Source organism: Zea mays, chromosome 4, assembly GCF_902167145.1.
Source record: "Zea mays cultivar B73 chromosome 4, Zm-B73-REFERENCE-NAM-5.0, whole genome shotgun sequence".
NCBI lineage: Eukaryota > Viridiplantae > Streptophyta > Magnoliopsida > Poales > Poaceae > Zea > Zea mays.
In genome coordinates this window covers 180,394,510-180,465,827 of record NC_050099.1, presented here as the reverse complement: position 1 = coordinate 180,465,827, position 71,318 = coordinate 180,394,510, and the positions used below count along the sequence as shown (strand labels likewise).

Sequence of the window (71,318 nt, the reverse complement as noted above, 5' to 3'; positions counted from 1 at the left end):
GCAGCAATGGCTTAGCAGTTTGGTAGTTCAGTTTGATTCAGTTTTGCAGCAGTTCAGTTTGATTCAGTTTGGTAGTTCAGTTCACCAAGTTTGGCAGCAGTTTCAGTTTAGAAAATAGCAAACTGTTTCAGTTTGGTTTCAGTTTCAGTTTAGAAAATGCAGTTTAGTGACTGAAAATGCAGTTTCAGTTTAGTAAAAGTAGCAGCAAGCATGTTTCAGTTAGCTTCAGTGAAATTGCAGCTCAGTAGAAGTTTCTACTCATTGGTTTTTAGTGGCTGAAAATGCAGTTTAGTGACTGAAAATGCAGTTTTAGTTTAGTAAAAGTAGCATCAAGCATGTAGTATGTTTTTAGTGACTGAAAATGCAATTAATAGTTTGCTTTCAGTTTGGTTGCACAAAGTAGCAAGTAGCAGATTGGTTTTAGCAACAATTTTGTCTTAGTATGAATGAAGTCTGAACATGAACTCTTATGTGAATTATTTTTACTAATTTGTGTAATGCTATGTGAACTCCATTTATTTACTAGTGATGACAGTGGCTCTGATGATAGAAGTGGAACTGATGATGCGAGTGCATCTGATGATGAGAGTGGATCCGATGATGAGGAATGGACAAGGAAGGCTATTGGACTAGCGCGGTCTGTTCATGTCGGGGACCATAATTAGGGGTACCCTCAAGGCTCCTAATTCTCAGCTGGTAACCCCCATCAGCACAAAGCTGCAAAGGCCTGATGGGTGCGACTAAGTCAGGGATCGGTCCATTCGAGGGACTCGATCACGCCTCGCCCGAGCTCAGCCTCGGACAAGGGCAGCCGACCCCGGAGGATCTCCGTCTCGCCCGAGGCCCCCCTCCAGCGACGAACATACTTCCGGCTCGCCCGAGGCCCAGTCTTCGCCAAGAAGCAACCCTGGCCAGATCGCCACGCCAACCGACCAAATCGCAGAGGCATTTAATGCAAAGGTGGCCTGACACCTTTATCCTGACGCGCGCCCTTCAGTCGACAGAGCCGAAGTGACCGCAGTCACTTCGCCGCTCCACTGACCAGCCTAACAGAAGGGCAGCGCCGCCTGCGCCGCTCCGACTGCTGTGCCACTCGACAGAGTGAGGCTGACAGGCAGTCAGGCCCAGCCTCAGGCACCATAGGAAGCTCCGCTTTGCCCGACCCAGGGCTCGGACTCGGGCTCAGCCCTGGAAGACGGCGAACTCCGCTCCGCCCGACCCAGGGCTCGGACTCGGGCTCAGCCCCGGAAGACGGCGAACTCCGCTCCGCCCGACCCAGGGCTCGGACTTGGGCTCAGCCCCGGAAGACGGCGAACTCCGCTCCGCCCGACCCAGGGCTCGGACTCGGGCTCAGCCCCGGAAGACGGCGAACTCCGCTCCGCCCGACCCAGGGCTCGGACTCGGGCTCAGCCCCGGAAGACGACGAACTCCGCTCCGCTCGACCCAGGGCTCGGACTCGAGCTCAACCCCGGAAGACGACGAACTCCGCTTCGCCCGACCCCAGGGCTCGGACTCAGCCCTGGCCTCAGCCGACGGTCTGCGCCTCGCCCGACCCAGGGGCTCGGACTCGACCGCGGCCACGGAAGACAGACTCGACCTCGACCTCGGAGGAGCCTCCACATCGCCCAACCTAGGGCGCGGACCGGCCACGTCAACAGGAGGCGCCATCATTACCCTACCCCAAGCTGACTCAGGCTACGGGAAACAAGACCGGCGTCCCATCTGGCTCGCTCCGCCAGACAAAGTAATGATGGCGCCTCGCACGCTCTATGACGATGGCGGCTCTCAGCCCCCTTACGGAAGCAAGAGGACGTCAGCAAGGACTCGACAGCCCCGACAGCTGTCCTTTCGCCAGGCTCCAGCGCTCCTCTGACGGCCACGACACCACACGAACCGGGTGCCAAAACCTCTCCGGCTGCCACGATGGCATGTACTTAGGGCGCTAGCTCTCCTCCGCTAGACACGTTAGCACTCTGCTACACCCCCATTGTACACCTGGATCCTCTCCTTACGCCTATAAAAGGAAGGACCAGGGCCCTCTTACAGAGGGTTGGCCGCGCGGGGACGAGGACGGGACAGGCGCTCGCGTGAGGCCGCTCGCTCCCTCTCCCGCGTGGACGCTTGTAACCCCCTACTGCAAGCGCACCCGACCTGGGCGCGGGACGAACACGAAGGCCGCGGGATTTCCACCTCTCTCACGCCCGTCTCCGGCTGCCTTTCCTCCCCCTTCGCGCTCGGCCTCGCGCCGACCCATCTGGGCTGGGGCACGCGGCGACATTTCACTCATCGGCCCAGGGACCCCCCAGTCTCGAAACGCCGACAGTTCAGAAAAATACATTGTGCACAACTCTTGTTCTTGGAAAATATTATTTCACTTATATTGACAAGAATGAGGCAAGGACCACAAGACAAAGTGGATATGCTTGGGTGAGGGAAACGTTCAGTAATCCAGGAGGAAGCCACAAGATGTTCCGGATGGATGCAACAATTTTCTACATCTTGCATGACTTGCTAGTGAGTAACTATGGGCTCAAATCTTCTCTTCATATCAATTCAATGGAGTCTCTTGCCATTTTCTTAGTTACATGTTGTAGCATCCCAAAAATTCAAATCTTAAAATTTTCTCAAACTTGCTCTAAATTCAAAACGAATTTTAAATTTCATTTCAAAATGTTTGTTTGCGAGTTGATATCAACAAATAAAATATAGTGGTCTATATTATCTCCAAAATCATCCTCAAATATCCTACAAATATTTCCCCAGTGATCCCCCTCAAATTCTTTCAAGAAATACTGCCCAGATATTTCCCCAATGATCCCATCTGATTCTTTCCAGAAATACTACCCAAATATTCCACCGATAATCCTCCAAGTATTTTCCTCCTGAGAAATACCTTCAGAATCATTTTTCAAGTCCCTACAAATATTTTCTTCATAACTTTCTTCATGCTCATACGTATATGTATGCCTCCGGTGTCATACGGTGAACTCTACAAGCTAATTACACTCATATAAGACAAATCCATGTTAATCTCCCACTAATCCTCTCATCCTCCTGCTAATCATCTCATCCCTCCCCCTAATCCCCCCACCATGGCTATAAATAGAGGGGCAAGGGCCTCCTCTCATCCCACCCCAAGCCATTTCATGGCAACTCTTCCCCCCTCCCCCACACACGCCCACTCCATGTTCCACATAAGCACACACTAGCATAAGGATCGTTTGGTCGTTCTTCGATCATTCGTCCACCTGTTCTTAGTTTGTTCGTTCGTTCGTCCGATCGTTCGATAGTTCGTCCGATCGTTCATGGTTCGTTCGTCCGTTCGTCCGATCGTTCGATCGTTCGTCCGTTCATTCGTCCAAACAATCTTTGTTTAGCCGTTATGCTGCCGAAATTCTGATCGTTCGTTCGTTGGATCATTCGATCATTCATCGTTCGTTCATAGTTCCTATTCATCGTTCATCGTTCGTTCATAGTCCTTATTCATCGTTCGTCCAGAAAATCCTTTTCCTGTCGTTATGCTGCCGAAATTCCGATCATTCGTCCGTTCGTTCATAGTTCCTATTCATCGTTCATCGTTCGTTCATAGTCACCATTCATTGTTCATACGACTATTCACCATCACTATTTACCGTCACTATTCATCATCGTTACTATTCATCATCGTTACTATTCAGTAACACTATTCATCGATGATATCTATAATTGCTTTTTTGGTGTCACTATTCATCGTTACTATTCATCGTTGCTATTCATCGACCATCCGATCGCCCCGAATTTCACTACTCATCCATCATGCTGTCCAATCCACCTAAGACGAGCTAGACCCATTTTCCAGTCATACGAACTCCGGTGACTGTGATTTTCCTTCCAGTAGGGAACTTCCCATCGGGTCACCCATCCTATGTTTCTCCAAGTTGAGCACGCTTAACTTTGAGATTCCTTCGAACCAGGCTTCCAAACTCCGATTCCAATAATCCTTGTTTCTAAATTCTTATCAGATTATTCCCTATCCAACCATGTCATCCCTTAAGCATGGTTCATATTCCAGAAAACTCCCAAAATACTCTTGTCCCATATTCTGCCTATAACTCTCCTATTCATACTAAGTCAGACGATTCATTCATCACTATTCTCACGAACAGTGAACTTCACTGTGCTACACCACATACACCCCGCTATAAATACACCCAGCTACTCTCTCCCTCTCCACACACACTCAACACCCTCAGCCAAGGCAAACACCCCACCCACTCAGTTACTCTGCTCTGCCGGCTACACGCATAGTGTCGCTTCGCCTCCAGTCCACCCTCCTGGTAAGCACCTCCGCTCCACCACTAGTAGTATCTCAACACCACATGACACAGATTCTACTCAAGACTCTACCCATCCATATATCGCTATTCTGACCACTATACTAAATATTTGTTGATATACTTGCTGGTTTGCATGCTTGCTTGTTCATGTTGCATAGTTATCGGAGCGTTCGTGTCGTCTTGTGGAGGCCAGATCTGCAAGTCTACGCCAGGCAGTGGAGCTAGAAGCCAGTTCTGTGAGCTCCCCTTCCCCCTTCGTCGGATAAGCAAGGCAAGCTCACTGGATCCCTTTGATGCATAAATTACCTATGATTTTCAACCACAACCCTCAGCTTGTTATTTTATGCATGATATGATTTTGAGACAAGTTATTATGGCCACCCAGCCGCTTGCCGCAATCAATCCTTGATATATTTGTTACAAATGATTTGAGAAAAGGTGTGAGTTTTCAAAAGAAAATGCTTTTCAAAATGGGTATGATGAAGGGTTTTCACCCTTATCACCTTTGAGTAGGGATGATCAGGGACTCCCTGGTTTAGGGGAGGGCCTCAGGTGTTGGCTCAGCTGGGTTAGGTGTGAGCAGAATGATTGTCCTCTCATATAAGGACCGGTTTGTCATCCTTCACTACCTATACTCATGACAAGTACAACCACTCGAGACTGTATGGGCAGTCACTCAATCTGAACTCGTACGGTCCAAACCCCAGGGTTATGAAGGCTGGGGAGCACCGGGAGGATAAGGAGGGGGAATGTTTTGTCCGGTTTGGACATGGCAGTGGCCTGACTCCTTCCGGTATAACAGTTAAGGTAAGGACGTGCGAGGAAAGAAAGAGATTCGATTTCGGATCTCATTGGCCATGAGATCGCAGAGCCGGGCTAGTGGGTAAAGTGTACCCGTCTGCGCAGAGTTCAAACCTATTCGAATAGTCCGCGTCCACGGATATGGATGACTCTGGTGTGGTATGACAATTAGTGTTTTGTTTTCCAAAAAAAGTGCTTTTGAAAAGTGGTTTTAAAAGGTCCGGCGGTTGAGCCGTGAGCTATGGTGGACGGGAAGTCCAGTAGTTGTTTTTGAAAAATGAAAACCAGTGGAAAACTATTGAGATACCTAGATGGTTTAGTCCAGAGGATTTTGTTCTATATTGAAAAACTTCCTGCTTCTTTAGGAGAGGATGCGCTTTGCAAAATACAAAATGTTTTACAAAATAACCCTGCATCAAATATTGCTATTTCTGCAAAATATCCTGAGCTCCACTTATTTCATGCATTATACCTGATTCCCCCATTCTGCGGGTGAAGGTGGGCTGCTGAGTATGTAAGTACTCACCCTTGCTTATTTGTTGTTTTTCAGAGAAGGAGATCGGGTAAGAGTTACGCCTGTTCCCAACCTTGCATGTGGCTGTTGGACCGCTGATTTACTTCGCTGCGTATATCGGGCTGCTTCAGCCCCACTCTGATTATATGTCCCGAGTTGTGGACCAACTCTTAAAGTTGTTCGCCACCTTTATAGGTTTGTCTCGTTTAAGCAGATTTGAAATTATCTGATGTATAAATGTGTTTAATAGCCTCCTGGGACTAGTAATTGTATCATATTTGAGTCCCAGAGGATTGGGGCGCTTCACATGTGATCATGGTTGGTCTAATAGTGGTGCACAACATGTTTTTAAGCATTCTGGAGAGACCATTAGCCGAAAATTTGAGGAGGTGTTGCATTGTGTGGTGGGTATGTGTGAGGAATATATAACACCAATTGATCCAATCTTTTGTACTACACACCCTAGAATTACCAAGGATCATAGGTGTTGGAGCGAAGGCAGAAACGCCACCCTTCGCTCGAAGTCTCCGCTGCTTAGCCGCTGCTCTGACAGACAGAGCAGGCAGGGACACCCTTCGCTTGATCGGCACCAGACGAAGACCGGCGACGAAGGCATCCCACAGTGCGGCCTCGTCCAGCTCAGAGGCCCACGTGCGATCCGACCCATTGTAACGGGCCCTGCATGGCCACCGCGTGTTACGGGCCTAATTTGTAAAGGCATCCCTGTAATTACAGTCTGTAACACTGCTTTATAGGAATATTCTGGGGATAACCTAGGTAGCTGAGGGCACATGCGTCCTTAACACAGGGCGCTGGGCGTTCAGGTACCTATAAATACCCCCGCACAGTGCCCGTGAGAGGCCGGAGAAAACAGAGTTGTTTGCCATCTCACGCGTAACCCTACTGTCCACACTGTTCACCCCTGTTGGCTTTCTTGCGACCGATAGCAAGTTCCAACATTTGGCGCCCACCGTTCGTGCTACGACAAAACCACCCGCAATGGCACCCAAGAGAGCTAACCCGAAGGCTGACGAGGCTGCGAAGGCAGCACTGCTTGCCGCAAGAAAGGGCAAGGCCCTCGCCCTCACCCAATCCACCCACCAAGAGCCCACTGAAGACAATGTTCCCCGCACCTGCGAAGACGACACCTTCCGCACCTGCGGGCCCGAAGGACAATCGCAGCCCCCAGGCTTCGCCCCACTGGAAGGCGCGGATCTCACCGAGGACGGCGAGGTCCTCGGCGTCTCAACAGAAGAACAGCTACAGCTGCGCGCCCTGCGCCTCAAGAACCGCAATCTCCAGAGGCAGAAAGAGATACTGGAGGCCAAGCGCCAGCGTGTGTCCGCACTAGCCAAGGTGCGGCAAATGATACGCGACGAGGAGCAGAAGGCCCAAGACCTCGAGCGCGAGATCGCGCTGATGCAGCGCGAAGGCCACCTCGGTCTACAGCAAGAGCCACCCCTCCAACAGCGCGCACAACCGGAAGACACGCGCGAAGGCCACCTCGGCCTGCAGCATGGCCCACCCCTGCAACACCGGGCGCAGCCGGAGAACCCGCGTTTGCCCCAGCATGACTACGCCTTCCAGCACGGCGCGCCATTCCAAGGGGTCAACTACCTCGACGAGCGAAGTCCCCTAGCGCCACACCTGCAAGTGACGCCTTGGCCAGCTAACTTCCGAGCAGGGACCTATCCCAAGTACAACGGTAGCACCGACCCGGCGCAATACATAATGAGTTATCAGGTCGCCGTTGCGTCCGCCGGAGGGGACGATGCCACAATGGCGAAGTCTTTCATCATCGCTCTGGAGGGCCCAGCACTCACCTGGTTCACCAGATTGCCTCCGCTGTCCATTGATTCATGGAGAAGTCTCAGGGACAAGTTCCTGCTCAACTTCCAAGGGTACCGCCCAGACACCGACGCCTTGGCCGAGCTCTCGCTTTGCAAGCAGCTGGAAAAGGAGACTCTGCGGGAGTATTACCGCAAATTCTTAACACTCAAGTCACAGCTGCCCTCCGTCGATGATCAGATCGCTATCCACTACGCCATCAGTGGCCTTCGTGCCGGCGTCCTCTACAGTCATTGTATCAGAGATCCACCCAAAAACCTCCAGGAGCTGTATCAGCTCTTTGAAAAATATGCCAAATCCGAAGAGCTCCACCAGCGCAAGGTTGAGTCACAGCGGAAGCCCAAAGATGCCCCGCAGTCCAGCCGCACATGGACGAGGACTCCGCAGCCAGACTCCGGTCGAGACGGCCGCAGTCAGCAGCAAGTACACAACATCGCCAACCAGCATCCCGCTGCTGACCCCCCTCGCCGCCAGGAATATCCCCCCCAAGGCCGCGGAAATGGAACTCGTGGCAGGGGCCGAGGGCGCGCGCAGCCGCCGCGCCGATTCTACTGCCTTTTTCACGGCGAAGACTGCGCCCACCAAACCAAAGATTGCCTCGAAACGAAGGCCACCAGAGACAGAATGGCACGGGCGCAGCCAGCCGACAACCCCAGAATTGTCGCGCACAACTACCAGCAACCCCCTCCACCATATATCCACGCCCCCGCTCCGCATCCACCGCACCACGCTTACCAACACCATCAGGAAGTACAAATCGTACCTCCTCCACCCCCACCTCCACACCAGCAACATCAAAACATCCCCCATGCCCCAAAGCAGGAAGACTTCGCCGATCAACCATATCGCGGAATCATTCACATGATAACAGGGGGGTCAAGCACTGACTTCGACACCAAGCGGCAGAAGCGGGACCACTACCGCAGCATCAACCATGTCGCCGTCACTGGCCCAGTCGTGCAGACAAAGTGGTCCCACATACCGCTAACCTTCGACGCACGAGACGTCGACCTGCGCAGCGCCCCCCACATCGACGCCATGGTCATCAATTGCAGCGTGGCAGGCTGGGACTTACACAAAGTCCTAGTCGACAACGGCAGTCAGGCGGACATCATCTTCCTCCACGCCTTCGACCGCATGGGTATAAGCCACAGCCTGCTCAAGCCTTCGGACAACCCGTTGTATGGCTTCGGCGGCAAGGGCACCTTTCCCGTTGGCAAAATAGAGTTGCCCCTCTCCTTCGGTGTAGCACCCAATGCCCGAAGTGAGCAAGTAACCTTCGACATTGTTGACATGGTATATCCATACAACGCCATCATGGGCCGGGGCTCCATCAATAAGTTCGAAGCTGCCATCCACGGACTGTACCTATGTATGAAGATACCAGGTCCGCTAGGCGCTATTACGATCTACGGCAACCAGCAGACAGCGCGCAGCATAGAGCGGGACTTCGTGCCTGGTCAGAGGAACGTGCACTGTCTCACGACCCAGCGCGAGGTCCCTGCGCCCGCCAGCCCAACCGATAAGCTGCATGACAAGGCACAGTTGCAGAGCCAAGACGGGACCAAGATTGTCCCCCTCGATCAGGCCATGCCCAAGCAGACAGTCACTGTCAGCGAAGACCTTACCTTACATGAAGAGGAGAAGCTTCTCTGCTGCCTGGCCAAGAATAAAGATGTCTTCGCCTGGTCCGCCCTCGACCTGGTCGGAGTCAGCTGATCCATAATTGAGCACAGCTTGGGAATTGACCCTTCGGTGCGACCAAAAAAGCAAAGGCTTCGCAAAATGTCTGACGAAAAGACAGAGGCCGCCAAGGCGGAGGTGCACCGCCTCCTAGAAGCTAAATTCATCGAGCCAGTGGCTTACCCCACGTGGCTCTCCAATGTCGTAATGGTGCAGAAAAAAAAGCGGGAAATGGCGAATGTGCATAGACTTCACCAGTCTCAATAAGGCCTGCCCAAAGGACAATTTCCCGTTGCCACGAATCGACAAAATAGTCGGTAGCGCGGCCGGATGCGAGGTCATGTCACTCCTCGACTGCTTCTCCGGCTATCACCAGATATACATGAAGGAGGAAGACAAGGCTAGCACCAGCTTTATAACACCCTTCGGCACTTATTGCTTCATCAGAATGCCGGAGGGACTCAAGAATGTCGGGTCCACCTTCTCCAGACTCACCAAAACAGTACTCGAAGGGCAAGTTGGCAGAAACATATTTACATATGTGGACGACATCGTCGTCGCCAGCAAGAATAAGGAAGACCATCTCGCCGACCTCGCCGAGACATTCGCGAACATGTGAGATGCACGACTCCGCCTAAACCCGGAAAAATGCGTCTTCGGTGTTCACCAGGGCAAGATATTGGGCTACCTGGTGTCACACCGCGGCATCGAGGCCAACCCAACCAAGGTCCAGGCCATCGTCGACATGTCGCCTCCGCGGTCCGCCAGGGACGTCCAGCGTCTGACAGGCAGATTGGCCGCTCTCAACAGATTCATCTCCAGGTCCGCCGAGCGAAGCCTCCCCTTCCTCAAAACACTCCGCGGTGCAAAAGACTTCGCCTGGGGACCGGAGCAAGCAGCGGCCTTCGCCTCACTAAAACAGTACCTGTCGGAGCTGGCCATCCTCACGAGCCCCGACTCCTCGCTCCCCCTATTGCTCTATGTCGCGGCTTCGCCGCACGCGGTCAGCGCGGCACTAGTGCAGGAGCAGACAGTTGAGGGCGCGGTCAGGCAGTGCCCTGTTTACTATGTCTCCGAGGTCCTGACACCGTCCAAATGCAACATGACAGAGCTAGAGAAGATCGCCTACGCAGTTGTTATGTCTTCGCACAAACTGCGCCATTACTTTGAAGCATTCAAGGTCCGAGTCACCTCAGACAGGGGGCTCGGCGAACTATTCAGAAACCCGGAGGCATCAGTGAGGATTGCCAAGTGGGCAGCCGAACTCTCTGGCTACCACATCAGCTTCGAGCCCAGGACAACCATCAAGTCACAAGTCCTGGCAGACTTCGTCGTCGACTGGACTGGGCCAATAACACAGCCGGACCCGTCCACAGAGAAGGTTTGGACCATCCATTGCGACGGCGCATGGTGCCATGCGGGGGCAGGCGTCGCTGCAGTCGTCACCTCACCAGCCGGAGTCAAACACAGATATGCAGCACGCCTCAGCTTCGCTCTGGAATTCGACAGATGCACAAACAATATAGCAGAGTATGAAGCGGTTATCCTGGGCCTCCGCAAGCTAAGGGCCCTCGGAGTCACCACATGTATCATCAAAACAGACTCCAAGATAGTTGTCGGCCAGGTCGAGAAGGACTATGCAGCGAAAGACCCCGCGCTCATGCAATACCTCGCGGCCATCCGAAGTCTCGAGAGACAGTTCAAGGGGTTCACCTTGCAGCATGTGGATAGGGCCAAGAACGAGGAGGCCGATGCACTGGCCAAGGCTGCCGCCAAGGGCGAGCCCTTGCCCTCCGACGTGTTCTTTCACACCATCGGCACGCCAGCTGTCCGGAGCCCCGAAGGGCTCCAAATAACTAACGACAGCGAGGGCCACCGCATAGTCAACCTAATCATGACCGAAGACTGGCGGGCACCAATAACCCTGTTCCTACAGGGGTACTATCATCCAACCGACGTCAGTGAGGCCAAGCGCCTCAGACATCGGAGCCGGGACTTCGCACTGATCGAGGGCCAACTCTACAAGAAAGGGGTCAGTCAGCCAATGCTTAAGTGCGTCACCGAAACCGAAGGCATGCAGATCCTACGTGAAGTCCACAGTGGCACGTGCGGTTCGCACGCAGGGCCAAGGGCCCTAGCTGCCAAGGTGATCCGCCAAGGGTTCTACTGGCCCGCAATGATCTGCGCCGCAAATCGGGTCACAAGGTCCTGCGAAGCCTGCCAAAAGTTCTCTCCTCGGTCAGGCAGACCCTCGCAGTATACAAAGCTGATTGCCCATACATGGCCTCTCCAGCGCTGGGGCCTGGACATCGTCGGGCCCCTGCCCACCGCTCAGGGGAACCTCAAGTTCGCCTTCGTAGCCGTCGAATACTTCACCAAATGGATCGAAGCGAGGGCTGTTTCTACAATAACATCAAAGACTGCCCAGAAATTCTTCTGGCAAAACATTGTTTGCCGCTTCGGAGTACCGTCCGAGCTAACAGTTGACAACGGCAAACAGTTTGACAGCCAAGATTTCAAGGATTTTTGTTTCTCCATCGGCACCAAGCTTGCCTTCGCTTCAGTCTATCATCCGCAATCCAACGGGGTCGTGGAGCGCGCCAATGGGAAAATCTTCACGGCTGTCAAGAAGATGCTCCTCGATGAAAAAAAGGCAGATGGACCGAATTGCTACCGGAGGCAGTCTGGGCGCTAAACACAACTGAGTGCAGGGCGACTGGGTTCACTCCTTTCCGCCTTCTTTACGGATCGGAGGCCATGACCCCGCAAGAAATAAAGCATGGGTCCCCGCGTACAGTTCCGTCAGCCGTCCCCGACGTGGACGAGCCAACTTCAAAAGATCTCATTGACGGAGACCGGGTCTTCGCCCTACACGCCCTAAACAAATACCAAGCCCAGACCAAAGCATGGCGCGACCACGCAGTCATCCTGAGGGAGTTCAGCGAGGGGGACCTCGTACTCATCCGAACAGCTCGGACGGAGTCCAGGGGCAAGCTGGAGCCCAAGTGGGAGGGCCCCTTTATAGTCAAGACAAAAGCTTCCCCCAGCGCTTACAGGCTCACAACGCCAAACGGCGAGGACCTGGAGCACTCCTGGAACATCGACAACCTTCGCAAATTTTTTGTTTGACTCATTAGGGCTGACTTCGCCCTTGTAACTCGCCAAAAAACAATCTTGTACCGGCCCGCACTCTTTTCCTCCCGGGGGGTGAGGTTTTTAACGAGGCGGAGCCATGTAATATATGTGTGAAAAATCCCCCGCAAAAACATGCGTCGAAAAAAGACCGCGACGACGGTCTTCGACATTCGACCAATTCGAGGTCACCGCGAGGCTAAGCGCTAGCCACCCTCGCGTGCGACAAATCCGTGCAGAAGTCGCCTAAGGGTGCAGCCGGAATAGCACAACAAGTGCGAAAAAACACGAGGTCTATCGCGAAGACTATCCGCGCAGAAGTCGCCTAAGGGTGCAGCCGGAATAGCACAACAAGTGCGAAAAAACACGAGGTCTATCGCGAAGACTATCCACGCAGAAGTCGCCTAAGGGTGCAGCCGGAATAGCACAACAAGTGCGAAAAAACACGAGGTCTATCGCGAAGACTATCCGCGCAGAAGTCGCCTAAGGGTGCAGCCGGACTAGCACAACAAGTGCGAAAAAACACGAAGTCTATCGCGAAGACTATCCGCGCAGAAGTCGCCTAAGGGTGCAGCCGGACTAGCACAACAAGTGCGAAAAAACACAAAGTCTATCGCGAAGACCATCCGCGCAGAAGTCGCCTAAGGGTGCAGCCGGACTAGCACAACAAGTGCGAAAAAAAACACGAAGTCTATCGCGAAGACTATCCGCGCAGAAGTCGCCTAAGGGTGCAGCCGGAATAGCACAACAAGTGCGAAAAAAAACCCGAAGTCTACCGCGAAGACTATCCACGCAGAAGCCGCCTAAAAGGCGCAGCCGAACTAGTACAACAAAAGCAGAAACGACAACACCAAACCGTCCGCGTTAAGACCGACTATAACCACACCAACACAACGCCTTCGCAAGCACAGGCAAGCGAGGGCACACAACTTCATCGTACAAGCCTTTACACATATACAAGCGAGGGCGCCATATTCTATATCGGCTCAACCTTAGGAATAATTCCCATCTCCCTATAATTAAATAACATTATCCTAAGCTCCTCACCCGCAAAAAGACTTCGCAGTTCCCCTTCCCCTGTACTCGCGGCGGCCGGCAAAGACAACAGTTCTTGTCGACCAGCCCTACTCACACGAAGCCGAGCCCCTTCCTCCGTGCCAACCCTACGCTTTGCAACCGCCCTTCGTCGTCGGCGCCCGGTGCTAGTGCCTGGCACGTCTGGCGCGTCCGCGGCGTATGGCGTAGCCTCCGCCGCAGCCACATCCAAGGCCGCAAAATAATCCAAGTCCTCCTCCGACGACTCCTCAGTCCACTCAACCGAGCTCCCAGAGTCAGTAAAATCAAAAAACTCAGATGCAGATTCACCATATCCATTACCACCTTCCGCGGTCGAAGCCGCCAAAAATTCAGTAGTAGCGGTTGCGTGCGCAGGCCCAAAATCTTGAACCTGCGCAGCAACCAAAATTCAGCAAAATATCCAAAATTCCCCAACCCTATACACCCACTACGCCACCTGCGAAGGCCCTGACGCTGCGGGAGCCTCCGCCGTTGCCTCTGCCGCCGCTTCCGCCGTTGTTTCCGCCGCCTCCGCCGCGGGATCTTCAGCACTCGGCACAGCAGCCGTGGGGGCATCAGGGGCGCCTTCGGCCACCTTTGGGGGTAGGTCCTCGCCGGCCGCAGCAGATGCAGGGGCAGCCGTCGCGATCGCCGCGGTCTCCGGGGTTGGCTCCAGGGCGACCCCAGACACGGCCTCCGCAGGGGTCGGCTCCGGGTCAGGCAGCGCGCTGTTCAGCGCCCCGAAGTCGTCCACCCGCTCGCCACGCGCCGCCTAAGACAAAACACACAAAATTCAGCAAACACACGCACAGCCCGCATACAGCAAACGCCAAACAAACAACAACCTTACCTGAGCCCTCGCAGTCTCGGCCCGCTCCCTGACCACCTCCCGACCGTGCGGACCCCACATCCGGTCATAGAGGGCCCCGGCGGATTCCTTCACGACGGGGTCTTCGACCTTGTAGACATCTCGCTCAAAATCTTCATCTGCCTGGTCGAAGACCTCGAAGTGTCGGCATCCTTCGCGGGAGAGTGCGTTCATCGCCCCCTCGCAGGTGACCAGGGAGGCGTACGACATAAACCCCCCCACGACAGTGGGGAGTTCCTGTAGCTCCTCCTGCACCCATTGCAGACAACGAAGCCCGGGCTCTCGGTCCGGCACCTCGAAGTCACCGGTCCGCGCACCCAACTCACGATATGTATCCATAAGCTGCGCGCGCGTCCGTTCAGCCTCCGCACGCATCGCGGCCTCGACCCCCTTCGCGCGGCTCTCCAGGGCGGTGAGCCGCTCCTGCAGATGTTCGGCGAGCTCCTTGGCAAGATTGCCCTCCGCCCGCGCCAGTTTGGCTTCCGCATGCGCAGCCTGCTCCTTGGCGATGGCCTCGTTAGCCTCCCTCCTCTCCGCCGCCAGTTGGCGCCGGAGGTCAACCTTCTCCCTCTCCAGGGCGGCCACCTTGTCCGTCAGCTTACGGCACTTGCTGTCGGAGGCCGATTTCTCACGGACAGCGTCAGCATGTTGCGTCCGAAGTCTCTCGACTTCGGCAGACACAGCTGCCGTGAGGGCCCCCGATGCAGTACGGCTGGCGAAGTCAGCCACCTGCAGAGCACACGTAAGGCCGCTGCCCCAAAAGAAAGAGGTGGGGGAGAGAGTATAGCTCAGCGGACCTGACTCAGCGCCTCCGTCGCCTGACTCAGCGCCTCCGTCACTCCCTTCAGCCGGCGGGTCGCTGCGCCCGCCTCGTCCCTGACCACCGCGAGGGCCGACACCTCGCCTCCGGCGCCAAAAGCCTCGCCCCTCGCCTTCGGCACTATGGCAGCCGTCGCGATCGCCGCGCCAGGCGCAACTACAGCAAGCTGGCCCTCGTCCGACCCTGCAATGCATTAACGAATTAAAAAAAATATAACAATAATAATAATAATAATAATAATAATAATAATAATAATAATAATAATAATAATAATAATAAGCCAACGACTTACCACCAAGATAATCGTCCATAGAAATATCGGTGCCGAAGTCGGCAACACGTTTGCCCGACAACGGCAACGCTCGGGCCGCCTTCGAAGCCTCCGCCACTCCGCTGGCCGGCGGCACCGCCTTCGTTGATTTGGAGCCTCCGGCGCCCGCCGTTGCCTCCGGCGCCTTGCTAGGTGCAGAGGCGCCCGACTTCGCCGCCAGCGGCGGCTTGCCTCCGCCGGAGGCCGCAGCCTTCGCAGCCCCCCGCTGCCTCTTCGGCCTAGCTTCATGCAGCCTGACAGCCGCCTGGCGTTTTTGCGCCGCCCCTTGGCGATCCTTGTCCATCACTGCCCACACAACAGCACCGATATTCCGCTTGTAAGGAAAAACTCTCCATTTGCGAACCATGCAAGATGTAAAAACGTCCCCGCTGGCCGCGCGGGGGATAGGAACATTCCTAGGCCAGCAACCCCCGGTAACCTTCAGCATCCGAGCCGAAGACTCCCGGAGCTCGGGCGAAGACATCCTTTCCCCCGGGGCCGCGCATGTCCTCATCAACTCTCTAGCAAACCCATCGGAAACCCCAAGTCCTCCCATGGCAGTACCTAGTCTCCTCTTCTTAGAGGATGGGGCGGCCGCCGGCGCAGGGTCGTCTTTAGTCTCCACCACTGGTTTCTTCCCCCGGCGGTCCGCGTCGTCTTGACCAGGATAGCCGTCATATGGCAGTTGGTTCAATTCGAAGACCCTATTCAAACGGTCATTCGACCCGCGGATCTCCCAGCTGCGCTGGCCCTCGGTCCTCGGCACATAACGCCCAACAAGCCGCACCGCCTCATCCTCAGCTTCACGCACGAAGGCGGCCGGATCACGGTTTCGCAGATTAAGCGCGAAGGCGGGACTCCGCACCATCTCTCCACCACGGAAAGGCATCTGGCGAGGGCATACTTCGCCCAACGCCCAACCATGCGCCAAGGGCCATACCCCGTACGCCACAAACTCTTCAACCAAGTCGCGCCCACTGCTCTGGCCGGCGGCACTCCGAAGGGCCCCTTCGTCCACATCATCCTCCGCCACTTCAAAGGGCGGGTACGCCGAGTAAAAATGAGAGCACATCTCGGACACGGGAAGTCCCTCGTGGCCTTCGACGGTACCCTCAGCAACGTAAAACCAAAATTCGTTCCAGTTGCCCCACTTGTTGCGGGCGCAAGGGACCAACTCGACTACTGGCATCGTGGTCTTGCCGGTCTTCGGCGTGAATGTGCAGGACCCAAACTGAGCAACTTCGTCCCCGATCATCCTCTTCTGCCAGTGTAAACAATAATGCTTCGCAAAAACTTCGACCGATGGCTGTCCGCCGTACGAAGTCGTCGCCCATACATACTTCGACAGGGCCACCACAACATTCGGCGTCAGCTGATGTATTTGCACGTTGAACCTGCGCAGGACTTCGCCAACAAACCGATGCGCAGGCAAGCGGAGACCGGCGGCGAAAAAACGCCTCGAAAACAACCAACTCGCCCTCCGGCTCGGGGACTTTCTCCGTCCCCGGGGCACGGGCAACTCCACCGCCGAAGTAGCCCAAACGCTGCATATCCTCCACGCGGGCCGATGACATTCGCGACACGCCGAAATCAACGGAATCGCCGGCGCGCAACTCCTCCGGCATCAAACTGCTCAGCGTCTCCTCCGACGAGGCGGCGGCCGGCGGCGAGGAACCGGCCGGCGGCGTAGCGGCAGCGGAAGAAGAGGAAGACGGCATCGCTACGTACCGTCGGCGGCGGCGGACAGTCTGCTTCACTCGCGCCAGATCTCCGGCGAACAAGAGCACGGCGGGCAGACGAGCAGCAAGACGACGGGCGGCTAGGGTTTCGCGGAGCGCACAAAAGTAAAGTTCAAAAAGCGCCGGCCCCCGCCCCCTTTTATAGGCAGGGCGCGGCTCTTCGGGAAACCCGCAATCCAACAGAGCGCGGCGCTTCGGGAAACCCGCAATCCAACAGTACGCGGTCAATCAACGGTCACATCAAAAACCCCCGCGGAACCACTTCGAGCGAGGGAAACGTCTCCGCCATCTAGCGACGTCTTCGGCACCAGGTGACTTTGTCGAACTGGTCCCTCGGAGGGCAGATGTTGGAGCGAAGGCAGAAACGCCACCCTTCGCTCGAAGTCTCCGCTGCTTAGCCGCTGCTCTGACAGACAGAGCAGGCAGGGACACCCTTCGCTTGATCGGCACCAGACGAAGACCGGCGACGAAGGCATCCCACAGTGCGGCCTCGTCCAGCTCAGAGGCCCACGTGCGATCCGGCCCATTGTAACGGGCCCTGCGTGGCCGCCGCGTGTTACGGGCCTAATTTGTAAAGGCATCCCTGTAATTACAGTCTGTAACCCTGCTTTATGGGAATATTCTGGGGATAACCTAGGTAGCTGAGGGCACATGCGTCCTTAACACAGGGCGCTGGGCGTTCAGGTACCTATAAATACCCCCGCACAGTGCCCGTGAGAGGCCGGAGAAAACAGAGCTGTTTGCCATCTCACGCGTAACCCTACTGTCCACACTGTTCACCCCCGTTGGCTTTCTTGCGACCGATAGCAATTTCCAACAATAGGATGATGCCTTTTTTCAAAGATTGCATTGGTGCAATAGATGACACTCACGTTGCAGCAGTACCACCCTCACGTGACCAAATTAGGTACATTGGTAGAAATGGAAGGGCAACCTAAAATGTGTTTGCTGTTGTTGATTTTGACCAACGGTCTACATATTCTATTGGAAATAAGGTAAAACTTCCACTAAATAAACAAAATTGAGTGGAGGCCACTGCTCCTAACGTCGGTCCGCCCCTGGTATACGGTATATCGTATACTGTATACGGATGGAGCCCGAGCGCATGCCCACGGAGGTGCGTCCGCCACTGGGATAAAAATAGGATGAGAAAATCCTAAAAAAATTATTAATATCAACGTAAGATGAGTTGGCATGAGAAAAAGTTTCTATAAAAGCAGTGCAACTTTTTTTAAAGATCATAATCATCTGAAGACTTTACGTCATCTGAGTTTAACAAGAAAGTAAACTGGTTTTCAAATACCTTTAATTATTCGAATGCTATTCTATATATAAATCGAGTACGCGTCTAGACGCAGAGACAGTCCTGGTTCTACTCTCGATTTTGGACATAGCCGTTTCCGTTTTCTTCACTAGTGTATTAGCGTTCTAAATTCCTTTTTTGTTTTTAGATAAAAATTATAAATAAAAAAATGGTTAGAGTCTTTTTTTTTCGACCGTTCGCGATCGTTTTCATCGCTAACTAGTAGCCGCACCCCAGTCTATGAAACGACGCCTGGGCATCATCGCCGTACGTGACTGTTCTGTTTCCGTAGCGTGTGCCGCCGCAACACCCAGGCAAGCCCGAGACCAAAAATAACAGAAAGGAGAGCCGCGTGTCCTCCCAGCCACTGCCACCCTTCCCCACCTATCGATCTCGAGTTCTCTCGACCCCACCCGACCCGGAGCCGCACCGCCTCGACCCAGACCGGCGCCGACGAGCCCCAGCGCCCAATGGCGGCGGCTTTCCTCGCCCTGGAGGCCCGCGTGACATGATCCCTGTCCCCCGAGGATGGGAATATCCCCCCTCCACCCTCCCTTCTCGACTCTTCCTCGGGTCTCTCCTTCTCCACCGCCTCGCGCTCCGCAATTGGCTGCTCGTGCTCGCGTGGCCCCGGATCGCCGCCAGGTGCTCCTCTCTCTCTCTCTCTCTCTCTCTCTCTCTCGTGGATTCTCCGAATTGTTTGCTGCTCATCAGTAGTTTTATTTTGTTCTGCTCGCACGTCTCTCCGTTCGTTTTGGCCCTTCCCCTTACTCCGGGGGGATTCAGGAGTGGTTGCTATTTGGTGCGGGGTGGCAGTTTGAGGTTTTGCGGGAGAGGGTGGGTCGAGAATGAGATTCGTGGGAGTCGTGGCATGCGGTTCTGCAGCTCCGCTCGGGGTGCTCCAGCGAGATCGCTCGAGCTCATTCCATGTTTTTTTTTGGAGTCTGATCGCTGGCCTCTGATTTCAGCACGCGCTCGCGTTGCTTGGCTATTGTAACGGAAAGTTGTTCGGCATGCGTCAACTTCGTTTCTTACGTATCTGGATTGATAGGAGTTTATAGGTCATGCAGCTGTATACGTTGTCGAACGACGTAGAGAGACTGGAACCTCGTTCCATTATCTAAGAAAAAGGAATTTAGGTCATTGTTAGAGATCAGTGAAGGCTCAACTTGTGTGGGATCAAAGTTGGGGGCTTTCTTTCCCTCCTCGACAGCAGACAGTCGCATGACAGGAATTCACGTGGGACCAAACAAAATCACAAAATAACCAGACAATACCGTAAAACAAATGTAATAATACATATAGAAACGAGTGATCGTATAATAAAAGTTAGAATTTGAATGAAGAAAAATAAAAAAATATATAAACAAGAAGAAGCAAAGCAAATATACCACGAGGCTATCAATCTTGTTTTAGTTGACTGAGGCAATTGTATCCTTCTAGTTTTTAGCTTCATATTTGTCACCCTTTCCTAGTTGCTTAAAAAGAAAGCAATAAAAGCAATAAGATGTATCCTTTGACTCGTCATACTCCAACCAATCGTAATTCTCACATGTTCTTAAAAATGTATGCGGGGCAAATCTAAGTTCTTGGTTGTCACAACTCACAAACCTTTAAAAAAGTACGCCCTTCTCGCCTTCATCTTGAACATTTTTACCATACTCATCAATTTGTCGTTTTAATGCTGGATCTACAACTATTTCATCCGGATTAGATACCCTTCCAATATTTGATTGTTCTGAAATTCCTATTTACGCAATAAGCATATCTTTCGCATTGTTATTGTCCTAATCACCGGTGGCACAACCCCTTGAAAGTGGTTGTAAAAATCTCCTTATTTATCTAAACAGATAGGAATAATAATCATCAAATGCTATTCTAATTTAGTTATAAACAGGTCCGGGAACAAGAACAAATGTTGCAAGAAGACATGAAATGGGAAAGACCGAGAGAGCAAGAGGGAAAGATACCGTGGATTGGTTGGGCGGTGGCCGGTGCTGCAGCTCATGGAACTTGAATGGTAGGCCAAGCAGGGCGACGCGTTGAGCGGGCCGAGCGTGGGCTGTTTTAGCAGACCGTGGAGTTGGATTGTGGGCCAGGACGGTGGAAGTGGGCTGCTCACTGCAATTTTGGTCCCATATACTTGCTATTTTTATTTCCAATTTTGCAGTATATTCAACGTATATATAAGGATAGAAAAAATTTGAGGTGGGGCCACGACCCACTTTGCCCCCCTGCCCATGACAGCAGATGACTTTTGCATTTTTTTTGGGATCCTTCATTATTGGTGGTCCTTGTTTTTTTGTGGAAAATCGCCGGAGAACTAGGTATGCGGTAGCCTTAGGATTTCCTAAGGTGCCATTGGATGGACTTGCAGAATAAAGCACTCCTATATGCTTTGTGGTAACTGTGTGATTTGGTGACGGAGTTTCGTGTAGATCAGTTATCTGGGTGATGGGGATGCACACTTCACCTTTTTGCTGCCTTCCTTTTAATGCACTAATAACTGTTTTCCCCCTTCCAACAGGAAGTAGCTAATTGGTGCTGGGCATAGGACTTGCTGGATTTCAGTCGTCTGATATACTGAGACTTAGTAGTGCTGATCCAGTGAACCTATCCACACCAACTTGATTACAGTCTCTCTGACACAACTATGGCGCCCTCTGCCGCTGCCCCAGGCATCTCTGAGGCTGAGGGGGCACCACGCATGGCCAAGTTCCTCTGCAGCTTTGGAGGTAGTATCCTTCCCCGACCACTTGATGGCTGTCTTCGATATGTTGGTGGCGAGACAAGGATTGTCATATTGCCGCGTGACATATCATATGCCGACCTAGCTGCACGGATGAGAGATCTCTACAAGGATGCTGATACCATCAAATACCAGCAACCTGATGAGGATCTGGATGCGCTGGTCTCGGTCGTGAATCACGATGATGTGGTGAACATGATGGAGGAGTATGACAAAGTCACTGCCACAGGGGAGGCGTTCACTCGGCTCAGGATCTTCTTATTTTCTCAGCAATTGGATGACAATGCTGCATCAGTGGCTGTGCATTACAATGTAGACGAGCGGGAAACAGAGAGAAGGTATGTAGATGCGCTCAACAGCCTTGGTGATGTTAGGTCACCTTCCTCCCCTGTATCTGTGGAGCAGCTTTTTGGCATCGGAGGCAATGATTCAGGAATTCCTGATTTTGCTGGCTTGAGACATTTGAATGTCCCTCGTCCATCACATGGTCAGAGGTATGGAGAGATGGATTCTCCTTGGAGCCCTGCTTATGTCTCACCAAGCCAGTACAGAGTGCATGACCCGAGGGATTTTCCAATTTCACCGTCATCTGCAAGGTTCCAAGTAGGAGCGGAGGATTTTGATGACAGGATTCCTGACGACTTTGTAAGGCAGTCACCAAAATATCATTATTATGAGGCTCAATCACCATCACATATGGATAATTTAGTCTGGCTTCCACCTGGTGCTGTAATTCAGCAAAATGCAGGTTTCCCTGGTGATTTGAGCAAGCACAATAAATTTTTGGATGGGAACAGTGGATGTGATCACTGTGGTTCACTATTCCACAAGGGTCAGGGTTCGGTGACTGATCCTATCTATATGAATCCTCGTTGGACTCGGCCAGTCCAACAACATTTTGACCAACCAAGCATGATTAATGATTATCCCGGTCACCATGCTAATTCTTGTCCAGATTACTGCCGCCCTGGTGAGCATTATGCGGGAGGTCAAGATGTTAGATTGGAAAATGGTGTTTATGTTAAAGAGCAAAATGGTGGTCATACTCCCATGCTTTATAATGAGTCACGTCCTCACGATAGAGTCTGGTATGCGCATACCAACCAAAGTCATCAGCGGTATGAGGATCCAAGGCTGCATTATCCTACTAATGATAGAGTGATCGAGCCATACATTGTCGATGCTAGCTCTGTAAATTCCGCATTTGCACCAAACAAAGTATATGAAATGCATTCAGCATCTCTTGGTCATTCTAGTTCTAGCCATGAAAGTCCTCACTATTTTCATGGTAGCAGTGAGCTCATAAATGACGCATATCACAACCAACAAGTTGGAGGCAGTGGGTCATATGTGCAGCCAGCAGGGTCTGAAGAATCCCCTGGTCAGCATTACAACCACTTTTCGGCCTATGGTGCAGATTCCTTTTATCAAATGCAACAAAATTTGCCACCCATTCAATCTTTGAGGAGGAGAGCGAACAGTCCTGTTCACACTGCCTCACCATATGATTCCCCACACCTGCCAATACCAAATGGGAGCATTAACATGAATTCTGTTAGAAATACAGGTGATGCGAGTCCCAGGATAGCAGGTCTTATTGGATATGATCGAATGCCAAACCCATTTACTCCGCCCAATGGCAGCATACTATATAGAGTTGGTGGGCATGATGTTCCTGCAGCTATGGAGAACACTAGTGCTTTTGGTCCTAGGTCTAATCCAACTGCTGCTCAGTATGTTCAGCCTTTTATTGCTCCTGAATCAATCCAGCATCAACCTGGAGTTCCCTTGAGGGAGGTTTATCCTGAAAGAGCATACCCTGAACCCATGCCGTCATCATATGCTGATGGCAAAGTAGCTGTTTCTGCATTGCCCCTCACCGACCAATTATTCAGGTTGGATATAAACACAATGAAGAAACTTGAAGGACAAGATGATGGGAACTCTACTCGAAATGTGAATGAAACAACTCTTTTGCATGCTGTGGATGAACCAAGTACCTTACCCCACCATGTTGGATCTGTACATGAAGTCGATCCTAAGCAGGAGAAGCTAACCGAAAAAGAAAGCAGGCAAAAGCAACATGAAGCTGGGGCTACAGCACTGCAGGAATGTGAGGATATTTCAGAGGATATGTTGAATTTCCTTCCTGAATTAATTGCCTCTGTTAAAAAGGTAACACTGGAAGATGCTGCTGAGACACAAATAGCCCAATCAGATGCTAATGCTGCTGTTTCACCTGTTCCTGATGATGACGATAATGGAAAGAAGCTGGATGAGGCAACAGCTGGTGTAAGCAATGCTTCAAGTTCGAGCATGGTAACTACTAAACTACCAAATGGTCTCCACTCTAATCCTTTTGTTTTGCAGAATACAAATGCAAATCAGGACCTTGATTTGCAAGGAAGCCTTGATCGGCAGAAGAGTTTCAAGATTGAGTCTACAACTGCTGAAGCTGAAGCTTTGTCGAAAGGACTACAGGTATGTTTAGTGATCTCTTGTTGTGTAGTACTGTTTGAATTTTACATTATGTTCCATTTATAATCTGTATGGATCATGCAGACTATAAAAAATGATGATTTAGAGGAAATTAGAGAGCTGGGTTCAGGTACTTATGGGGCGGTCTATCATGGTAAATGGAGGGGATGCGATGTTGCTATTAAAAGAATAAAAGCAAGTTGCTTTGCTGGAAGACCATCTGAAAGAGAGCGTTTGGTATGTTTAATTTGCTTTGTTGATAGATCCCTCAATTTTAGATTTTGTGCTTTCAAATGTTTGCACTGGCCTTACATTATTGGTTCGTCAAAGTCCTTGACAGTATTTTCTGAAAATATTTGGAGGTATTAAAATGGGCTGAGGAGAGTAAATTTGAACTTATGCTTCAGTGCAAAATGATTCTAGTTCAGCTTTATCTAAATTTTGCAGATCACGGATTTCTGGAAAGAAGCTCTGATCCTAAGCTCACTTCATCATCCAAATGTGGTTGCATTTTATGGTGTAGTTCGTGATGGTCCAGATGGAAGCTTAGCAACTGTTACTGAGTTTATGGTTAATGGGTCTCTCAAACAGTTCCTGAGGAAAAAAGACAGGCACTACATTTTCTAAAGCAAGAAATAAGAATATATTTGGTCTTCTATTTCTCCTTTATCAAAATAAAGCACTTGTGCAGGACAATAGATCGCCGGAAGAGAGTAATATTAGCCATGGATGCTGCATTTGGCATGGAATATTTGCACGGGAAGAATATAGTCCATTTTGACCTGAAGTGTGAGAATCTACTGGTGAACATGAGGGATCCACAGCGACCAATCTGCAAGGTTTGATCCCTTCCCCAGCCTTTCCCTACGCCGCTTTATCTTTCTGGGGAATTCTTGTCGCAATGCTGGATATCTTCTCCTGACTTCTCCCCAACACAAATACTCTGATCAGATCGGTGATCTCGGGCTATCAAAGGTTAAACAGCATACTTTGGTATCTGGTGGTGTTAGAGGAACCTTACCGTGGATGGCACCAGAGCTTCTGAGTGGGAAAAACAATATGGTGTCAGAGAAGGTAAGACTGCTTTGCCTTGTCACTACAATTATTAGACCATATTAAAACAATGCCCCACTTTTTTGCGTTCTATCACAGACTATTTTTATGTATCTTGTAGATTGACGTCTATTCGTTTGGAATTGTCATGTGGGAGCTGCTTACTGGGGAAGAGCCATACTCTGATATGCGTGCTGCTGAAATTATTGGTAATGTCAAGTTCCCTATTGTAATATAGAATGCTATGCCTTGATCTGTTATGATATATTCCACCATGTCGACCTTACGTTTTGGTATATCTTAGTTATAATAACTTGTGGACTTCAGAACTGTGAACATATGTTCAGTGAAAGTTATCTTCTAGAATTTACTTGCGTTTGTGAACAGATATTGTACTTGTGATTTTTTTTTTTTGGATTTTCTTGTGGTGTCATTTTTCTCCCTTTGCATAGTAACATTGGACAAGCCAGTGACAAGTTGGTAGCTGTGGATTTCCCTACATTCTGCTGCGTCATATTCAGTACAGATCTACTACAGATAGGGGATTTTTTGTTGAGTTTTTGAATCTTAGTCATAAATATATTGCCTAGGCTTATTGTTATTATGTCGCAGAAATGATTAGGTTGCAATACATTTTCTCTAGGGGCCATTGTAAACGATTCCTTACGCCCTCAAATCCCTTCATGGTGTGATCCTGAGTGGAAGGGATTGATGGAAAGCTGTTGGTCCAGTGATCCAGCGGAGAGACCGTCCTTCACTGATATATCTCAAAGGTTGAGGAAAATGGCCGCTGCAATGAATGTGAAGTGAAGGTTCGGAAGCCATATTTGTCTTGTAAGTGTTCCCACATCCAGTATAAGTGATTACAAGAGGAAGGTAGAGTTCAAACAGGATTGATTTGAGTAAATATGCCCAAAATGTCTTGGCAGCATCTCAGTTTACCCTACTCCAAGTGATAATTTTATTATGTCATGGAGATTCCAAAGCATGTTTGATGCGAGCCAGCTGTTGGGTTTATTTACTCCTTGTATGACCATTAGTAAAAGGGAAAACTGACGTTTCTGCTTACCTGTTTCAGGATTTTCCTTAGTCCTGGAGTAACCCGGCTGTCATTTGCCTTGTGTCGAAAATAAGTATGCTATAAAGCGTTCTGTCTTGATGGGAACTGTTGGGCTGTAATTGTAAATAAGTTTTGACTTGCTTCATCTTGCTGTGCAAAGTAGTAATTAATAGGCACGATCAAAGCTGGGCACAGTTATCTTTTCCCCCCATACAAAAGTGTGTCCTAGGACTAGGAGGAGAGATGGATCGAACACGACTAGAGCTGTACATAGTATACTGTTTGCTCTGTATATAATCATCACTTCCTATTTGAATGCTCATAAGTTTGCACAGTCCCTTGTGGTCTTCCTGTTGAGTCCTAATCGACCAGGGTGATTGGTGAAGCCACTGTCTATCCGAAGAGACCATTGAGCCACGGTGCCACTTGCATGACATTGCTGTGTTCCATTGTTTACCTTTCTGGATGCAAGAGTTTGTGGCAAGCATATAATTTTGCAGACATATAATGGAGGAGGTCCAGGTAGCTCTGCTCCATGAATGTATGGTCAGTGATGCCTGCCCAGTTTTATTCTCCTCTTTTAACTAGGAGAATGCCTGATTACAGTTCGATTAACAAGGATAATTTCGCCACCCTGGTAGTATATAATTGCGTGGCCCGGCTATTCCTCCACTGCTTCGCCTTCCCGGCTCCTGTTTCTTCAGTTGTACCAGCCTACATTTGGATAACTCCATCCTCTGATCCCCTGCACCCTTCTCTCGCTGATACATCCATGCTCCTCGGGCGAGTCGTTCACCGTCATCAACATCCACGCTCCTTGTAACCATGCTGACACGTACCCCCGCGTTTCTGCTCACCCTCCAAAACACCATCTCCATGACTAGCTAGCGGGCCCTTGGTCACCATAGGCGACTTCAACCTTGTTCGACATCCTTCTGAGAAAAACAATGGCAGAGTCCACAAAAAAACTCTATACCCAAATTCAAGACCTTCATTAACTCTACAGCCCTTATTGAAATCCACCCTTACCGACCGCCTCTTCACATGGACGAACAGGAGGAAATCTCCCACTCTTGAACTGCTTGATCACGCATTCTTCAACGTGCACATGAACAATTCCTAGATCATGCTGCTCACCTCACCTCCATCCTGAATTGTCGGCTTGACGGTTTCCCTCAGTCATACCTCGGCCTCCCCCTGTCCAGCAAAAAGTTAAGACTTGACAAGTTCTCCTCCCCCTCAGTCATAAAAACTTCTGGCTGGACGACTGGCTCGCTTGCGGCCCCCTTGCCGATTGCTACCCCTCCCAGCTGATGAGCCACTAAAAAAAACTCTTCAAAAACAGTGAACCAAGTGATGACTGAAGGTCTCCTGCAACAGCTCCCAAATCGTCTTCACACAACTGCTACCAGCGAGCTTGTGGAGCTACAACATCTCATCAGTTCAGTAAACCTGACAGACTGTTTGAGCCTGATGGAAATATGAAAACGGGGCTCCTGTACAGAATTCTCCAAAGTTCAGCCTCATCCAACTCGCCAAGATATGTAGCGCCCCTTCTCACTCCCAAAGGTGAAAGTCTTCATCTGGACCCTCGTCCAAAACAGGATTCACCACAAGCAAAACCTGCTCAAGAAAAAAAAGATTGTAACCAATGCAACCTGCGAGGTATGTATGTCGCTCAGCTGATGAAGACTCAGATCACATTTTGTTCAGATGCCCAACAGCCAACGCATTCTGGAGCAGCCTTGGCGTACATATTGAAGACTCTCACTCGGCCACTTGCCCCTCCGAGATCACTCCCCCCCTACAATCTCCCTTGATCACCACCACAGTTTCATCCACTTATGCTGCTGGGCAATATGGAAACACAGGAATGAAGTCGTCTTCCACAACAATACGCCTTCAGTTCTTCGCCTCCGACGCCAAGCCAAAGATGAGGCGCGTTTGTGGAGTTTCAGGCTACGACAAAATGATCTGAGCACCCCCATAGATTAGTGTCCAGTCCTAGACTACTCATAAGCCTGTTCTCATGTTGTACCCTGAACCCCCCCCCCCCCCCCCCCCCCCCTTCATTCAGTCACATTTACTTATAAAATCGGTAAAGAAATGTGTCGTTTGGTTCACATATTTATAACGTAATGAATAACTGATAACGTTAAATCATGTTTTTTTATTCAACCGTAATCAGATAGCACACTAAAAAATGATACCGGCCTATTTAAACTTGTTACCGCCGTTAATCAAGTGTAAACTATTACCATTTGTGTTACATTTCGTGAACCAAACAGCACTCAAAGTTCTTGCATCTAACTCCTGTATGCCTATTCAAACTTGTTACTGCCAGTAATCAAGTGTAAACTATTACCATTTGCGTTACATTTCGTGAACCAAACAGCACCCAAAGGTCTTCCATCTAGCTCCTGCTTTTTCCACAATAACTGTTTTCTCGTGGTTCAAGTCAACACACAAAACATGCAGACCTCTTTTTTCTAGAGGTGGCAGCGAAAAGTTCGCAGAAATTACCCACTTATTGCCATCAGTTAAGGCAGCCAAACCGTTTTTTTCACAGCAGAGAGCAGCTTAACAATTTTTCTCACAGTAGAAACTAGAAACCAAACGATTAAAAAAAACAGCTTTTTAGTTGGCCTTTTGAATTTTGATGAGAAGCAACAGCAGTGCCAAAAGTTCAATCAAACAGGACCTCAGCTTAACTCGTCATCGTCGTTGACATATTTAGGATCTTCACCTACACTATATGACACACAAGTATCTGAGCTATGATAGGCCATGCATGGTTCATATGGGCAACTTTAGGGTAGACGTAGTGCCTTTTTTCTTTTCTCCTGTCTGATCATCACTCACTGATTGGCCTAGCTGCTACGTACGTACCCTCGCAGTCGCAGAGGACCTGTACTGTCTATAGCTAACAAAGAACAAAAGAACCCCCCAACTTGTCCACCGAACCTCACGATTATTAGCTGCTGCTACTGCTAACACTTAAATTATCTCAGCGCCAAACTGCACTCTCAAAAGTCAAACGCGTTAACAAATGGCCTGCCCCCTTCGTTGTCTTCCCCGTGTTGCGTTGCGTTCCGCTGCTGCTGAATCGATCGATGTACAGTACAGGATTATTGATGATTAATTTAATTGTTCTTCGATGAGGATATGTATGCATCTTTGCTGCCTGCCATGCATGGTTGGTTTGTGCGCGTAGGTGACAAGTCAAAAGCTCCCCAGGGAGGCCGGGACGACAGGGGAGCTACCATACCAGCTAGTAGCTAGTTAGGGTTCGTGCAGGAGTATGTACGACAATAAAAAAATGGATGGCTGATTTGTCTGGGTACGTAGCAGATACTACTGTCAAATTATTCATGCATCCTACATTCATGGTCACTCTCCTTCAACTAATCTGTCCTGTGCTGCTGATTAATACCACTGTGTCTGCTCAGTAACTCACGATTCAGAGCAGGGATTTTGGGGGACGCTAGCTGATCCTGTAGATTTCCTCACTTCCCCTTGTCTGCTCAGTAACTCCGGTTCAGGGAGGCTAGCTTGATGAGATTCAGAAAACAAAGTCTGGCTCGTGGTTCAGGGATGGAGGCTAGCTTGATGAGATTCAGAAAACCCGGAATTGTATAGTGAGGCACAGGTTGGATCCGTTCGTTTGGTCGCTTCTGAAAAGACAGAATTCGACACAGTGGCGATCGAGCCAGCTAGCTAGAGAGAGCCCTGCCAAGCTTTTCTTTGTCCTCGTCTCTGCGCTGGCTAGCTTAGCTCCTATGGTGATGCACGCAACAGCCGTAGAGCCAGAGGAATCTCCAACCCCGTTCGGCAGCATAGATGTACCAACGGACCATGCGGCGGACACGTACGCATGCATGCACCTAGCTCGCCATGCATCTCCCAGTCGTCACGGTGCAGGTGCACACAGGGCACCTCCGGAGAAGTAGAAGAAGTATTCAGGCTCTCTTGCAAACCCTGACGCCACCACCCCAGCACCAATGAACAGGTGTGCGCAGCACAGCACAGCACATGTAGCTCGAAACCACAGGCAAGTGCACGTACTGCGCAATCCAGATTCTAGGGGTTTTTTTTCCAACGGAAATTTCTGATTCCGCGCAATACAGAGGGAGCTATAGCTAGAGGGCAGCTGGAACAGTAACAGGGACGGCTCCTTTTATTTTTGGTCTGTCGTCGTCGCCGGCGTGCTATACCATGCATGCAACTCGGTCAAATCAGAATGACGGCGAGCGCGCGAGCGAGCTTGAGGCCGAAGCAATTAGCGTCGTCGTCAGTCGTCACTAGCGAACTTTTGCTGCTTTCTTCCCCGCAGCAGCAAGCGTACGTCAAAGAAATATCCTGGCGGTTAAATCCGGCACTGTACTCAGACAGTGAAACGGGAGAGAGAGAGATTAGCTTGTATATGATCTCTGTCGCCGTCGCCATGACAGACAGGCCATATATATATCTGCCTGTCAGCGTGACACAGGTGTATCACATGAGAATGGAAGAACCCTAACGGCATATATATAGCTAGGGGACTCGTCCAGTCCAGTCGCTCTGCTGTTTGTCGGGGCAAAAAAAAATTAACCTGAGAGTGAGACCGACCGATCGGTTGTGGATCGGAGGGGGGAACAGATAATTGACAGGTGATGGATGGATGGATGGCAAGAAATAACAATGGAGGAGGATCTTGCAGCAGGGTCGCCGGCCTCTGCATGCATGCCAAGATGGAGCTGTCCGATCACACCAAGGCAATAAGGCCGCCGTACGTTGTGCTACGCTATGTGGAGGAGTTTAGACAGATTTCACTAAATCCCTCCCATATATAGCTTTTACTTGCGTCACCGCGTACGCGGGCATGGAAACCACTACCGGAATCCGAGGCTTTGCCGAGTGTCGGTGGCCTCTTTGTCGAGTGTCTTTTGTCGGGCACTCGGCAAAGAAGTCTTTGTCGAGTCCCGCACTCGGCAAAGTTTGGCTCTCGATAACGAGCTTCTTTACCGAGTGCAGGACACTCGGCACAGGACAACACTCGACAAAGACATAGAAAGCGCTCGGCAAAGGGCCGTCAGCGGCCGTCCTAAAGCTGACGGCCGTCAGTCTTTGCCGAGAGCCGAGGACTGGCACTCGGCAAAGAGGCTTCTTTGCCAAGTGCCAAATACTGGGCACTCGACAAAGAAGGCTTTGCCGAGTGTTTTCTATAAACACTCGGCAAACCATATTTTTGTTTTTTACATTTTGGCCACCAAACTTTTTGTGGTATGTTCCTACACTATGTAGACCTATATGTACCATTTTGGGACAATTATAATAGTGTTTGCAATAGCTAGTAGATTTAGTTCGTTTATTTGAATTTCTTCGGAAAATTCAGATTTGAACAGCAGGTCACTCGAAACTTGGAAAACAGTGCATGAAAAAATGATATTCATGCTAATTAGCACAAGTTACGACCGATTTCAGGAGCGGACCGGAAACTTCAAGCACCATGCTCACTTAATATGACTGTGAACTTGCCATCCAGGTGTTTTAAAATTGTATAAAACACAAACAAAGTCAGAAAATCATGAAACATGTCCACGTGTCATGATATCATATGTAGAGGCTGTGATAAAAATTTAAAAAAATCGAGAAAGCTGTGACGCACTATGTGTAGAAACCTAAGAGATCCACATTGAAACTCCATGATTTCATGTGTAGTTCTCTTAGATTTCTACACTAACTGTCTCACAACTTTCTCCAAACATTCTAAATTTTTTATTACAACCTCTACATATGATATCATGGCACGTGGACAGGTTTTATGATTTTCTGAGTTTGTTTGTGTTTTATACAATTTTTAAACACCTGGATGGCAAGTTCACGGCCATGTTTAGTGAGCATGTTGCTCGAAGTTTCTGGTCCGCTCCTGGAATCGGTGTTGCGTCTTCCGATGGTGTTGAGATTGAAATGGTTGATAGTGATGATGAGAGTTATGATCCGGCTAACCCCGACACATATGACGATTATTTTTAATCGATGTAATGCTATATGACTTTTTATTTCGCACATGTTTTTAAATACATCTTTTTATATGTGCTTATTTGTTTACTCTTAATTGCAGATTTTTGGACAAATATGGTCGACGGTAATTGGCTGAGGAGGAGGAGGGGGAGGAGGAGTAGGACGGCGGACGAGGCAGAGCAGGCAGCGCAGCAGGACGACCTTGTCCAGCAGCAGGCGGCGCCTCAGGACGACGACGACGACCAGCAGCAGGACGACGACGACCAGCAGCAGGACGCCTCAGGTTCAGGCGGCTCAAGTTCGAGGAACATCTACCTGCGAGGCCCCGCGAGTCTCCCTCAGCGTCCCATACTTCGGGACAGGCGGCCGCTGATTCGGCCGGAAGGGGAGAGGTATGTAACTTTATGTTCTTCATTCTTGTTCATATTATGTGTTCAAAATCATAATATAAACTAATACTTTTTATTTATCGCTTGGACAGGTCTTGGACGGTTGTGGATTATGCTAGGGGTCATCGTCGCCCCCTCAATGGCATCCTCGGCCTGCTGCGCAGGGAACACTTCCCTGGACTGGTGGAGTACGCCAGAGTGACGGGCCCAGCCTTCACCTTCGACCACTACGCCGTCGCCCCCGATGCAGTAGACCGGGACGGCCGGGAATTCAATAACAAGGCAGAGCGGGTGAAGCAAGAGCTGTGGGTAAGTCTTAGTATAATGTAAAATATGTCGCATTCGTTGCAAATTCTTGAAATAATGTATGGATACATCGTTTTTGTATGTAGGATTTCTTCAGATGCGAGGCTGGATACGAGGCTAGGGCGGACTAGGTGGCCACCATGAGTTGTAAGAAGCTCGTCGTGGACATGCACTATGAGGCCCGAATCCAGGCCATCGTCACCTACCACGGCTCCGTCCTTGGGGAGAGGGTGACCAAACTTCAAGCCCGAACCATGTCGTTGACCAGGGAGCAGTACCTGCAGGTAAAGTCATGCATGTTTGGTACCAGTACTCCATGCATGAATTTTATTTTATCTTCTCATATGCACTTTACGTGTTTACTTTGTAGATGATTCCACACTGGTGCGCCGCACATCATCTGTGCTGGGAGCAGATGGTGGATAGGTGGTGTTCGGCTGAGTGGGACGAGGCGCATACCGCTAGCCGAGAACGGCGTATGATGATGCAAGGCCCCTCCCACCACCAAGGCAGACGGAGCCTGGGCCAATATACCGAAGCATGGGTTTTTATTTAGGTATATAGCACTGAATTAGATATTATTTCTAACTATCTCGTTGGTTTTCTTGCAGTCGGCGTCACATGGTGGCCGGCCTTGCTACACCTTCTCGGCCTATGCTATGGCCCATAAGGGTAAGGCGACGTCCAACGTCACCTACAACCCGGATGATGGGCCCGAGGCCTACACCAACCCCGCTGTCTACAGCCGCCTCCATGACTACACCGCCATGACGCAGGAGGTCCATGGCCCAGAATATGATCTGAGCACCGAGCCGATCGACCCCGATGTGCTCATGAGGGTCGGAGGAGGTAACAGACATGGGCGGTACTGGATTGCCGCCGGGGCAATCGACTCGTCCTCCACTCCCACTCTGTCTCAGCTGAGAGCAAGGAGCACGGGCTCGAGTCCAGCCATACGACCTCGGCACGACAGCTCACAGCATCGCATACAGCAACTCGAGGTTAGTGCTTTTGTAACTCGTCCTTTCTTTAGTTATATACCTTCTCTTTGAGTTACTATAACTGAGAGCACCTAGAGGGGGGGGGTGAATAGGTGATCCTGTAAAAACTTCAAACTTAAGCCACAAAAACTTGTTAAGTGTTAGCACGATTATTGCCAAGTGGCTAAGGTGAAGTCTCAACAGTCTCAACAAAACACAGTACCACAAGAGAATCAAGCACAGAGTGACACAGTGGTTTTATCCCGTGGTTCGGCCAAGACCAACGCTTGCCTACTCCACGTTGTGGCGTCCCAACGGACGAGGGTTGCAATCAACCCCTCTCAAGCGGTCCAAAGACCCACTTGAATACCACGGTGTTTTGTTTTCCTTTCACTATCCCGTTTGCAAGGAATCTCCACAAATTGGAGTCTCTTGCCCTTACAAGTATATGATCACAAATGAAACACAGAGTAAGGGAGGGAAGCAACACACACAAATCCACAGCAAAAGCGCACACACACGGCCAAGAATCGAGCTCACAAGACTATCTCAGAGTTCTCACTTAGAACAGAGCTCGAATCACTTAGAAACACAAACGAATGCGCAGAGACTTAGTGTGGATGATCAAGAATGCTCAAAGGTTGCTTGTGTCTCTCCTCCATGCGCCTAGGGGCTCCTTTTATAGCCCCAAGGCAGCTAGGAGCCGTTGAGAGCAAATCCGGAAGGCCATCTTTGCCTTCTGTCGTCGGGGGCACCGGACAGTCCGGTGCACACCGGACACTGTCCGGTGCCCGATTTGTTTCCTTAAACGGCGAAGACGACCGTTGCAGACCGTTGGCAGATCTGGCGCTGTTGGCGCACCGGACATGTCCGGTGCACACCGGACAGTCCGGTGCCGTCTTCCGACCGTTGGCTCGGCCACGTGTCCCGCGCGGATTGCGCGGCCGACCGTTGGCCCTGGCCGACCGTTGGCTCACCGGACAGTCCGGTGCACACCGGACAGTCCGGTGAATTTTAGCCGTACGCCGCCGGCCAATTTCCCGAGAGCGGCCAGTTCGAGTCGCGCCAGCCTGGCACACCGGACACTGTCCGGTGCACACCGGACAGTCCGGTGCTCCAGACCGAGCTGGGTCTTGGCAGCACACAGCCAAGTCCCTTCTCCTTTTCTCTATTCTTCTTCTTTCTGTTTCTAACACTTAGACAGATATATTAGTACTTAAAACCAATGTACTAAGGCTTAGAAACATACCTTTACTTCATGATTTTCACCTTGTTCATCCATGTACATAAATTCCCAATTAAGCACATGTGTTGGCACTCAATCACCAAAATACATAGAAATGGCCCAAGGGCACATTTCCCTTTCAATCTCCCCCTTTTTGGTGATTTATGCCAACACAACATAAAGCAACTAGAACAAGTGCAAACTCACTTCAAATAAAATAAATTTAAGTTTTATTCAATTTTGGCATATATGGATCATCCTTTGCCACCACTTGGTTTGTTTTTGCAAATCAAACTCAAATCTCTATCTCTAAGTCAAACACACATGTTGAAGTATAAAGAGAGTCATTCCAAAAGAGATTGATCAAAGATTTCAAAAACTCCCCCTTTTTCCCATAATCAACACTTCTCCCCACAAGAAGCCAACTTTTGAAAATAGAGACAATAAGAGACAATAAAAGCTTTTGACAAAACAAAAACTCTATTCTACTATTTTCAAAATCTCTCAAGTGGTAGCTGATCCATTTATCACTTTGGCCTTTATTTTCTCCCCCTTTGGCATCAAGCACCAAAACGGGATCAATCTTGGCCCGTTAACCCCATTGCCTCACCAAAGTCTTCAATTAAGAGCAAATGGCAATAAGATTTCATGAGATGAACTTGGAATTAGTTACCCTCTCATCGGAGTGCAGTGGAAGTCTTTCATGGTCCAAGTCCACCTTTTCCTTTTCAATCCTCCTTCGAGACTAAATTATCAAACTCAAGCACAAGGTTAGTCTCAAAGGGTCAAGTTGTAACACATCTCCCCCTAAACATGTGCATCACTTTGCAACGGACTTGTGAGGTCCAGGGAGGGTTTGTACAACTTGAGCACCACAATAAGCAACAAAATGCAGAATGAACCTGATCAAATGCATAAACACATGTATGCTACAATTCAATCCAAGTTCCGCGAATCTAAGACATTTAGCTCACTACGCAGCCTGCAAAAGGTCTTCTCATCTAGAGGCTTGGTAAAGATATCGGCTAGCTGGTTCTCGGTGCTAACATGAAACACTTCGATATCTCCCTTTTGCTGGTGGTCTCTCAAAAAGTGATGCCGGATGTCTATGTGCTTTGTGCGGCTGTGTTCAACAGGATTCTCCGCCATGCGGATAGCACTCTCATTGTCACATAGGAGTGGGACTTTGCTCAGATTGTAGCCAAAGTCCCGGAGGGTTTGCCTCATCCAAAGTAGTTGCGCGCAACACTGACCTGCGGCAACGTACTCGGCCTCAGCGGTGGATAGGGCAACGGATGTTTGTTTCTTAGAATTCCATGACACCAGGGACCTTCCTAAGAATTGGCACGTCCCCGATGTACTCTTCCTATCGACCTTACATCCAGCATAGTCGGAGTCTGAGTATCCAACTAAGTCAAAGGTAGACCCCTTTGGATACCAGAGCCCGAAGCAAGGCGTAGCAACCAAATATCTAAGAATTCGCTTCACCGCCACTAAGTGACACTCCTTAGGATCGGATTGAAATCTAGCACACATGCATACGCTAAGCATAATATCCGGTCTACTAGCACATAAGTAAAGCAAAGAACCTATCATTGACCGGTATGCTTTTTGATCAACGGACTTACCTCCTTTGTTGAGGTCGGTGTGTCCGTCGGTCCCCATCGGAGTCTTTGCGGGCTTGGCGTCCTTCATCCCAAACCGCTTTAGCAGATCTTGCGTGTACTTCGTTTGGGAGATGAAGGTGCCGTCCTTGAGTTGCTTCACTTGGAACCCAAGGAAGTAGTTCAACTCGCCCATCATCGACATCTCGAATTTCTGCGTCATCACCCTGCTAAACTCTTCACAAGACTTTTGGTTAGTAGAACCAAATATTATGTCATCGACATAAATTTGGCACACAAACAAATCACCATTACAAGTCTTAGTAAAAAGAGTTGGATCGGCTTTCCCAACCTTGAAAGCATTAGCAATTAAGAAATCTCTAAGGCATTCATACCATGCTCTTGGGGCTTGCTTAAGTCCATAGAGCGCCTTAGAGAGCTTACACACATGGTCGGGGTACCGTTCATCCTCGAAGCCAGGGGGTTGCTCCACGTACACCTCCTCCTTGATTGGCCCGTTGAGGAAGGCGCTCTTCACATCCATTTGAAACAACCTGAAAGAATGGTGAGCGGCATATGCTAGCAAGATACGAATTGATTCTAGCCTAGCCACAGGAGCAAAAGTCTCCTCGAAATCCAAACCTGCGACTTGGGCATAACCTTTTGCCACAAGTCGAGCCTTGTTCCTCGTCACCACCCCGTGCTCGTCCTGTTTGTTGCGGAACACCCACTTGGTTCCCACAACATTTTGCTTCGGACGAGGCACCAGTGTCCAAACTTCATTGCACTTGAAGTTGTTTAACTCCTCTTGCATGGCCAACACCCAGTCCGGATCTAGCAAGGCCTCTTCTACCCTGAAAGGCTCAATAGAAGAGACAAAAGAGTAATGCTCACAAAAATTAACTAATCGAGATCGAGTAGTTACTCCCTTGCTAATGTCACCCAGAATTTGGTCGACGGGATGATCCCTTTGAATCATCGCTCGAACTTGAGTTGGAGGTGCCGGTTGCGCTTCTTCCTCTATCACTTGATCATCTTGTGCTCCCCCTTGATCAAGCGCCTCCACTTGAGGTACCTGTTCGTCATCTTTGGTTGGGGGTTGCACCATAGTTGAGGAAGAAGGTTGATCTCGTTCATCTTGTTCCTGTGGCCGTACTTCTCCAATCGCCATGGTCCGTATAGCGGCCGTCGGAACATCTTCTTCATCTACATCATCACAATCAACAACTTGCTCTCTTGGAGAGCCATTAGTCTCATCAAATACAACGTCGCTAGAGACTTCAACCAAACCCGATGATTTGTTGAAGACTCTATACGCCTTTGTATTTGAGTCATAACCTAACAAAAACCCTTCTACAGCTTTGGGAGCAAACTTAGAATTTCTACCCTTCTTCACTAGAATGTAGCATTTACTCCCAAATACACGAAAGTACGATACATTGGGTTTGTTACCGGTTAGTAGCTCATACGACGTCTTCTTGAGGAGGCGATGAAGGTAGACCCTGTTGATGGCGTGGCACGCCGTGTTCACGGCTTCCGTCCAAAAGCACTCGGGGGTCTTGAACTCTCCTAGCATCGTCCTCGCCATGTCGATGAGCGTCCTGTTCTTCCTCTCTACCACACCATTTTGCTGTGGTGTGTAGGGAGCGGAGAACTCGTGCTTGATCCCTTCTTCTTCAAGGAACTCCTCCACTTGAAGGTTCTTGAATTCGGACCCGTTGTCGCTCCTTATCTTTTTCACTTTGAGCTCAAACTCATTTTGAGCTCTCCTGAGGAAGCGCTTGAGGGTCCCTTGGGTTTCAGACTTATCCTGCAAAAAGAACACCCAAGTGAAGCGGGAAAAATCATCAACAATAACTAAACCATACTTACTTCCCCCTATGCTTAGATAGGCGACGGGTCCGAAGAGGTCCATATGCAGCAGCTCCAGGGGTCTTGAAGTGGTCATCACATTCTTGCTGTGATGTGCTCCTCCCACCTGTTTCCCTGCTTGACAAGCTGCACAAGGTCTATCTTTTTCGAATTGAACGTTAGTCAAACCTATCACGTGTTCTCCCTTTAGAAGCTTGTGAAGGTTCTTCATCCCCACATGTGCTAAGCGGCGATGCCACAGCCAGCCCATGCTAGTCTTAGCCATTAAGCATGCATCTAGACCGGCCTCTTCTTTTGCAAAATCAACTAGATAAAGTTTGCCGTCTAATACACCCTTAAAAGCTAGTGAACCATCACTCCTTCTAAAGACAGACACATCTACGTTTGTAAATAGACAGTTATACCCCATATGACATAATTGACTAACAGATAGCAAATTATATCCAAGACTCTCTACTAAAAATACATTAGAGATAGAATGCTCATTAGAAATCGCAATTTTACCTAACCCTTTTACCTTGCCTTGATTCCCATCACCGAATACAATTGAATCTTGGGAATCTTTATTCTTGACGTAGGAGGTGAACATCTTCTTCTCCCCCGTCATATGGTTTGTGCATCCGCTGTCGATAATCCAGCTTGAACCCCCGGATGCATAAACCTGCAAGGCAAATTTAGGCTTGGGACTTAGGTACCCAACTCTTGTTGGGTCCTACAAGGTTAGCACAAATGTCCTTAGGGACCCAAATGCAAGTCCTGTCTCCCTTGCATTTTGCCCCTAACTTCCTAGCAACTATTTTCCTATCCTTTCTACAAATAGCAAAGGAAGTGTTTAAAGCACAATAAATTATAGAAGGTTCATTCACTACTTTCCTAGGAGCATGAATAACATTCTTTCTAGGCACATGAGCAATATTTCTCCTAGGCATATCCCTATCATGCTTATAAGAAGAACTAGAGGCAAACATGGTATGAGAATCATAAACATGTGAATCAAAATCATTATAAGCATTTCTAGCATTTCTCCTATCATAATACATAAAAGCATGGTTCTTTTTAGCATTACTAGCCATAGGGGCCTTCCCTTTCTCCTTGACGAAGATGGGAGCCTTATGGCTTGTTAAGTTCTTGGCCTCTCTCTTGAAGCCAAGACCATCCTTAATTGAGGGGTGTCTACCAACCGTATAGGCATCCCTTGCAAATTTTATTTTATCAACTTCATTCTTGCTAGTCTTAAGTTGGGCATTAAGACTAGCCACTTCCTTATTTAATTTGGAAATTAAAACTAGATGTTCACTACAGGCATCAACATCGAAATCCTTACACCTAGTGCAAATCTTAACATGTTCTACACAAGAATTAGATTTATTTGCTACTTCTAACTTAGCATTTAAATCATTGTTAAAACCTTGTAAAGTAGAAATGGTTTCATGACAAGTAGATAGTTCATAAGAAAGCATTTCATTTCTTTTTACTTCTAAAGCATATGATTTTTGTGCCTCTACAAATTTATCATGTTCATCATACAATAAATCCTCCTGCTTTTCTAAAAGCCTATCCTTTTCATTCAATGCATCAATCAATTCATTGATTTTATCTATCTTAGATCTATCTAAGCCCTTGAACAAGCATGAATAATCTATGTCATCATCACTAGACTCACTATCACTAGAAGAAGCATAAGTGGAGTCTTGAGTACTCACCTTCTTCTCCCTTGCCATAAGACATGTGAGACGCTCGTTGGGGAAGAGAGCCGATTTGTTGAAGGCAGTGGCGGCGAGTCCTTCGTTGTCGGAGTCGGAGGAGGAGCAATCCGAGTCCCACTCCTTTCCTAGATGCGCCTCGCCCTTTGCCTTCTTGTATTGCTTCTTCTTTTCTCTTTTGTTCCCCTTTTCCTGGTCACTTTCATTATCGGGACAGTTAGCGATAAAATGACCAAGCTTACCGCATTTGAAGCATGAGCGCCTCCCCTTGGTCTTGGTCTTGCTTGGCTGCCCCTTGCGACCATTTAGCGCCGTCTTGAATCTCTTGATGATGAGAGCCATCTCTTCATCGTTGAGTCCGGCCGCCTCAATTTGTGCCACCTTGCTAGGTAGCGCCTCCTTGCTTCGTGTTGCCTTGAGAGCGAGAGGTTGCGGCTCGTTGATCGGACCATTCAAGGCGTCGTCCACATATCTCGCCTCCTTGATCATCATTCGCCCGCTAACAAATTTCCCAAGAACTTCTTCGGGCGACATCTTGGTGTACCTGGGATTTTCACGTATATTGTTCACCAAGTGAGGATCAAGAACGGTAAATGACCTTAGCATTAGGCGGACGACGTCGTGGTCCGTCCATCGCGTGCTCCCGTAGCTTCTTATCTTGTTGATAAGGGTCTTGAGCCGATTGTATGTTTGCGTTGGCTCCTCGCCCCTTATCATTGCGAACCGTCCAAGCTCGCCCTCCACCAACTCCATCTTGGTGAGTAAGGTGACGTCGTTCCCCTCATGAGAAATTTTGAGGGTGTCCCAGATTTGCTTGGCGTTATCCAAGCCGCTCACCTTATGGTATTCATTCCTGCACAAGGAAGCTAGAAGAACAGTAGTAGCTTGTGCATTCTTATGAATTTGTTCATTAATGAACATGGGACTATCCGAACTATCAAAATGCATTCCACTCTCTACAATCTCCCATATACTAGGATGGAGAGAGAATAGGTGACTACGCATTTTGTGGCTCCAAAATCCGTAGTCCTCTCCATCAAAGTGGGGGGGCTTGCCGAGTGGAATGGAGAGCAAATGAGAATGTGAACTTTGCGGAATACGAGAGTAATCAAAAGAAAAGTTCGAATTAACCGGTTTTCTTCTCTCGTAGTCGTTGTGGTCCTCGTCCTTTTGGGAAGAAGTAGACTCGTCGCTGTCGTAGTAGACGATCTCCTTGATGCGCCTGGTCTTCTTCTTCTTCCCTTCCTTCCGTCTTTGGCCCGAGCCGGAGTCGGTAGGCTTATCGTCCTTCGGCTCGTTGACGAAGGATTCCTTCTCTTTGTCGTTGATCACTATACCCTTCCCCTTAGGATCCATCTCTTCGGGCGGTTAGTCCCTTTGTGAAGAGAACGGCTCTGATACCAATTGAGAGCACCTAGAGGGGGGGGGTGAATAGGTGATCCTGTAAAAACTTCAAACTTAAGCCACAAAAACTTGTTAAGTGTTAGCACGATTATTGCCAAGTGGCTAAGGTGAAGTCTCAACAGTCTCAACAAAACACAGTACCACAAGAGAATCAAGCACAGAGTGACACAGTGGTTTTATCCCGTGGTTCGGCCAAGACCAACGCTTGCCTACTCCACGTTGTGGCATCCCAACGGACGAGGGTTGCAATCAACCCCTCTCAAGCGGTCCAAAGACCCACTTGAATACCACGGTGTTTTGTTTTCCTTTCACTATCCCGTTTGCAAGGAATCTCCACAAATTGGAGTCTCTTGCCCTTACAAGTATATGATCACAAATGAAACACAGAGTAAGGGAGGGAAGCAACACACACAAATCCACAGCAAAAGCGCACACACACGGCCAAGAATCGAGCTCACAAGACTATCTCAGAGTTCTCACTTAGAACAGAGCTCGAATCACTTAGAAACACAAACGAATGCGCAGAGACTTAGTGTGGATGATCAAGAATGCTCAAAGGTTGCTTGTGTCTCTCCTCCATGCGCCTAGGGGCTCCTTTTATAGCCCCAAGGCAGCTAGGAGCCGTTGAGAGCAAATCCGGAAGGCCATCTTTGCCTTCTGTCGTCGGGGGCACCGGACAGTCCGGTGCACACCGGACACTGTCCGGTGCCCGATTTGTTTCCTTAAACGGCGAAGACGACCGTTGCAGACCGTTGGCAGATCTGGCGCTGTTGGCGCACCGGACATGTCCGGTGCACACCGGACAGTCCGGTGCCGTCTTCCGACCGTTGGCTCGGCCACGTGTCCCGCGCGGATTGCGCGGCCGACCGTTGGCCCTGGCCGACCGTTGGCTCACCGGACAGTCCGGTGCACACCGGACAGTCCGGTGAATTTTAGCCGTACGCCGCCGGCCAATTTCCCGAGAGCGGCCAGTTCGAGTCGCGCCAGCCTGGCACACCGGACACTGTCCGGTGCACACCGGACAGTCCGGTGCTCCAGACCGAGCTGGGTCTTGGCAGCACACAGCCAAGTCCCTTCTCCTTTTCTCTATTCTTCTTCTTTCTGTTTCTAACACTTAGACAGATATATTAGTACTTAAAACCAATGTACTAAGGCTTAGAAACATACCTTTACTTCATGATTTTCACCTTGTTCATCCATGTACATAAATTCCCAATTAAGCACATGTGTTGGCACTCAATCACCAAAATACATAGAAATGGCCCAAGGGCACATTTCCCTTTCAATAACGTTGGCTTGTAATATTACAGACCAAACTAGAAGAAGAGAGGAGGGAACATCACGAGATGGAGGCGAGGATTATGGCGGAGCGGGAGGCAGAGCGGGAGGCTCGCCTGGCAGATCATCAGAGGATGGCGGAGATGTTCCAGTACATGCAGAGCCTTGGCGCCGCACAGGGCATCGCTCCGCCACCTCCATTGTTCCTCCAGTTGACCCTGCTCTCTTCCATACTCCTGTGAGTATCAAAATTGTAGTTAGATGTTGGTAATGCATCTGGTATAACACATGCAATCTCTTCTCTGTGCAGGGCCAATCTGGGGCGGCATCCAACAACCCTCCGGAAGGGTTCAGCCCAACGCAGCACCAGTCAAACCGCCCACCTCCATGAGTGTTGTGTTTTCAGTGTTTAGACTTCAGAACTTGTGTATAATACTTATGTTTGTGTTTGATACTTATGTCAGAGCTTGAGACATATGAGACTTATGTTTGTATTTTATACTTGTGTTGAACACTTATGTTTGTGATGGATATTTATGTTTGTGTTGGCTATTTATGTTTGTGTTGGCTATTTATGTTTGTGATGATATCTGTGATGTATATATGTGATATATATGTGATATCTTTTGTTTGTGTGGATGGAATACAAAAAACAAATAAAAAAGGTGCATACTGGTCACTTTGCCGAGTGTAACACTCGGCAAAGAGGTGTTTTGCCGAGTGTCAGGGTCATAACAACACTCGGCAAAGAACAAAGACCTGGGCACCGGTTTAGGGACTTTGCCGAGTGTAATGTCGCTGACACTCGTCAAAGAGGCACGCTTTGCCGAGTGCCGCACATAGCACTCGGCAAAGAACCTGACATGGGGACCCTCTCTGGCGGGCTCTTTGCCGAGTGTCTGCCCAGCAGCACTCGGCAAAGATGACACTCGGCAAAGAAGCCGTCTCCGTCACCCCGTCACCGTAATGGTTGCTTTTTTTGCCGAGTGCCCGAGAAAAAGTACTCGACAAAGAAGGCTTTGTCGATGCACTGTTTGCCGAGCCTTCTTTGCCGAATGCGACACTCGGCAAAGCCTTTGCCGAGTGTTTTTACGGCTTTGCCGGCAAAGCGCCCGTTTCCGGTAGTGAACATCATGTATCATGTGCCAATATGCATGTGTGAGAGAAATTACAAAAAGAAAAAAAGTCCAGCCCTTAATAACTTTGGTCGATTTAATTTGATTTGAAGATATTGTAGATATATGGTAATTAAGGAACACACACAGCACGGAGGCAATTAATGTGGCTCATGTACTTTGCTTTGAGGAGAGAGAGAGCTTCCTACTAGATAGCTAATTATAGGGCCAAAGTACCACTACGCATATGCATTCAAATGCTAGGCTCCAATGAGAGGCTAGCCAAAGGATATCCGGTTATTCCCACTGCCTTTTGGCAAACCCTCCTTTTTCCTGTCTCGCTTGTGTTCATCTCCTTTCGATGATCCTTTCCACCTCCCCTTCGTCCGAGAGACGACTTAAGACTGAATGCTGTAATATAATCCATTATTCCATCATGCACGCTAGCTGCTGGCCTGCTGCTGCTGATGCATATGCCAGGCAATGCAATGGAACGGAACGGAATTAATGGAGAATGCAGATGAAGGGAATACGACTCTGAAGGAAATGACAATCAGCAACGTACCAAATGAGACTCGCCCCCCAACCATTAATTTCTCCCTGCATGCGTAGTATACTTAAATCTAAGACATCCTGCTTTTGGCCTAATTAATTAATTAATCAAGTCTATATATTTATCCCGTGGACCCAATTGGTTGGTTGGTTGTTTAGCCGGCAAATTCTAATGAATTAAGGTCAATGGCGCCAGTGTGGTTACTTATCTTCAAATGTAAAAAGTGACGCCTTTTGCCATGCATTAATTCTCCAGCTTAGCCTCTTCCTGTTTGGAGGCATCCCCCTGGCGCATAAATTATGAGCGGCACAATGGACACTTGTCTGCGTGTGTATATCAGATCAGATCGAGCTGCTAATTCAAAGGCAGGCAGGCAGGCAGGATGGAAGACTAATCAGCAGCTAAACTGCATGCTAGCTAGCTCATGGCTAGCTCGAATTCCTTTGGTGTTCCTCGAATTCCTTTTCACTTGTAAGGTTGTTGGCCATGATGGTCGTTCTGTATCTCTGTCCAGTGGTCATCATCTCATAGGTAGTTAGAGTTGTTGGACATCACTGTACGTAAATCCGGATGGTTACCCGCAGCCAACCCTTGGAATTCGCTGCAATTAAGCTAGGCATTGGAATTCTCAATTCTTTGGTTTCTTTTATTTATTTCAGGTGGCCCAGTCATCCACGTTTCCTCTGGTCGTCTTTCAGTTACGTTTGCCACACTTTCGATATGTGACTACGTACGTGAGTCGACGTCTTCTTGGACCTTTGAACTAGCTAGTATATATATGTGTGTCAGTGTGTGCTTAGTTTACACTTTACAGTAGATCTTAGTTAATTAGATTAGATAGTAGTATATGCAATATTCGCATCGAAGTGTTCCTCTGCAGTAGCAACACGTATGTACGCATAACACGGTTTCTGACGACACAACATGCATGCATATATATATATACTGAGGCTGTACGCAGTCGAAGACTGCATGGCCTGCGCTATCCACTATAGCTAGCGTAAAACACCTTCTGCAGCGGAGACTGCATGGAGTGCGCTAGCAGTGGCAGTGGAGGAGCGGTATATCAAGCGTTGTACGGATGCAGTGCGCTATCCACTGTGCCGTGAGGTTGGCCAGCAAAAACGCGGTCACGTGTACATAGGAGAGAATTAAAAAATGATATAATATGTAGTAGTTGGTATAGGGTTGAGATATGGAGTAAATATGACTGCGGAGGTTTATGGTATAGAGTAGAGAACCTTGCTGACAAGGACAGAATATTCTTTTTAGAGTAGAAATTTAGAGTTGTATGAGTGCAGATAGCCTGATATACAGAATGTCAAAAGGAGATCTATCTATGTACGTACGTACTACTAGCTGGTGCTCGACGATGATGTTGGATTAATGTAGGCATGGTCCAAATTAATATTCAATAATAGTCAATGCTGTTGTGCCGCTCTGAAGCTGAATTATGGAGATCCAGGCTACAACATGAGGACTACCAGATCGTGGTTGTCTGGTGTCGTGCTTTGTATGTAACGTAGCGTAACCACATCGATGTAACCTAAACCCCCCTGTTGTACTAACAAAGGCGTTTTGGCCACAAAAAGTAATGCAATTCAGGTGGGGATCCTATCCCCCGTGACATTCAAAAAATAATAATAGTCAATGCTACGATATACTAATAAGTTAGTATCATACTGAAAGTTTAAGGAACAAATCTGAAAGGGAAATAGTGTCAAACATTTTTCTAAATGATTTTGGTGGTTGAATTGCCCAACACAAATAATTGGACTAACTAGTTTGCTCTAGATTATAAGTTCTACAGGTGCCAAAGGTTCAACACAAACCAATAAAAACTCCAAGAAAGGGTTCAAATAAAAAGGAGCAAAAGAAACCGAAGGCAGCCCTGGTCTGGCGCACCGGACTGTCCGGTACTCCACCGGACAGTGTTCGGTGCACCAGGGTGAATCCACTCGAACTGCTCAGCTTCGGGTTTCTGGAAATGGCTCTCCGCTATAATTCACCGGACTGTCTGGTGTGCCAAGCGGAGCAACGACTATCAGCGCCAACGGTCGTCTGCAAAAGTGAACAGTGCGCGGACAGTGCGCGCAGAGTCAGAGCAGGCGCCAGAAGGCGCACCGGACAGTGAACAGTGACTGTCCGGTGGCCCCACATGTCAGAGCTCCAACGATCGAACCCTAACGGTTGGGTGACGTGGCTGGCGCACCGGACAGTGTCCGGTGCGCCCGTCGACAGACAGCCTCCCTAACAGCCACTTTGGTGGTTGGGGCTATAAATACCCCCAACCACCACACTTCAAGGCATCCAAGTTTTCAGCTAACACATTCAATACAAGAGCTAGTGCATTCAATTCAAGACACAAATAGATTGAATCAAAATCTCTCTAAGTCCCAATTCCACTCAAAGCAATTAGTGACTAGAAGAGAGAGTTTTGCCGTTGTCGGGGACCATAATTAGGGGTACCCCCAAGACTCCTAATCTCAGCTGGTAACCCCCATTAGCACAAAGCTGCAAAGGCCTGATGGGTGCGATTAAGTCAAGGCTCGGTCCACTCAAGGGACACGATCTCGCCTCACCCGAGCCCAGCCTCGGGCAAGTGCAGCCGACCCCGGAGGATTCACATCTCGCCCGAGGGCCCCCTCAAGCAACGGATACACCTTCAGCTCGCTCGAGGCCTAGTCTTCGCCAAGAAGCAACCTTGGCCAGATCACCTCACCGACCGACCGTATCGCAGAAGCATTTAATGCAAGGATGGCCTGACACCTTATCCTGACGCGCGCCCTTCAGTCGACAGAGCCGAAGTGACCGCAGTCACTTTGCTGCTCCACTGACCGGCCTGACAAGAGGACAGCGCCGCCTGCGTCGCTCCGACTGCTGTGCCACTCGACAGAGTGAGGCTGACAGCAGCCAAGTCCGGCTTCGGGTGCCATAGGAAGCTCCGCCTCGCCCGACCCCAGGGCTCGGCCCCCGTCTCGGCCTCGGACGATGAACTCCGCCTCGGCCGACCCCAGGGCTCGGCCCCCGTCTCGGCCTCGGACGACGAACTCCGCCTCGCCCGACCCAGGGCTCGGACTCAGCCTCTGCTCCGGAAGACGACGAACTCCGCCTCGCCCGACCCCAGGGCTCGGACTCAGCATCGGCTCTGGAAGACGACGAACTCCGCCTCGCCCGACCCAAGGCTCGGACTCGGCCTCGGCTCCGGAAGATGACGAACTCTGCCTCGCCCAACCCCAGGGCTCAGACTCAGCCTTGGCCTCAGACGATGGTCTCCGCCTCGCCCGACCCGGGGCTCGGACTCGACCTCGACCTCGGAAGACAGACTCGACCTCGACCTCGGAGGAGCCACCGCCTCGCCCGACCCAGGGCTCGGACCGACCACGTCACAGGGGGGCCATCATTACCCTACCCCTAGCTAGCTCAGGCTACGGGGAACAAGACCGGCGTCCCATCTGGCTCGCCCCGGTAAACAAATAATGATGGCGCCCCGCGTGCTCCATGACGACGGCGGCTCTCAGCCGCTTACGGAAGCAAGAAGACGTCAGCAAGGACTCGACAGCCCCGACAGTTGTCCTTCCGCAAGGCTCCAGCGCTCCTCCGACGGCCACGACATCACATGAACAGGGTGCCAAAACCTCTCCGGCTGCCACGACGGCATGTACCTAGGGCACTAGCTCCTCTCTGCTAGACACGTTAGCACACTGCTACATCTCCTATTGTACACCTGGGCCCTCTCCTTACGCCTATAAAAGGAAGGTCCAGGGCTCTCGTACGAGAAGGTTGGCCGCGCGGGGGAACGGGACGACGTGAAAGGTCTCTCGCTCTCTCCCACGCAGACGCTTGTAACCCCCTACTGCAAGCGCACCCGACCTGGGCGCAGGGCAACACGAAGGCCGCGGGTTTCCCCTTTTGCCTGTCTCCCCTTTCTTTTGCCCCCCTTCGTGCTCCATCTCGCGCCGACCCATCTGGGCTGGGACACGCGGCGACAATTTAATCGTCGGTCCAGGGACCCCCGGGGTCGAAACGCCGACAGTTGGCGCGCCAGGTAGGGGCCTGCTGCGTGTTGACGAACAGCTTCCCGTCAAGCTCCAGATGGGTAGTCTCTAGCAACCTTTCCAGCCCGGGACGGTGCTCCGTTTCGGGAGTCTTGAGTTCATGTCCCTCGACGGCAGCTACGACATGATACTCCTTCCTCCGCCGCGCGACAGCGACAATGGCGGCCGACAACCCGCCTGCCGGCGGCGGAATCAACGACGTCTTCCCCACGTGGCGGAAGAACAACATTCGGGTTTGTCCCGTCGCCTCCCCCGCCGATGGAGGAGGAGGCGGGGCAACCAAGGCCAAGCAGGAGGCGGCACCTCGTCGGCTGTCGAGCGAGTCGACGACGCCGGTGCCCCAACGGGGGACACGTCGGGTGTCGACCTCGCGTCTGAGACGAAGACGAGCGTCGTTTTCCTGCAACACGCCAACTCCAAGCGGACGAACGACGCCAGCACGCTCGCAAAGGACTTGTTGGGCGTCACCCTCGTACCTGAGACGACGGTGCAGTCTGCCCCTGACGCGACTTCGTCACCGCCCGTCGACCAAGAGGTACCGACCGATTCCCATCTCGTGCCTTTTGGATTCAGCCTCGACCCACCAAGCGACTTTGCTTCGGTGGAAGCCTTCATAGAGGCATGTCCAAACCCTCCGGGGTACGGTATGCGGTCACCCTGGGACCGGCTGACGGCCGTCTCGACCTACGGACCCTTGGGTTCCGAGGAAGAAGACGAGCCCGACTTTTGTTGGGATTTTTCCGGACTCGGTAACCCCAGTGCCATGCGGGACTTCATGACCACATGCGACTACTGCCTTTCCGATTGTTCCGACGGTAGCCGCAGCTTCGACGACGAAGACTGCGGCCCAAGTCGTGAATGTTTCCACGTCGATCTAGGGGGTCCCGGCAAAGGCAACCATCTTGGTATACCGGAAAAACGGTGATCCCCCTAGGCCTGCGCCTCACGTTGACATCCTTCGGGAGCTAGCCGTGGTCCCAGTCCCTGCGGGGGGTCAGGACGCACAGCTCGAGCAAATCTACGAGATGCAGGCCAGGCTCGACGAGGGAGCAGGAACACTTGAGCCGTTCCGGCGGAACATCGGGCAGGAATGGGCAGACCAAGCTCCGGCCGGAGAAGCGCGTCATCTACCCCAGGGCATCCAGCACCGCATTGCCGACGACGTCAGGGCAAGGCCGCCACCGGCTTCTAGTGGGGTCGGCCAGAACCTGGCTGCGGCAGCGATACTACTCCACGCGATGTCGGAACCATCGACCACCGAAGGGCGGTGAATCCAGGGAGAGCTCAAGAATCTCCTGGAGGATGCCGCGGTCCGACGGGCCGAAAGCTCTGCCTCCCGAAGGCAGGGATACCCCTCGGAGCATCGCGCCGCGACTTCCCGATTCATGCGGGAAGCCTCGGTCCACACCGGGCGCACGCGCAACACAGCGCCTGTGGCCCCGGGTCGCCTCGGCAACGAGCACCACCACCGCAACCGTCGAACCCACCTCGACGAGAGGGTGCACCGAGGCTACCACCCCAGGCGTGGGGGACGCTACGACAGCGGGTAGGATCGGAGTCCCTCGCCTGAACCACCCGGTCCGCAGGCTTTCAGCCAGGCCATACGACGGGCGCCGTTCCCGACCCGGTTCCGAACCCCGACTACTATCACAAAGTACTCGGGGGAGACGAGGCCGGAATTGTGGCTCGCGGACTACCTGCTGGCCTGCCAACTGGGTGGAACGGACGATGACAACCTCATCATCTGCAACCTCACCCTGTTCCTCTCCGACACCGCTCGAGCCTGGCTGGAGCACCTGCCTCCGGGGCAGATCTCCAACTGGGACGACCTGGTCCAAGCCTTCGCCGACAACTTCCAGGGCACATATGTGCGCCCTGTAAACTCCTGGGATCTCTGAAGCTACCGCCAGCAGCCGGGAGAGTCTCTCCGGAACTACATCCGACGATTCTCGAAGCAGCGCACCGAGCTGCCCAACGTCACCGACTCGGATGTCATCGGCGCGTTCCTCGCCGGCACCACCTGCCGCGACCTGGTGAGCAAACTGGGTCGCAAGACCCCCACCAGGGCGAGCGAGCTGATGGACATCACCACCAAGTTCGCCTCTGGCTAGGAGGCGGTTGAGGCCATCTTCCGGAAGGACAAGCAGCCCCAGGGCCGCCAGCCGAAAGATGTCCCCGAGGCGTCCACTCAGCGCGGCACCAAGAAGAAAGGCAAGAAGAAGTCACAAGCGAAATGTGACGCCGCCGACGCGGACCTTGTCGCCGCCGCTGAGTACAAGAACCCTCGGAAACCTCCCGGAGGTGCCAATCTCTTCGACTAGATGCTCAAGGAGCCATGCCCCTATCATCAGGGGCCCGTCAAGCACACCCTCGAGGAGTGTGTCATGCTTCGGTGCCACTTTCACAAGGCCAGGCCACCTGTGGAAGGTGGCAGGGCCCACAACAACGACAAGAAGGAGGATCACAAGGCAGAGGAGTTCCCCGAGGTCCACGACTACTTCATGATCTACGGTGGGCCAGTGGCGAACGCCTCGGCTCGGCACCGCAAGCAAGAGTGTCGGGAGGTCTGCTCGGTAAAGGTGGCGGCGCCAGTCTACCTAGACTGGTCCGACAAGCCCATCACCTTCGACCAGGGCGACCACCCCGACCGCGTGCCGAGCCCGGGGAAATATCCGCTCGTTGTCGACCCCGTCATCGGCAACGTCAGGCTCACCAAGGTCCTCATGGACGGAGGCAGCAGCCTCAACATCATCTACGCCGAAACCCTCGGGCTCCTGCGGATTGATCTATCCTCGGTCCGGGCAGGCGCGACGCCTTTTCACGGGATCATTCCCGGGAAACGCGTCCAGCCCCTTGGACAACTCGATCTGCCCGTCTGCTTCGGGACTCCCTCCAACTTCAGAAGGGAAACCCTCACGTTCGAGGTGGTCGGGTTTCGAGGAACCTACCACGCAGTGCTGGGGAGGCCATGCTACGCCAAGTTCATGGCCATCTCCAACTACACCTACCTTAAGCTCAAGATGTCGGGCCCCAACGGGGTCATTATCGTCGGCCCCACGTACCGACACGCGTACGAATGCGACATGGAGTGCGTGGAGTACGCTGAGGCCCTCGCCAAATCCGAGGCCCTCATCGCCGACCTGGAGAGCCTCTCCAAGGAGGCGCCAGACGTGAAGCGCCATGCCGGCATTTTCGAGCCAGCAGAGACGGTCAAATCCGTCCCTCTCGACCCCAGCAACTACGCCTCCAAGCAGATCCGGATCGGCTCCGAGCTCGACCCCAAATAGGAAGCAGTGCTCGTCGACTTTCTCTGCGCAAACGTCGAAGTCTTTGCGTGGAGTCCCTCGGACATGTCTGGCATACCGAGGGAGGTCGCCGAGCACTCGCTGGATATCCGAGCTGGAGCCCGACCCGTGAAGCAGCCTCTACGCCGATTTGACGAAGAAAAGCGCAGAGCCATAGGCGAGGAGATCCACAAGCTGATGGCTGCAGGGTTCATCAAAGAGGTATTCCATCCCAAATGGCTTGCCAACCCTGTGCTTGTGAGAAAGAAAGGAGGGAAATGGCGGATGTGTGTAGACTACACTGGTCTAAACAAAGCATGTCCGAAGGTTCCCTACCCTCTGCCTCGCATCGATCAAATCGTGGATTCCACTGCTGGGTGCGAAACCCTGTGTTTCCTCGATGCCTACTCAGGGTATCACCAAATCAGGATGAAAGAGTCCGACCAGCTCGCGACTTCTTTCATCACACCTTTTGGCATGTACTGCTACGTTACTATGCCGTTTGGTTTGAGGAATGCGGGTGCGACGTACCAAAGGTGCATGAACCATGTGTTCGGCGAACACATTGGTCGAACGGTCGAGGCTTACGTCGACGACATCGTAGTCAAGACGAAGAAAGCCTCCGACCTCCTTTCCGACCTTGAAACGACATTCCGGTGTCTCAAGGCGAAAGGCGTAAAACTCAATCCCGAGAAGTGCGTCTTTGGAGTACCTCGAGGCATGCTCTTGGGGTTCATCGTCTCCGAGCGGGGCATCGAGGCCAACCTGGAGAAAATTGCGGCCATCACCAACATGGGCCCCATCAAGGACTTGAAAGGCATGCAGAGGGTCATGGGATGCCTTGCGGCTCTGAGCTGCTTCATCTCGCGCCTCGGCGAAAGAGGCCTACCCCTGTACCGCCTCTTAAGAAAGGCCGAGTGCTTCACTTGGACCCCTGAGGCCGAGGAAGCCCTCGGGAACCTAAAGGCGCTCCTCACGAACGCGCCCATCTTGGTGCCCCCCGCTACCGGAGAAGCCCTCTTGATCTATGTCGCCGCTACCACTCAGGTGGTCAGCGTCGTGATCGTGGTCGAGAGACGAGAAGGAGGGCATACATTGCCCGTCCAGAGGCCGGTCTACTTCATCAGTGAGGTACTGTCCGAGACCAAGATCCGCTACCCACAAGTTCAGAAGCTGTTGTACGCGGTGATCCTGACGCGGCGGAAGTTGCGACACTACTTCGAGTCTCATCCGGTGACTGTGGTGTCATCCTTCCCCTGGGGGAGATCATCCAGTGCCGAGAGGCCTCGGGTAGGATTGCAAAGTGGGCGGTGGAAATCATGGGCGAGACAATCTTGTTCGCTCCTCGGAAGGCCATCAAGTCCCAACTCTTGGCGGACTTTGTGGCTGAATGGGTCGACACCCAGCTCCTGGCGGCTCCGATCCAACCGGAACTCTGGACCATGTTTTTCGACGGGTCGCTGATGAAAACAGGGGCAGGCGCGGGCCTGCTCTTCGTCTCGCCCCTCGGGAAGCACCTCCGCTACGTGCTGCGCCTCCATTTCCCGGCGTCCAACAACGTGGCTGAGTACGAGGCTCTGGTCAACGGGTTGCGCATCGCAATCGAGCTAGGGGTCCGACGCCTCGACGCTCGTGGTGACTCGCAGCTTGTCATTGACCAAGTCATGAAGAACTCCCACTGCCGCGACCCAAAGATGGAAGCCTACTGCGACGAGGTTCAGCGCCTGGAAGACAAGTTCTACGGGCTCGAGCTCAACCACGTCGCCCGACGATACAACGAGACTGCGGACGAGCTGGCTAAGATGGCCTCGGGGCGAACAACGGTTCCCCCGGACGTCTTCTCCCGAGACCTACATCAACCCTCAGTCAAGACCGACGACACGCCCGAGCCCGAGAAGGCCTCGGCCCAGCCCGAGGCACCCTCGGCCCCCGAGGGTGAGACACTGCGCGTCGAGGAAGAGTGGAGCGAGGTCACGCCTAATCGAAACTGGCAGACCCCGTACCTGCAATATCTCCACCGAGGAGAGCTGCCCCTCGACCGAGCCGAAGCCCGGCGACTGGCGCGGCGCGCCAAGTCGTTCGTCTTGCTGGGGGACGGGAAGGAGCTCTACCACCGCAGCCCCTCAGGCATCCTCCAGCGATGCATATCCATCACCGAAGGCCAGGAGCTCTTACAAGAAATACACTCGGGGGCTTGCGGTCATCACGCAGCGCCTCGAGCCCTTGTTGGAAACGCTTTCCGACAAGGTTTCTACTGGCCGACCGCGGTGGCCGACGCCACTAGAATTGTCCGCACCTGCCAAGGGTGTCAATTCTACGCAAGGAAGACCCACCTGCCCGCTCAGGCTCTGCAGACAATACCCATCACCTGGCCGTTTGCTGTGTGGGGTCTGGACCTCGTCGGTCCCTTGCAGAAGGCACCCGGGGGCTACACGCACCTGCTGGTCGCCATCGACAAATTCTACAAGTGGATCGAGGTCTGACCCCTAAACAACATCAGGTCTGAACAAGCGGTGGCGTTCTTCACCAACATCATCCATCGCTTTGGGGTCCCGAACTCCATCATCACCGACAACGACACCTAGTTCACCGGCAGAAAGTTCCTGGACTTCTGCGAGGATCACCACATCCGGGCGGACTGGGCCGCCGTGGCTCACCCCATGACGAATGGGCAAGTAGAGCGTGCCAACAGCATGATTCTGCAAGGACTCAAGCCACGGATCTACAACGACCTCAACAAGTTCGGCAAGCGATGGATGAAGGAGCTCCCCTCGGTGGTCTGGAGTCTGAAGACGACACCGAGCCGAGCCATGGGCTTCACACCGTTCTTTCTAGTCTATGGGGCCGAGGCCATCTTGCCCACAGACTTAGAATACGGTTCCCCGAGGGCGAGGGCCTACGACGACCAAAGCAATCGAACAAACCGAGAAGACTCACTGGACCAGCTGGAAGAGGCTCGGGACATGGCCTTACTACACTCGGCGCGGTATCAGCAGTCCCTGCGACGCTACCACGCCCGAGGGGTTCGGTCCCGGGACCTCCAGGTGGGCGACTTGGTGCTTCGGCTGCGACAAGACGCCCGAGGGCGGCACAAGCTCACGCCTCATTGGGAAGGGCCGTTCGTCATCGCCAAGGTTCTGAAGCCCGAGACATACAATCTGGCCAACAGTCAAGGCGAGGTCTACAGCAACGCTTGGAACATCCGACAGCTACGTCGCTTCTACCCTTAAGATGCTATCAAGTTGTTCGTACACCTCGTTCACACACAAAGTCTAACCATCAAGGAAGGGTCAGCCTTGCCTCGGCAAAGCCCGACCCTCCCTCAGGGGCTAGAAGGGGGAACTGCCCCCCTCTGCGTCAAAATTTTCCTCGGAAAAGGTCTTTTCTGCCAGAACGTCTTTCGTGCCTTTTCGACTACTTCGAAAGTGGGATCCTGAAAACGACGGAGTACACGTAAGGAGCCAAGGCTGACCGAGCCGAGGGACTCCTACGCCTCCGGGATACGGATACCTCACTCATCACCGTCTGCGATAAGTAACTCACGCTCGGATAAGCGATTCCGCGGACCGAACAAGTCTTAGCGCTCGAAAACTCTTCTGGCAAAACAATTTTTCGTGCCTTCTCGACTATATCGATAGCAGAATCCTACGGACGAGTAAGAGTACACGTAAGCGGCAAGGCCGACCGAGCCGAGGGACTCCTACGCCTCCGGGATACGGATACCTCACTCATCACCTTCCGTGAAAAGTAACTCTTGCTCGGACAAACAATTCTGTTACCGACAAATAAGTCCAGATATTCGAAACAAGAGGAAAAGAAACGCAGCTTTACAACGCGACGATAGTATGTTTGGGCCTCGGCGGCCGCAGAAAACATACGCACACTACAAGATGAACCGATCCTGTAGGCTCGAACGTCGATGGAGGGGGAGCAGCAGCACCCTCGGCGTCAACTCCACCTTCGGCGAAGTCCGACCGAGCCTCGAACGGAACACGGTCGGAGGGTCTCCACTCCGAAGGACGACGTCAGCACCACGCCCGGGCCATCGCCGCCGGGGTCTCCTCCAGGAATTCGGCCCGAGCAGACGGCTCGGCCGGCCGCCCCGAAGCCTCAGCCGGCTGTCCTCCAAGGACACCAGCCCGGCTCGTGGCTTCGGCAACTCGACTCCGGCGTCGGTCCCGCCAGTGGACGGCCCGGCCAGGCTCCGGCCGACGAAGTCTTCTTTTCGAGCCAACTCTGCCTCTGTCCATGCTAACACCGCTGCCTCCGGCTTCGGCTCATCGAAGAGCGGTCGAGGGTTTCCTTTAACTAAGCAAGAGAAGCCTCGGGCGGCAAGGCCGACCGAGCCGAGGGACTCCTACGCCTCCGGGATACGGATACCTCACTTGTCACATTCGCACGAGGCAACTCACGCTTGGTGAAGCGGTTCAGTTAGCCGACAGACGAGTCCTAGTGCTCGAAATGAGAAAAAAAACACGGCTCTGTGCCAAAAATACATACATGTTCAGGCCCCGACAGACACAATGAACAGTCACCGGCATTCAAGGTGCCATTACAAACGGAACTCTGATTCCGTCCCTGCGGGTATGAACAACCTCCACACCGGGGAGCCTGCGGGGCGACAAGCTCCGGGCGACTCGCCAGCGACCTCTGCAGCAGCAGCCATGGCCCCAAGACGGACGCAGCCACCGGAAGGCTCTCGTTCGCGTCGCCACTCAAGGGACACGAACCAGACATTAAAGCCAAAGAGCCGGAGGTCGGCCCGTAGGCGGCGCTGATGGCCTCGACGGCGGAGAAGCTTTCTCCAGCTGCCACCACGTCAGCACCGACGGCGGCGTCCGCCTGTCCACCAAGGCCGCACCAGCGAGCACAGGCCGCTCCAAAGCGCACCGGCAGGTCCTCGCTCCCGTCCTCGCCGCGAAAGCGAGGACAGAGGACAGAATGTTGCATCCTAGCTGAGCAGCAACAGTTCGCCTTCCCCGGCATGGCTGGAGGACGCCTCCTCCGCAGGGCTGGAGGATGGTTTCCACCACCAGAAGCTGGAAGAAGAGGTGGCCAGCCGACCCGTGCGGGAGGTAGAGCCCTGGCTCACCTCGCTCTCCGCCCCAGCAAGGATGATGAAGATCCTTGAAGCTGAGGGCGGGACAGAGGCCGTAGCCCGGCTCGCTTCTCCCCACCATCGAACTGGTGGTCACCGTCTTGGGTGACCACCGGTGAGGGGATGCGGCCGGGCCACCTGATGAAAATCCTTGAAGCCGAACGATGGCTGAAAGGTACCAACTTCCGTGAAGTTGCGCTCCTCCAACGACGACAAAGCGGAAGAACTGCGGGCGCCCCCCATCCGGGGGCTCGGAAGGTGGAAAGACGCGATGCATGAGGGGAGCGCGAAGACATGGTTGCCTTTCAAGGGGGGTCACCCTCCTTTTAAAGGCAACTCTCCCCACTTGCGTCCTCAGCCGTCGCGGGCTGAGTCTTCTCCAACACGCTCCAAGGTCTTCCCCCTACGACACGTGGGCTGGGTCCCACGCGTCATGCAAGCTGGCCCAGGACAGAAGGAGCCAAAACCGCCGTGCGCGGTGCGCGCGACTACGCGACTACCCAGCGGTTACGAGCGCTTCTCCACTTTCGCCCAGACCAGCGGGTGAAAGGGCGGACCGCCATGCAGGCGGCATGCAACCGCACCAAGGGGGCGCACCCCTTCGACTTCGACGCGTCCAGCGTGGAGGCCCAGGCCCACACATCATGTAACCCGGCGCACCGGTTACTACGTGTGAGAAACTGCACCGCCACTTGCACCAGTACCGCGCCTCCTCGACTGCGGAACCAGTGCCGCGACTCGAGGCGACCCTACGCACGGCCCAACAGTGCCAACCGAGCACATCGGTCACGGGTCAGTCAGCCGCGGGAGAAGGCGCGACGGTCGATACGGCCAGAAATGGGCCGACAGTAATGGCGGTGGCAGGCGGGCGGAAGCAGCGGTCAAGTCGTCAGCAAGCTCACGTCCCTCCTGGGACAGTGAGAGAACCCACTCCCACGGCGTGAAGACAACGCGCCCGTGTTCCGTTCCTCGAACGGCTCGCGCACGCGCAACGGCTGCCCCGCGAACCACTCGTCCCGTCGCATTAACTCTGCGACAGGACAAGCAGCACCTTTCGCAGGCGAAGCAGGCGACGCTTCGCTTCCGCCATAATGACCACGTCAAAAAAGGTGTGCCACGTCATTCGATTTCGTATCCTTTTCCTCTTCCTCTTTCTCTCTCTTACAACAGGGACCGGGAAAGGGGATACCCCGAAAGGGATCCTCCTCCGCGAAGGAAACGGGCCCTGAGCCCCCTACTAATCAGAGGTTCGAAGGCTAGCCCCTCAGAAGGGTTCAACAGCCGCCTCAGAGCACTCGGGCTCCGCGCCCACTACTGGTCAGAGGTTCGAAGGCCGGCCCCTTGGAAGGGTTCAACGGCCGCCTTAGGCCACTCGGGCTCCGCGCCCACTACTGATCAGGGGTTCGTAGGCTGGCCCCCGAAGGGTTCGACAGCCGCCTCAGACGCAGAGCGAGGGATGACCCTGGGTACGTTCGATACATAACCAAGGCTCGGGCTACGCTCCCGAGGTACCCTAGGACATTTCCGAGACCAACGGGAACGATCTTGTAACGGAATCCCACCAGAGGGAGGCATCGAGCCCTCGGACCCCGTCAAAAGGGGACCGGGTCCGGCAAATCACCCGCAGGTACTTTTGGAGCGCGCCTCCGGGCCACTAGCCGACCCCTAACGGATGGGGCACGTGCGTCCACTCGGATTACCCGTTAGCAACTCACTGTAGACACCATGTTCGGCGCCCTCCGAGGGCAACATGGCGCTTTACCCCCTCCTCCTTGCGGAAAGGCGACGCAGGGGCGTATGTAAAAAAGTCGAGTCTGTCCTTGACCGTCCTCTCGCTCTGTGCGGAGGCTCGGGGGCTGCTCTCGCAAACCTGGCTCCAGCCAAACCGTTGACAGCGTCAACATACCAGCCCGAGAGCTTGGGACTCGACTATGCACCCGGGCTACGGTCAGTTCGCATGAGGGAACAACCAGACCGGCCGAAGCATCACGAAACGCGCTAAGACCTCGAAGGAGTCAAATCACTCCTCCGAGGCCTCGGGGGCTACACCCGGCGGGTGCGCTCGCGCGCACCCACCGGAACGAAACGTAACCGAGAAAGGCCGGTCCCCTTGCCAAAAAGTGCGACAAAAGCCTCCAAGCGAGTACCAACACTCCCTTCGAGGCTCGGGGGCTACTGTCGGGGACCATAATTAGGGGTACCCCCAAGACTCCTAATCTCAGCTGGTAACCCCCATCAGCACAAAGCTGCAAAGGCCTGATGGGTGCGATTAAGTCAAGGCTCGGTCCACTCAAGGGACACGATCTCGCCTCACCCGAGCCCAACCTCGGGCAAGGGCAGCCGACCCCGGAGGATTCACGTCTCGCCCGAGGGCCCCCTCAAGCAACGGATACACCTTCGGCTCGCCCGAGGCCCAGTCTTCGCTAAGAAGCAACCTTGGCCAGATCGCCTCACCGACCGACCGTATCGCAGAAGCATTTAATGCAAGGATGGTCTGACACCTTATCCTGACTCGCGCCCTTCAGTCGACAGAGCCGAAGTGACCGCAGTCACTTCGCCGCTCCACTGACCGGCCTGACAAGAGGACAGCGCCGCCTGCGTCGCTCCGACTGCTGTGCCACTCGATAGAGTGAGGCTGACAGCAGCCAAGTCCGGCTTCGGGCGCCATAGGAAGCTCCGCCTCGCCCGACCCTAGGGCTCGGCCCCCGTCTCGGCCTCGGACGACGAACTCCGCCTCGCCCGACCCCAGGGCTCGGCCCCCGTCTTGGCCTCGGACGACGAACTCCGCCTCGCCCGACCCAGGGCTCGGACTCAGCCTCTGCTCCGGAAGACGATGAACTCCGCCTCGCCCGACCCAGGGCTCGGACTCGGCCTCGGCTCCGGAAGACGACGAACTCCGCCTCACCCGACCCCAGGGCTCGGACTCAGCCTCGGCTCCGGAAGACGACGAACTCCGCCTCGCCCGACCTAGGGCTCGGACTCGGCCTCGACTCCGGAAGACGACGAACTCCGCCTCGCCCGACCCCAGGGCTCGGACTCAGCCTTGGCCTCAGACGATGGTCTCCGCCCCGCCCGACCCGGGGCTCGGACTCGACCTCGACCTCGGAAGACAGACTCGACCTCGACATCGGAGGAGCCACCGCCTCGCCCGACCCAGGGCTCGGACCGACCACGTCACAGGGGAGGCCATCATTACCCTACCCCTAGCTAGCTCAGGCTACGGGGAACAAGACCGGCGTCCCATCTGGCTCGCCCCGGTAAACAAATAATGATTGCGCCCCGCGTGCTCCATGACGACGGCGGCTCTCAGCCCCTTACGGAAGCAAGAAGACGTCAGCAAGGACTCGACAGCCCCGACAGTTGTCCTTCCGCAAGGCTCCAGCGCTCCTCCGATGGCCACGACATCACATGAACAGGGTGCCAAAACCTCTCCGGCTGCCACGACGGCATGTACCTAGGGCACTAGCTCCTCTCTGCTAGACACGTTAGCACACTGCTACATCTCCTATTGTACACCTGGGCCCTCTCCTTACGCCTATAAAAGGAAGGTCCAGGGCTCTCATACGAGAAGGTTGGCCGTGCGGGGGAACGGGACGACGCGAAAGGTCTCTCGCTCTCTTCCACGCGGACGCTTGTAACCCCCTACTGCAAGCGCACCGGCCTGGGCGCAGGGCAACACGAAGGCCGCGGGTTTCCCCTTTTGCCTGTCTCCCCTTTCTTTTGCCCCCCTTCGTGCTCTGTCTCGCGCCGACCCATCTGGGCTGGGACACGCGACGACAATTTACTCGTCGGTCCAGGGACCCCCCGGGGTCGAAACGCCGATAGTCGTATTCTTTTGAACTCTTGCGTTTGGATCGCTTTTCTTCTTCCCCATTTCTTGTTCCCAAGTTCTTTGTAATCAAAGCAAGAGACACCAATTGTGTGGTGGTCCTTGTGGGGACTAAGTGTCCTAATTGATTGAGGAGAAAAGCTCACTCGATCTAAGTGACCGTTTGAGAGAGGGAAAGGGTTGAAAGAGACCCGGTCTTTGTGACCACCTCAACGGGGAGTAGGTTTGCAAGAACCGAACCTAGGTAAAACAAATCACCGTGTCATCCGCCTTATTTGCTTGTGATTTGTTTTTCGCGCTCTCTTTCGGACTCGATTATATTTCTAACTCTAACCCTGGCTTGTAGTTGTGCTTAAACTTTATAAATTTCAGATTTGCCTATTCACACCCCCTCTAGGCGACTTTCAAAATCAATCAACTTAAATAGGTGGACATTTTGGTGTATCTATTAAGAAGTTGAGAAAATGATGAAGGACTGCCACACGCGTAATGGCGGTCAGTTTCTGGTCCTAATGGCGGCCGACGTTACCGTTTGTTCCCCTCCCTATGCGTGTGTACAAATATGGAGGAGGCGGAGGAGGTGAATCGACTTCTGGTCACGCACGCGAACAATCTCTCAGACGTGTTGCACACAACCCATTCCCATCCCACCTTATGCGAGCACAGGGAGAGTGGGAGAGCGGGCTCCGAAATCGCTATCCGTAGAGCTACACTTGCATTGCACGGGTGTGCTGGCGATCAGGCTTTTGTGGAGTGTACTAGCGACTGCTCACTTCGTCCGCTCGACCAGCGCTGATCAGGTTACTCGTCGCCGGCGCCATTCGAGGTACTGCACTGCGTACATCTGCCGGCATCGACTACGTACGAACAACTACATCGAACATACACACGAGATGTCTCGTGTGAATGGAGCTACTGATGCCTTGAGCATCGGTCCCTCCGCTGGGTACACTCTGTTCTTCGTATTTGTACATGTTTTGTTGTTGTTTACTGCTTATCTGAGTAGTGATACATACATGCACATACATAACGTCACATATATCATATTGTTTTTCTGAATTAAATTAAAACTGATAATGCCTAATTTTAAGATGGGAGGTCGTTGCATCGATTGCATACGTTGTGTTTAGTATACCTCTACTACTATACACAGTACTCTCTCTATATGTCATGTGTGTAGTAAATAATAATAATAATAATAATAATAATAATAATAATAATAATAATAATAATAATAATAATAATAATAATAATAATAATAATAATAATAATAATAATAAAGCATCCGGTATTAGGTAGCTTTACTTGCCTATATATCGTTTGTTTATGGTCAATATGATGTTAGCTGTTTGAAACATACAGGAAGCGGTGAGCCAACGCAATTGATTCGAAACCTGGTGTGTCTGGAGTCATATAGCTAGCTTCATGGGCAGTCGTCCAGCCCATACGCATCTGCAGCCGCAGTAGTGCAAAAAAAAAAAAAAAAAAATGGAGGAGGAGTGCTCAACCGGCCGGCCGGCGTTGTCAATGCAATGGCGGATGATTTGATGTCACGGCGATCGATAAACAACAACCAGTGAATGAGCTTGTGGAAAGCCATGGATAGGGATAAGCAGCTAGGCAAAAGGCAGCATGCATGTTTATGCAGAGGGTTAATTATGTTACACGCCAAATAAACCGGGGACGGTCGGCAGCGGATCGAGAGGCTCTCCTCCTGTGTATAGTACAAACTAGCGGACGACAAATATTCGAGAACAGAACACAGATTGGATCGCCTCGCCGTCTTTTCAGACCATCAGATGCGGGTAGCCCATGCATAGTTTCTACTTCTGCACATGCATACTGCAGATCAGTATTCAAAGGCATAGCGTGTGAAACGAACGAGACCTCCTCCTGTTCTGCTGGATCGAGATGATCTGCCATATAAAGCTAGCTAGCAGAATGTTACTACTACGTACTACTAGAGACTCGTTCTTGCATATTGGCTACAAGCGTGGATTGGCAGGACTGTGGCGTCGGCAATTGTGTCACTCAAACCGTGTGCTTGTCGAGAGAGGGAGAGGGAGAGGGAGAGAGTAGCTAGGGAACACACTCTTTTTGCAAGCAGAAGATCCTGACGAGTGCATGGGTGGGTGGGGGTGCTACTACGATTATATTAGGCCCCGTCGTAGTGACTAGCTAGTACTACTAGTGAGATCCTCCCAAGGAAAACAATGATATGGTTCATTAGAGCGTGTTGTGGAGCCTACCAACCGTCTCATCAGCCATCACATTCCCCCGTATTTTTCTCCCGGTGTCCGGTGGTCGCCCGCCGTGCCCCGCCGCCCGCGGCTATAAAGCTCGGCGCCACCTTCCTGGCCTGTTCCGGACTCGCTCGCACCCGGGCACCAGCAGGCTCTCCGATCCATCCATCGCCCACTACTACTGCTAGACCACCTGCCTGCCTGTGCCTAGCTACCACGACGACACACCTCATCGCCCCATATCCGCCTGCCTGCCTTCCCATCACATATATCTCCCACTCGTCCTTCTTGCTCCGGCCGACGAGATCTCCATATATACCTGCTAGCGAGCGAGCGACGACGCGAGGCGCGCTAGCTAGCTAGCTGTTGGCTTGAGATCGATCCGTCGACTAAGCTATAGCTAGCAGCCATGGGGAGGGCGCCGTGCTGCGACAAGGCGAGCGTGAAGAAGGGGCCGTGGTCGCCGGACGAGGACGCCAAGCTCAAGGCCTACATCGAGGAGCACGGCACCGGCGGCAACTGGATCGCGCTACCGCACAAGATTGGTATGCTGCTGTGCCGTGCGTGCATGCATGATGATGCGTCGATCTCATTAATTGATCCTTCATATATATGATCTCCGATCCGAGAGAACTTCAGTATCATATGCATGCCTAATTAATTGGTGTAAAATATATCATCAAACTAATAAGATTGCTAGACTGTATATATATATATGATCCCCTCCTGTTAAAATATGCGTGCAGCTTTTGATTTAAAGTATATTATTTCATGAGACCATGCTTAATTGCTTGCTTGCTAGCTAGCTCTTGTTCCATCATCGATTGATCTATTTGTTTGTCGCGGTGTGGTAGATCTTTAGCTACTCGGGGTATCAAACTTAATCGGTAAAAGAACAAGCACTTCCCCTTTCTTGATTAAGAAACACGTACGGTGAACATGCATGGTGGTGTAATTACATACATGAAATCAAAACCAACGGTAAGCTAGGCCTTAGCTAGCTAATACGCAGCAATTATGTGTGCAGAATTATCACATCATCGTCTCTACCTGCCCCACCAGCTCCGGCCTTAATTTTCCCTGTATATATCCTGCTATATATGTATGTCTAACTAGCTAGCTAGGTTTTTCATTTCATTGCTACTACTATAGTTTTCTTCTTCCTTCTTCCATGGTTTTGTCCCTGTATTAATTACGAGAGTAGCAAGCATACATCTAATACATGTTGCTAGCTACTACAACATTTTTTCTTCTATGGATTTGTCCCCGTGTGTTACTAGCTAGAGTGGCCTCTAATACATGCTTGTACCCTTTTGCCTGTTATTAATTTGATCTGATTTTAATTAATTAAAAGTATATATGTATGATATCATATGATTTATCGCTGCGGCTGCAGGGCTGAAGAGATGCGGGAAAAGCTGCAGGCTGAGATGGCTCAATTATCTGAGGCCCAATATTAAGCATGGTGACTTCACAGAAGAAGAGGAGCATATCATTTGCAGCCTCTACATTAGCATTGGAAGCAGGTAATTAAAAGTATATATGCATGCAAGCACTTCAGTTTCCTCCATCTCTGCACAAAATTTGATCCTTAATTAGAAGTTACTCTGTACTACATCATATCCCATGCATATGTACTTTACTACCTATGCTGACTAATCTCCTGCTGTTCACTGCTCATATGTTCAGGTGGTCCATCATTGCAGCGCAGCTGCCGGGGCGAACGGACAACGACATCAAGAACTACTGGAACACCAAGCTGAAGAAGAAGCTCCTCGGAAAGCGCGCGCCGTCCAGGCGCGCGAGGACGAACCAGGATCCCTGCTACCTCGCCGCGGGAGCCGCCAGCAGCAGCAGCAGCAGCAGCGCCGCGACGGCCACGCAAGCCCTAAGCGCGTCGGCTCTCGAGCGGATCCAGCTCCACATGCGGCTCCAAGGCATCTACGGCGCGTTAGCTTGCAGCGGCGGCAACGACGACAGCAACGCTGCCTTCGGGTCGGCGGCGGCGGCGCCGCCGCAGTGGCCGAAGCTTGAGGCGCTGTCGCAGGCCAACAGGCTGCTCCCGGGGTCGCTGCCGGCGGACGCCATGGCCACAACCGTGAGCGTGCAGCCGCACCCACAGCATCTGGTCGAGGTCGACCACCACCAGAGCCTCGCCGCCGCCGCACTCGAGGGCGAGCAACAGCTCAGCTCTGCCGGTGAAGGAGGCTTTTTCGAGCGGCCCAAGGTAGATTTTTACTCTCCATCAGCCGAGGTCGCCGCCGCCGCCGCCGCCAGCGTAGAGATGAACTCGGTCGCCCCGATGGTTGTTGGCGGCTACGCGGGCGCCGCCGGATTCGGGCCTCAGCACCATCACGACGAGCTCTACGACTTCCTGTACAGCAAGTACGGATCAGTGGGCGGGCTGGCGCACGACGGCGGGCATGTTCCAACGTTGCCAGAGCTGCAGTGCCCGGACGGCGCTGCCGCCGTCGTCGGAGCCGACGAGAAGTTCTCGGCGTGGACCGCGGCCGCCTGCGATTACGGTGCCGCGGCCGGCGGCCATCAGATACAGGGAAACTCCATTGTTGGTAGCAGTCTGCACGACTACGTGCTAGGCGGCTACGGTCAATGAGAGTAGGGTTTTGGTGCCATGCCGCATCTGTGTGTGTAAAATTCTAGAGCTCTTATATATAGTTCATTTTCCAAACTGTCCAGTCCATATAGTTATATATGTATGTTTGGTTTCTTGATAAACTTTTGTTGTTTATATGTATGGATGCGAAGTAGTAATCAATATATTATATACTCCCAGTTAATTAATTTTCCTCTGGTTAATCAATATATATTCTATTATTCTTTGCATCGTACCTATCGTCCCCCTCACATGCATCTTCAGGAACTTTGTGGTGCTCTGAGGAAGAGGATGAAGATTGAAGAGGCTGCTAAAGACCAGCCGACGACATTCTGCACTTGGCAGGTATACGACGGTCTCCATTAATTTGTGGCCTGAGGGCCTGTATATATGGCCAAGAACCACGACAGTAGTCTGGTACTGAACCTGCTGGTGTTTGTGCAATTTCTATCTCCCGTCTTGGCTACACCATCTTATGGCTGATCTGGTTCGCCTACACCTGTTTCAAGCGCTGCAACGAACTAAAGAATTGAGGAGGGGAAGGGCGTCGGTGCAGTCACCCATCGTACGTGGCGCCGCTGCCGCTTACCACACCTACGAGGCCTGAAGTCACGAGGACACGAGCTAAATCTTGTCGCCACCATCAGTGGCGGAGGACAAAAATAAAATCTACATACTGCATGAATCAAACATACAACCTGAACAAATCAAGTGCCAAGTTGTTACCAACACACCACAATGCCTTAGTTGCTATATAGCAACACATAGTGGTTTTAAACAGGCGAAGGACGCCTAAAAATTTAGATATGGTTGTGGGAAATTTAAATGTCTGAGGTAGTTGCAAGAATATGAACATAACTATCACATTTGAACCAAGTTCACTAGAAAACAAGTAACAAGATTGAAGTCTGTCTTTTTTATAATACCAATGGTCTGGTATCGCAAGGAAACTTGAAACATACAATTGCATAGAACTAGTGGATAAATATTTGATATACGGTCAGTAGAAATCTAACTACAGATGAAGTATGAACAGATCATGCATGTACAAGCCGTTGTACAACGTATGGTTTGGAGAGACATACATTAATATTGTTGTTAACTTATGCTTGCTAAAAGGGAGCGGCTGGCAGAGCGCCGGCAGTTGGACGTCGGAGCGCTCGGTGCAATCACATCGAACGCGCTGGTGGTCACAACTAGCTCTAGAAGCCTGGGAGAAGAAGATGACAGCCTCATAAATAACGACGGCGAGAAGCGCAGATGACTAAAGCTCATAGACGGAGACAACGGTGGGCTCGGATGCTAATGTTATTTACACTGATGGGCTGCTAAAGAAAACCGCCAGTGATAATAATGTTTCCACGTGCGGTTTCTTAAGTAGCCCGCCAGTAAAAATCATGTTTCCACATGCAGTTTCTTAAGCAATCCGCCAGTACTAATGTTATTTACACTGGCGGACTGCTAAAGAAAACCGCAAGTGATAATGTTATTTACACTGACGGTTGGCAATCAACCGCTTGTGAAAAAGACCGATTTCTACTGGCCCCTAGCACTGGCGGCACTGGAAAACGCCAGTGCAAATAGCTCTAGAACCGCCACTATAGAGCTTCTGTATACTAGTGAGCGACACTACGCCATAATGAGTCCCTCTGCCACTGGCCACCATCCTCGTAAGTTGCTCAAAACTTTTGATACTCATTGTAAATATTGGAATGTGTTGGAAAATTATCCTATTTAAACAAGACCTACCTATATAATATATAGAACCCATAGAACTCATGAGCATCTAACTAGTCATGTGATAATCTCACGGATTTATTCACCAAGTCCCTACCTTATTTACTCCATATTTTTCAAATATTAGAAGTTATAGGTATGAGAAGACTTAGAGTCTGTTTGGTTCAACTGTAGTTTCTAAAAAGATGATCCTAGTTGTGAGCTGTGTGAAAACTGTTGTGAGCTGACAATTATAAAAAATTGAAATTTGTTTGTTGAAACAACTATTACCTATATATTCTATACGAGCATAACAACTTATAACATGGACAATAGAAATCTGAAAAATTTAGAGTAAGAGGTGATTCTGAATTAAATTACAGGAATCTATAGATTCTCATAAATGTATACTGTCGTTGTAGCCGTTTGGTTGAGATTTCAGATTTTATACAGTGAATCTGGCTCAGAAAGCTGAAGCTCACTTATACATAACAATTTAGGAGGGTAACTCTCACTTATACATAACAATGTTCACCTCATATAGTATATACTCTTTTATTTATATGGTTCTCTTACAAAGAGTTTATATGATATAAAGTTTTAATTGAGAAAATATTAATATCTAGCAAGCGCCGATCGTCTGAGCAGGGAGCGGACACTGCAACTATGTCAGGGTTTATGACCTACGGCTAAAATAAAGGAGTTATCTTATAATAGGTTAAAATATAGTATGTACTTAGTGCATATATGTGTTCATTGTTATGACTAGTAAATATTGTATATATACATATATTCTATTTATTAATATATATATATATAGCTATAGTTATATATGTATTGGCCCCTAAAAAAAATTGGCCTTGAGTCATGTTCATTCGTGCTGGACTTAAGCCAAAATCGTCTCAGCTTATAAATTGGCAACGACTGCTATACAATCAGTCCTTCTTTGTAAGCGTGCAATCAAATCATCTGGTTCATTAGATTACGATCCAACCACAGATATAACCATGATTTGTTAAGGGTTTTTTTATAAAGAATATTGAGCTGGTGGTGGAAGGGTTTAAGTGTTAAATATGACCTATGGTTGGATCATAATCTAATGGACCAGATGATTTACTTGCACACTTGCAAAAAAGAACTGTTTGCCAGTGCCCGGTGACTCAGACAATGCTGGGCCTCCACTAAAACGGCCCCGCCATCCCGACCATACGGCACTGTAAAAAGATCGTGGCGTGGACCCACACTTGAGGCTCATGGATCTACTGAGGCCCAACACTCGGCCTTATTCACGAGTTCGTCATGCTCATGCGCAAATAATAGAAAGGGGTATAGTATAACCCGAGCTTACATTATTAGAACATGGATGGTCTGCCTTTCTTAACACAGCATGTGTAAATTCAGCAGTAAGCAGCTGACATATATAGGAGGAGTATACAAATTAAATTTGATTGTCATGATCGAAATGGTACGGTGCAGTGGCGGAGCCAGGATCTCTATTAGTGTAGGGCCAGATATAACACTGCAAAGTATTTATATCAGCTATTTTTTTAAATCACACAAATATATAGCTGGTGGCACATATGAATTCCATTTGAACACAATAATTGCAATTAACATAAAATTAACTTAAATAAGTGGCAGGGGCGAAGCCAGGATCCAAAGTTAGGGGGGCCAAATTATATTAGGAGAGGCTGGTAGAAGCATTTTTTACACTATTTACATGAGAATTAGCTTAAAAAACTAACATCTCCTATAGAATTAGGGGAGCATTAGGGGGACATTGGCCCCCTGTGCCCCATGCCGTCGCCCCTGATAAGTGGTTACCTAATTAAGAAAATGATATATGTTCGTCTCAATGATCAATTCATTAATTATTTGGGTTGCTTTCATTGAAGTCTTTCTGGAATTAAACAGAATAGAACATTTGCATGCTGAAGATTGATTTGTATACCAATTTCACTATCCTGCACAGAATAGAACATTTGCATGCTGAAGATTGATTTCTCCTCCACTAGTCCACATACGTCGCATCCATGGTTTAAATGTGGTGCTGCTAGCGTGGCTACACATGAACTTGTAGGTGACATTTGTAGCGGCGGTGGCTATGGAAACGTACCGTTGCCCAGCGAGGGAGTAGAGGGAATCAAAGAGGGAGCCAGCGATGCGGTGCAGAAAACCACGCCTGCTCGCCGTGGCGCCATCGCATTACCACCCGCCACCGTGCCGCTGCCCGCCTCGCTGTCGCCGCGTCACCGGTCGTCGCCCCGCCGCCTGTCTAAGCCTAACCCTGGCGACTAGCACGGTGTATTCTTGGCATGTCCATTCATGGGTTTGTGCCTGCAGTTTCCGTTGATATGCCGGTGCCGGTTCATGAGCCTATAGATGTTGTTTAGCCTAAGTCTAGGACCCGGGCCCTAGTGGCCATAGGCCTAGATCCGCCTCTGGTACGGTGCCATGAACAAAAACAAACGAGACGACAAATTTATATATATGCTCGACACTCTCATGGCATATATATAATATATGTATCGTGCATCTCTAATAACTCAACTCCCAGCAAATAATCAGATACATGCATGTGAGAGAAGAGAAATGTGGTATATATGGTAGCTCCGCTCCGGCACGATCAGAACGGCCTCTGCCCCGCGACGTTGCCCTTTGGCTCGTAGTGGCACGCCATGAGCGTGTCCCCGGAGTCGCACAGCACGACGGCGCAGCCGAACTCCCTGGTGTCCCGCCACATCATCTGCGTGTAGCGCCCGCACGCGTTGTGGCCGGCGGAGCAGGAGTTGGAGCCGTAGTCGTAGTGCTGCTCCTCCTCCGCCCACGCCGCGACGGCGTCGCTGGGCAGCCACGCCGCCGCCGCCCCCGCCGCGCCCAGGAACACGTTGACGCCCGGCGCGGGCCCCGCGGCCGCGCAGTCGCCCTTGAACCGCTGCGCCCACTGCGCCGCCCGCGCCGACAGCGCCTCCGTGTACTTGAGCGGCCTCACGTTGTCCCGCGCGCGCAGGTGCGCGTGGGGCACGTCGAAGTCCTGCCCCGTGCACGTACTAGTCTGCAGCAGCCGGCGGGGCACGCCCGCCGCGTCCGCCGCTGGCGGCACTGGGAGGACGGCGGCGCACACCAGGACCAGCAGGAGGAGGCAGTACGAGAGCCGGCGGCTTCTTGAGGTGCAGCAGTACTCCATGGTCGTTTAGCTACTGGAGGTTGGAGCTAAGACTACTGGTGTCGTGTCTAGCTGTGTGTAAGAAAGAAAAGCTGGTAATGGTACGTCCTTTTATACTCGAGCTGAGCATCGATCGACGACAACTGGGAAATTAATTCAGCTGCGGTAATTAAGTTGTTAATTACGAAGAGTATTAATCCAGTGGCAGATAGATCTGACTGATTAAGTGACGGACGCATGCATGAGCAGCAGAATCTCATTCTCATGCCATGTGATCGGCTCACGCTTGACTTGCGATTTCATAATTCAGCTGGGCAGTGTACTTAATATGGTTCTTCTGACGCCATTGGTCGGTTTGACGCATTGCGCAGATCTTTGGAGTCAGGTCAGAGGATGCCGGCCTCTGCTGCTGCATATGCGTGGGACGGGAAGAGTTCGATGGGTTCTGCTCGGTTCGCATGCAGCTGGAGAAGAAGAAAGTAAACGCTTGGAACTGAAAATGGGGTTTGGGGTTGGTGCGATCTGTCCTGACTTTGGGAACACATGCTTTCATGTGCATGCGCGTCGTGCCCTGACTCGAGAGACCGCATCTAAGATCGTAGGATTCATCGTTCATGTGCGTGGAAGGTTCGTTTGCTCCAGTCTCTGCCCTCCTTCTGGATTGCAAGGCCTAGTTGCTAGCTATCGGCCATTTTTATCACCTCACCTAAGTGCCATGAACCTTCTTCAATTCTATGACATGACTCTTAGCACTTTTATCAATTAGGGAACGGATCAGGTACAAACTAAACATTTGGTGCAAACCAAGCATTTGGTATACATTGGTAGAGCCGTAGAGGTGGGAGTTGTATTTAAAAATGTACCAGGGGAGCTGAAATGATTTTTTTTTGAAAGCTCATACACGGTGCAGGATTGTTTTGTAAAATTATGATGTCTGCTTGCACGGTTTGCACTAGGTATTTGGTTTACACCTGATCGGTTCCCAATTAACTTTGACATACAACTCAAAAGCCTGCCCATTTTATGAGTCTCGTTCTTACTCGTGAATTCCTTAAAAAATTCTTTTCCCGTTATTTTTTTCACTATGGCTATGTTCGAGTTACTAACAGAACATTGTCAGTAAGGCAGAGAAAACCCTTATTCACTTT

The 71,318-nt window shown here is 51.4% G+C and overlaps 2 protein-coding genes across 8 annotated transcripts; both read left to right on the top strand.

Annotated features, from left to right (window-relative positions):
- Positions 1-18,661: 18,661 nt before the first annotated feature.
- LOC103654189 (uncharacterized) lies at positions 18,662-26,068 on the top strand. 7 transcript variants are annotated; one of them, XM_008681017.4, is made up of 11 exons: positions 18,811-19,035; positions 20,288-20,410; positions 20,918-23,431; positions 23,510-23,620; positions 23,702-23,854; positions 24,065-24,228; positions 24,309-24,456; positions 24,569-24,691; positions 24,792-24,879; positions 25,314-25,504; positions 25,749-26,068. In XM_008681017.4, exons 3-10 carry the CDS (start codon positions 21,044-21,046, stop codon positions 25,478-25,480), a joined length of 3,342 nt encoding a protein of 1,113 aa, XP_008679239.1. In that variant the 5' UTR covers positions 18,811-19,035; positions 20,288-20,410; positions 20,918-21,043; the 3' UTR covers positions 25,481-25,504; positions 25,749-26,068. The 7 variants fall into 7 exon arrangements, 5 of the variants coding, with proteins under 5 accessions (XP_035823341.1, XP_008679237.1, XP_023157025.1 ...); XM_035967448.1 differs by having other exon boundaries at positions 18,662-19,035; positions 20,288-23,431; XR_002265996.3 differs by lacking the exon at positions 20,288-20,410 and having other exon boundaries at positions 18,664-19,035; positions 24,317-24,456.
- A 36,554-nt stretch (positions 26,069-62,622) lies between these two features.
- On the top strand, positions 62,623-65,509 carry LOC103654188 (transcription factor MYB96). The gene is made up of 3 exons (XM_008681014.4): positions 62,623-63,219; positions 64,071-64,200; positions 64,364-65,509. Exons 1-3 carry the CDS (start codon positions 63,084-63,086, stop codon positions 65,286-65,288), a joined length of 1,191 nt encoding a protein of 396 aa, XP_008679236.1. The 5' UTR covers positions 62,623-63,083; the 3' UTR covers positions 65,289-65,509.
- The last annotated feature ends 5,809 nt before the right edge of the window (positions 65,510-71,318 follow it).

What these genes read in the sequence shown, in the direction of transcription:
- LOC103654189 (XM_035967448.1), top strand. Translation starts at nt 21,044, where the DNA reads ATGGCGCCCTCTGCCGCTGCCCCAGGCATCTCTGAGGCTGAGGGGGCA. An exon ending in CACAGCGACCAATCTGCAAG is followed by an intron (nt 24,457 to 24,568) that starts GTTTGATCCCTT and finishes TACTCTGATCAG; the next exon opens with ATCGGTGATCTCGGGCTATC. An exon ending in ACAATATGGTGTCAGAGAAG is followed by an intron (nt 24,692 to 24,791) that starts GTAAGACTGCTT and finishes TGTATCTTGTAG; the next exon opens with ATTGACGTCTATTCGTTTGG.
- LOC103654188 (XM_008681014.4), top strand. Translation starts at nt 63,084, where the DNA reads ATGGGGAGGGCGCCGTGCTGCGACAAGGCGAGCGTGAAGAAGGGGCCG. An exon ending in CGCGCTACCGCACAAGATTG is followed by an intron (nt 63,220 to 64,070) that starts GTATGCTGCTGT and finishes CTGCGGCTGCAG; the next exon opens with GGCTGAAGAGATGCGGGAAA. An exon ending in TACATTAGCATTGGAAGCAG is followed by an intron (nt 64,201 to 64,363) that starts GTAATTAAAAGT and finishes TCATATGTTCAG; the next exon opens with GTGGTCCATCATTGCAGCGC.